The sequence below is a fragment of the Pseudophryne corroboree genome, chromosome 2 (assembly GCF_028390025.1).
Source record: "Pseudophryne corroboree isolate aPseCor3 chromosome 2, aPseCor3.hap2, whole genome shotgun sequence".
Lineage (NCBI taxonomy): Eukaryota > Metazoa > Chordata > Amphibia > Anura > Myobatrachidae > Pseudophryne > Pseudophryne corroboree.
Window position 1 is genome coordinate 14,979,832 of NC_086445.1, and position 72,089 is coordinate 15,051,920.

Here is a 72,089-nt window from a genome sequence, read left to right on the forward strand (position 1 = left end):
ACACCTTAGGTCGACATGGACAAAAGGTCGACATGGACAAAAGGTCGACATTAGTTTTTCACAATTTTTTTCTTTTTTGGAACCTTTTCATACTAAACGATCCACGTGGACTACGATTGGAACGGTAATCTGTGCCGAGCGAAACGGAGCGGAGCGAAGGCACCATGCCCGAAGCATGGCGAGCGAAGCGAGCCATGCGAGGGGACGCGGTGCACTAATTGGGTTTCCCGGTCACTCTACGAAGAAAACGACATAAAAAAACATAAAAAACTCATGTCGACCTTTATCCATGTCGACCTTTTGTCCATGTCGACCTTTTGTCCATGTCGACCTAAGGTGTGTCGACCAATTGACGTCGACCTAAGGTGTGTCGACCTTTTTGTTGTCGACCTGGAGTCCCAGACCCCGACGTTATAGCTGCTTCCCGTACTCACCATAGATATATAAAACATTGCGCTGTGTGTTACTGTTTTTTTTACTTTAATAGATATAAGCAGTATTAAATTATATATATAAAAATATAAAGAAAAAGAGATATATATTGTAGGAGTGGCTCTGTGTGAATCAGTGATGAGATCGGGAGACGTCCGCAAATATCTCAAATAACATTTATTACATATACATAAAAACAAACATCTAAAATCTAAAATATTAGTCACCTTTACAAGCATGCAAATACTAATTATAACTTGAATAAGGGAATAATCCCTGATTAGCATAGAATATGTATAATTAATTAAATAGCTGCATTGGCAACACTTTATGTGAATAAATGCTGAAGTCCTGAATAATTAAGCAGTGTGTAACACTGTAATGAACAGTCTTTGATACTGAGTCCACACACGGAATTGCTACTTTGTATACCGGCGTTCCGGCTGTAATAAGAACAGTTCAGTGAGAAACTGAAGGCAGTATTTATAGTTACCACTGATTCTCCCTGCTAGGATGACGTATCCGTCCCTTTTTCACCCGGTGGTGAGGCCGTCACCGCCCCGTGTGATGTGCGCCGGATGGGATATCCAGATGGGTGGAACTGCAGACTCTCAGCCAAGGTGCGCTCACTGCGGGCTCCGATATTTACTGATCGGCCAGATAGCTGCGATGCTGGATTGCCTGTGGCTTCAGAAGCTCACCACCTCTCCCGGATAAATGTAATAGCAGGGTGGGTAGTGGACGGTGATCTGTGCTTTCAGCTTCCCGTGATGGTACACCAGTATACGTTTTCAGGAGTACGGTATCAATGCGTTTCGTACCACAATGCCTTGGGACTTCCTCAACTCACCTTACTCACCTTCCACATTAAAGACAGCTACCATCCTCACCCTCCACATTACAGCCACCACTCTTCCTCACCCTCCACATTACAACAACTGCCACTCTTCCTGACCCTCTACATTACAGCTGCCTCCCTTCCTCACCCTCCACATTACAGCCTCCTCTCATCCTCACCTTCCACATTACAGCCTCCTCCCATCCTCACCTTCCACGTTACAGCCGCCTCTCTTCCTCACCATCCACGTTACAGCCACCTCCCTTCCTCACCTTCCACATTACAGCCTCCTCCTATCCTCACCTTCCACATTACAGCCGCCTCTCTTCCTCACCATCCACGTTACAGCCACCTCCCTTCCTCACCCTCCACATTACAGCCTCCTCCCATCCTCACATTCCACATTACAGCCGCCTCTCTTCCTCACCATCCACGTTACAGCCACATCCCTTCCTCACCCTCCACATTACAACTGCCACTCTTCCTGACCCTCCACGTTACAGCCGCCTCCCTTCCTCACCATCCACATTACAGCTGCCTCCCTTCCTCATCCTCCACATTACAGCTGCCTCCCTTCCTCACCCTCCACATTACAGCCTCTTCCCTTCCTCATCCTCCACATCAAAGCTGCCTCACTTCCTCACACTCCACGTCACAGCCGCCTCCCTTTCTCACCCTCCACATTACAACTGCCACTCTTCCTGACCCTCCACTTTACAGCCGCCTCCCTTCCTCACCATCCACATTACAGCTGCCTCACTTCCTCACCATCCACGTTACAGCCGCCTCCCTTCCTCACCCTCCACATTACAGCCTCCTCCCTTCCTCACCCTCCACGTTACAGCCTCTTCCCTTCCTCATCCTCCACATCACAGCTGCCTCACTTCCTCACACTCCACGTCACAGCCGCCTCCCTTTCTCACCCTCCACATTACAACTGCCACTCTTCCTGACCCTCCACGTTACAGCCGCCTCCCTTCCTCACACTCCACATTACAGCTGCCTCACTTCCTCACCCTCCACGTTACAGCCGCCTCCCTTCCTCACCCTCCACATTACAGCCTCTTCCCTTTCTCATCCTCCACATCACAGCTGCCTCACTTCCTTACACTCCACGTCACAGCCGCCTCCCTTTCTCACCCTCCACATTACAACTGCCACTCTTCCTGACCCTCCACATTACAGCCGCCTCCCTTCCTCACCATCCACCTTACAGCTGCCTCACTTCCTCACACTCCACGTTACAGCCGCCTCCCTTCCTCACCCTCCACATTACAGCCTCTTCCCTTCCTCATCCTCCACATCACAGCTGCCTCACTTCCTCACCATCCACGTTACAGCCGCCTCCCTTCCTCACCCTCCACATTACAGCCGTCACCCTTACTCACCCTCCACATTACAGCTTCCTACCTTCCTCACATTCCACAATAAAGCCACCTCCCATCCTTACCCTCCACTTTACAGCCGCCTCTCTTCCTCACCCTCCATGTTACATCTTCCAACCTAAATCACATTCCACATTACAGCCGCCTCCCATCCATACCCTCCACTTTACAGCCGCCTCCCTTCCTCACCCTCCACGATACAGCCACTACTCTTCCTCACCCTCCCCATTACAGCTGCCACTCTTCCTCACTCACCACATTACAGCCATCTCCCTTCTTCACCCTCCACATTACAGCCGCCTCCCTTCTTACCCTCCACATTACAGCTGCCTCCAATCTTACCCTCCACATTATAGCCACCACTCTTCCTTACCCTCCACATTACAACTGCCACTCTTCCTGACCCTCTACGTTACAGCCGCCTCCCTTCCTCACCATCCACATTACAGCTTCCTCCCTTCCTCACCCTCCACATTACAGCCGCCTCCCTTCCTCACCATCCACATTACAGCCATTTCCCTTCTTCACCATTCACATTACAGCTGCCTCCCCTTCTTACCGCCTCCCTTCTTACCCTCCACATTACAGCCACCACTCTTCCTCACTCTCCACATTACAACTGCCACTCTTCCTGACCCTCCACGTTACAGCCGCCTCCCTTCCTCACCATCCACATTACAGCTTCTTACCTTCCTCACCCTCCACATTACAGCTGCCACTCTTCCTCACTCACCACATTACAGCCGCCTCCCTTCCTCACCCTCCACATTACAGCCATTTCCCTTCTTCACCATTCACATTACAGCTGCCTCCCCTTCTTACCGCCTCCCTTCCTCACCCTTCACATTACAGCTGCCTCCCTTCCTCACCTTCCACATTACAGCTGCCTCCCTTCCTCACCCTCCACGTTACAGCCGCCTCCCTTCCTCATCATCCACGTTACAGCCTCTCCCCTTCCTCTTTCTCCAGATTACAGCTGCCTCCCTTCCTCACCATCCATGTTACAGCTGCCTCCCTTCCTCACCCTCCACATTACAGCTGCCTCCCTTCCTCACCCTCCAGATTACAGCCGCCTCTCTTTGTCACCGTCCACATTACAGCCTCCTCCCTTCCTCACCCTCCACATTACAGCTTCCAACCTTCCTCACATTCCACATTACAGGCGCCTCGCATCCTTACCTTCCTCATTACAGCCGCCTCCCTTCCTCACCCTCCACATTACAGCTTCCAACCTTCCTTACCTTCCTCATTACAGCCGCCTCCCTTCCTCACCCTCCACATTACAGCCGCCTCCCTTCCTCACCCTCCACATTACACCTTCCTACCTTCCTCACCCTCCACATTACAGCCGCCTCCCTTCCTCACCCTCCACATTACAGCCGCCTCCCTTCCTCACCCTCCACATTACACCTTCCTACCTTCCTCACCCTCCACATTACAGCCGCCTCCCTTCCTCACCCTCCACATTACACGTTCCTACCTTTCTCACATTCCACTTTACAGCCGCCTTCCTTCCTCGCCCTCCACGTTACAGCCTTAACTCTTCCTCACCCCCCACATTACAGCTGCCTCCCTTCTTACCGCCTCCCTTCTTACCCTCCACATTACAGCCACCACTGTTCCTGACCCTCCACATTACAGCCTCTTCCCTTCCTCACCCTCCACATTACAGCCGCCTCCCTTCCTCAGCATCCACATTACAGCCGCCTCCCTTCCTCACCATCCACATTACAGCCTCCTCCCTTCCTCACCCTCCACATCACAGCTGCCTCACTTCCCCACCCTCCACATGACAGCTGCCTCCCTTCCTCACCCTCCACATTACAGTCACCTCCCTTCCTCACCCTCCACGTTACAGCCGCCTCTCTTCCTCACCATCCACGTTACAGCCGCTACTCTTCCTCACCCTCCACATTACAGCTGCCTCCCTTCCTCACCCTCCACATCACAGCCGCCTCTCTTCCTCACCCTCCACATTACAGCCGCCTCTCTTCCTCACCATCCACGTTACAGCCGCTACTCTTCCTCACCCTCCACATTACAGCCGCCTCCCTTCCTCACCCTCCACATTACAGCCGCCACTCTTCCTCACCCTCCACATTACAGCCGTCTCCCTTCCTCACACTCCACATTACAGCCGCCTCCCTTCCTCACCCTCCACGTTATAGCTGCCTCACTTCCTCACCCTCCACATTACAGCCAACTCCCTTCCCCACCCTCCACATTATAGCCGCCTCCTTTCCCCACCCTCCACATTACATCCACCTACCTTTCTCACCCTCCACATTACAGCCGCCTCCCATCCTCACCCGCCACATTACAGCCACCTCCCTGACTCACCCTCCACATTACATCTGCCTCCCTTCCTCACCCTCCACGTTACAGTCACCTCTCTTCCTCACCATCCACGTTACAGCCGCTTCTCTTCCTCACCATCCATGTTACAGCCGCCTCTCTTCCTCACCATACACGTTACAGCCGCTACTCTTCCTCACCCTCCACATTACAGCCGCCTCCCTTCCTCACCCTCCACGTTACAGTCACCTCTCTTCCTCACCATCCACGTTACAGTCACCTCTCTTCCTCACCATCCACGTTACAGCCGCCTCTCTTCCTCACCATCCACGTTACAGCCGCCTCTCTTCCTCACCCTCCACGTTACAGTCACCTCTCTTCCTCACCCTCCACATTACAGCCGCCTCTCTTCCTCACCATCCACGTTACAGTCGCTACTCTTCCTCACCCTCCACATTACAGCCGCCTCCCTTCCTCACCCTCCACATTACAGCCGCCTCCCTTCCTCACACTCCACATTACAGCCGCCTCCCTTCCTCACCCTCCACATTACAGCCGCCTCCCTTCCTCACACTCCACATTACAGCCGCCTCTCTTCCTCACCATCCACGTTACAGTCGCTACTCTTCCTCACCCTCCACATTACAGCCGCCTCCCTTCCTCACCCTCCACATTACAGCCGTCTCCCTTCCTCACACTCCACGTTACAGCTGCCACACTTCCTCACCCTCCACGTTATAGCTGCCTCACTTCCTCACCCTCTACATTACAGCCACCTCCCTTCCCCACCCTCCACATTACAGCTTCCTACCTTCCTCACCCTCCACATTACACCTTCCTACCTTCCTCACATTCCACATTACAGCCGCCTCCCTTCCTCACCCTCCACATTACACCTTCCTCACATTCCACTTTACAGCCGCCTTCCTTCCTCACCCTCCACGTTACAGCCTCTACTCTTCCTCACCCTCCACATTACAGCTGCCTCCCTTCTTACCGCCTACCTTCTTACCCTCCACATTACAGCCACCACTCTTCCAGACCCTCCACGTTACAGCCTCTTCCCTTCCTCACCCTCCACATAACAGCCGCCTCCCTTCCTCACCATCCACATTACAGCCGCCTCCCTTCCTCACTATCCACATTACAGCCTCCTCCCTTCCTCACCCTCCACATCACAGCTGCCTCACTTCCTCACCCTCCACATTACAGCTGCCTCCCTTCCTCACCCTCCACATTACAGCCGCCTCTATTCCTTACCATCCACTTTACAGCCGCCACTCTTCCTCACCCTCCACATTACAGCCGCCTCTCTTCCTCACCATCCATGTTACAGCCGCTACTCTTCCTCACCCTTCACATTACAGCCGCCTCCCTTCCTCACCCTCCACATTACAGCTGCCACTTTTCCTCACACTCCACATTACAGCCATCTCCCTTCCTCAAACTCCACATTACAGCCGCCTCCCTTCCTCACACTCCACGTTACAGCTGCCTCCCTTCCTCACCCTCCACATTACAGCCTCTTCCCTTCCTCACCCTCCACATTACAGCCGCCTCCCTTCCTCACCCTCCACATTACAGCCGCCACTCTTCCTCACACTCCACATTACAGCCGTCTCCCTTCCTCACACTCCACACTACAGCCGTCTCCCTTCCTCACACTCCCCGGTACAGCTGCCACACTCCCTCACCCTCCACGTTGTAGCTGCCTCACTTCCTCACCCTCCACATTACAGCCACCTTCCTTCCCCACCCTCCACATTACAGCCGCCTCCCTTCCCCACCCTCCACATTACAGCTTCCTACCTTCCTCACCCTCCACATTACACCTTCCTACCTTCCTCACATTCCACATTACAGCTGCTTCCCTTCCTCACCCTCCACATTACACCTTCCTCACATTCCACTTTACACTAGCCTTCCTTCCTCACCCTCCACGTTACAGCCTCTACTCTTCCTCACCCTCCACATTACAGCTGCCTCCCTTCTTACCGCCTACCTTCTTACCCTCCACATTACAGCCACCACTCTTCCTGACCCTCCACGTTACAGCCTCTTCCCTTCCTCACCCTCCACATAACAGCCGCCTCCCTTCCTCACTATCCACATTACAGCCGCCTGCCTTCCTCACCATCCACATTACAGCCTCCTCCATTCCTCACCCTCCACATCACAGCTGCCTCACTTCCGCACCCTCCACATTACAGCTGCCTCCCTTCCTCACCCTCCACATTACAGCAGCCTCTCTTCCTTACCATCCACGTTACAGCCGCCACTCTTCCTCACCCTCCACATTACAGCTGCCTCCGTTCCTCACCCTCCACATTACAGCCGCCTCTCTTCCTCACCCTCCACATTACAGCCGCCTCTCTTCCCCACCTTCCACGTTACAGCCGCTACTCTTCCTCACCCTCCACATTACAGCCGCCTCCCTTCCTCACCCTCCACATTACAGCCGCCACTCTTCCTCACACTCCACATTACAGCCATCTCCCTTCCTCACACTCCACATTACAGCCGCCTCCCTTCCTCACCCTCCACATTACAGCCTCTTCCCTTCCTCACCCTCCACATTACAGCCGCCTCCCTTCCTCACCCTCCACATTACAGCCGCCACTCTTCCTCACACTCCACATTACAGCCACCTCCCTTCCTCACACTCCACGTTACAGCTGCCACACTTCCTCACCCTCCACGTTATAGCTGCCTCATTTCCTCACCCTCCACATTACAGCTGCCTCCCTTCCCCACCCTCCACATTACATCCACCTACCTTTCTCACCCTCCATATTACAGCCGCCTCCCTTCCTCACCCTCCACGTTACAGCCGCCTCCCTTCCTCACCATCCACATTACAGCCTCCTCCCTTCCTCACCATCTACATTACAGCCGTCTCCCTTCCTCACCCGCCACATTACAGCTGCTTCCCTTCCTCACCCTCCACGTTACAGTCGCCTCTCTTCATCACCATCCACGTTACAGCCGCCTCTCTTCCTCACCATACATGTTAAAGCCGCCTCTCTTCCTCACCATCCATGTTACAGCCGCCTCCTTTCCTCACCCTCCACATTACTGCCACCTCCCTGCCTCACCCTCCACATTACAGCTTCCTCCCTTCCTCACCCTCCACGTTACAGTCACCTCTCTTCCTCACCATCCACGTTACAGCCGCCTCTCTTCCTCACCATCCACGTTACAGCCGCCTCTCTTCCTCACCATCCACGTTACAGCCGCCTCTCTTCCTCACCATCCACGTTACAGCCGCCTCTCTTCCTCACCATCCACGTTACAGCCGCCTCTCTTCCTCACCCTCCACGTTACAGTCACCTCTCTTCCTCACCCTCCACATTACAGCCGCCTCTCTTCCTCACCATCCACGTTACAGCCGCTACTCTTCCTCACCCTCCACATTACAGCCGCCTCCCTTCCTCACCCTCCACATTACAGCCGCCACTCTTCCTCACACTTCACATTACAGCCGTCTCCCTTCCTCACACTCCACACTACAGCCGTCTCCCTTCCTCACACTCTACGTTACAGCTGCCACACTTCCTCACCCTCCAAGTTATGCTGCCTCACTTCCTCACCCTCCACATTACAGCCACCTCCCTTCCCCACCCTCCACATTACAGCCGCCTCCCTTCCCCACCCTCCACACTACAGCTTCCTACCTTCCTCACCCTCCACATTACACCTTCCTACCTTCCTCACATTCCACATTACAGCCGCCTCCCTTCCTCACCCTCCACATTACACCTTCCTACCTTCCTCACATTCCACTTTACAGCCGCCTTCCTTCCTCACCCTCCACGTTACAGCCTCTACACTTCCTCACCCTCCACATTACAGCTCCCTCCCTTCTTACCGCCTCCCTTCTTACCCTCCACATTACAGCCACCACTCTTCCTGACCCTCAACGTTACAGCCTCTTCCCTTCCTCACCCTCCACATTGCAGCCGCCTCCCTTCCTCACCACTCACATTACAGCCGCCTCCCTTCCTCACCATCCACATTACAGCCTCCTCCCTTCCTCACCCTCCACTTCACAGCTGCCTTACTTCCCCACCCTCCACATTACAGCTGCCTCCCTTCCTCACCCTCCACATTACAGCCACCTCTCTTCCTTACCATCCACGTTACAGCCGCCACTCTTCCTCACCCTCCACATTACAGCTGCCTCCCTTCCTCACCCTCCACATTACAGCTGCCTCTCTTCCTCACCCTCCACATTACAGCCGCCTCTCTTCCTCACCATCCACGTTACAGCTGCTACTCTTCCTCACCCTCCACATTACGGCCGCCTCCCTTCCTCACCCTCCACATTACAGCCACCTCCCTTCCTCACCCTCCACATTACAGCCGCCACTCTTCCTCACACTCCACATTACAGCCTCTTCCCTTCCTCACCCTCCACATTACAGCCGCCTCCCTTCCTCACCCTCCACATTACAGCCGCCTCCCTTCCTCACCCTCCACATTATAGCCGTCTCCCTTCCTCACCATCCACATTACAGCTGCCTCCCTTCCTCATCCTCCACATTACAGCTGCCTCCCTTCCTCACCCTCCACATTCCAACTGCCACTCTTCTTGACCCTCCACGTTACAGCCACCTCCCTTCCTCACCATCCACATTACAGCTGCCTCCCTTCCTCATCCTCCACATTACAGCCGCCTTCTTTCCTCACCCTCCACATTACAGCCGCCACTCTTCCTCACACTCCACATTACAGCCTCTTCCCTTCCTCACCCTCCACATTACAGCCGCCTCCCTTCCTCACCCTCCACATTACAGCCGCCACTCTTCCTCACACTCCACATTACAGCCGCCTCCCTTCCTCACACTCCACGTTACAGCTGCCACACTTCCTCACCCTCCACGTTATAGCTGCCTCACTTCTTCACCCTCCACATTACAGCTGCCTCCCTTCCCCACCCTCCACATTACATCCACCTACCTTTCTCACCCTCCATCTTACAGCCACCTCCCTTCCTCACCCTCCACGTTACAGCCGCCTCCCTTCCTAACCCTCCACATTACAGCCTCCTCCCTTCCTCACCATCCACATTACAGCCGCCTCCCTTCCTCACCCGCCACATTACAGCCGCCTCCCTTACTCACCCTCCACTTTACAGTCGCCTCTCTTCATCACCATCCACGTTACAGCCGCCTCTCTTCCTCACCATCCATGTTACAGCCGCCTCTCTTCCTCACCATCCACGTTACAGCCGCTACTCTACCTCACCCTCCACATTACAGCCGCCTCCTTTCCTCACCCTCCACATTACTGCCACCTCCCTGCCTCACCCTCCACATTACAGCTGCCTCCCTTCCTCAGCCTCCACGTTACAGCCGCCTCTCTTCCTCACCATCCACGTTACAGCCGCCTCTCTTCCTCACCCTCCACGTTACAGTCACCTCTCTTCCTCACCCTCCACATTACAGCCGCCTCTCTTCCTCACCATCCACGTTACAGCCGCTACTCTTCCTCACCCTCCACATTACAGCCGCCTCCCTTCCTCACCCTCCACATTACAGCCGCCACTCTTCCTCACACTCCACATTACAGCCGTCTCCCTTCCTCACACTCCACACTACAGCCGTCTCCCTTCCTCACAATCCACGTTACAGCTGCCACACTTCCTCACCCTCCACATTACAGCCACCTCCCTTCCCCACCCTCCACATTACAGCTTCCTACCTTCCTCACCCTCCACATTACACCTTCCTACCTTCCTCACATTCCACATTACAGTCGTTTCCCTTCCTCACCCTCCACATTACACCTTCCTCACATTCCACTTTACAGCCGCCTTCCTTCCTCACCCTCCACGTTACAGCCTCTACTCTTCCTCACCCTCCACATTACAGCTGCCTCCCTTCTTAACGCCTACCTTCTTACCCTCCACATTACAGCCACCACTCTTCCTGACCCTCCACGTTACAGCCTCTTCCCTTCCTCACCCTCCACATAACAGCCACCTCCCTTCCTCACCATCCACATTACAGCCGCCTGCCTTCCTCACCATCCACATTACAGCCTCCTCCCTTCCTCACCCTCCACATCACAGCTGCCTCACTTCCGCACCCTCCACATCACAGCTGCCTCACTTCCCCACCCTCCACATTACAGCTGCCTCCCTTCCTCACCCTCCACATTACAGCAGCCTCTCTTCCTTACCATCCACGTTACAGCCGCCACTCTTCCTCACCCTCCAAATTACAGCTGCCTCCGTTCCTCACCCTCCACATTACAGCTGCCTCCCTTCCTCACCCTCCACATTACAGCCGCCTCTCTTCCTCACCATCCACGTTACAGCCGCCTCTCTTCCTCACCATCCACGTTACAGCCGCCTCTCTTCCTCACCATCCACATTACAGCCGCCTCCCTGCATCACCCTCCACATTACAGCTGCCTCCCTTCCTCACCCTCCACGTTACAGTCGCCTCTCTTCATCACCATCCACATTACAGCCGCCTCTCTTCCTCACCATCCACGTTACAGCCGCCTCTCTTCCTCACCATCCACGTTACAGCCGCCTCTCTTCCTCACCATCCACATTACAGCCGCCTCCCTGCATCACACTCCACATTACAGCTGCCTCCCTTCCTCACCCTCCACGTTACAGCCGCCTCTCTTCCTCACCATACATGTTAAAGCTGCCTCTCTTCCTCACCATCCATGTTACAGCCGCTACTCTACCTCACCCTCCACATTACAGCCGCCTCCTTTCCTCACCCTCCACATTACTGCCACCTCCCTGCCTCACCCTCCACATTACAGCTGCCTCCCTTCCTCACCCTCCACGTTACAGTCACCTCTCTTCCTCACCATCCACGTTACAGCCGCCTCTCTTCCTCACCATCCACGTTACAGCCGCCTCTCTTCCTCACCCTCCACGTTACAGTCACCTCTCTTCCTCACCATCCACGTTACAGCCGCTACTCTTCCTCACCCTCCACATTACAGCCGCCACTCTTCCTCACACTCCACATTACAGCCGTCTCCCTTCCTCACACTCCACGTTACAGCTGCCACACTTCCTCACCCTCCACATTACAGCCGCCACTCTTCCCCACCCTCCACATTACAGCTTCCTACCTTCCTCACCCTCCACATTACACCTTCCTCACATTCCACTTTACAGCCGCCTTCCTTCCTCACCCTCCACATTACAGCCTCTACTCTTCCTCACCCTCCACATTACAGCTGCCTCCCTTCTTACCGGCTACCTTCTTACCCTCCACATTACAGCCACCACTCTTCCTGACCCTCCACGTTACAGCCTCTTCCCTTCCTCACCCTCCACATAACAGCCGCCTCCCTTCCTCACCATCCACATTACAGCCGCCTGCCTTCCTCACCATCCACATTACAGCCTCCTCCCTTCCTCACCCTCCACATCACAGCTGCCTCACTTCCCCACCCTCCACATTACAGCTGCCTCCCTTCCTCACCCTCCACATTACAGCAGCCTCTCTTCCTTACCATCCACGTTACAGCCGCCACTCTTCCTCACCCTCCACATTACAGCTGCCTCCGTTCCTCACTCTCCACATTACAGCCGGCTCTCTTCCTCACCCTCCACATTACAGCCGCCTCTCTTCCTCACCATCCACGTTACAGCCGCCTCTCTTTCTCACCATCCACGTTACAGCCGCCTCTCTTCCTCACCATCCACGTTACAGCCGCCTCTCTTCCTCACCATCCACGTTACAGCCGCCTCTCTTCCTCACCCTCCACGTTACAGTCACCTCTCTTGCTCACCCTCCACATTACGGCCGCCTCCCTTCCTCACCCTCCACATTACAGCCACCTCCCTTCCTCACCCTCCACATTACAGCCGCCACTCTTCCTCACACTCCACATTACAGCCTCTTCCCTTCCTCACCCTCCACATTACAGCCGCCTCCCTTCCTCACCCTCCACATTACAGCCGCCTCCCTTCCTCACCCTCCACATTATAGCCGTCTACCTTCCTCACCATCCACATTACAGCTGCCTCCCTTCCTCATCCTCCACATTACAGCTGCCTCCCTTCCTCACCCTCCACATTACAACTGCCACTCTTCTTGACCCTCCACGTTACAGCCGCCTCCCTTCCTCACCATCCACATTACAGCTGCCTCCCTTCCCCATCCTCCACATTACAGCCGCCTCCTTTCCTCACCCTCCACATTACAGCCGCCACTCTTCCTCACACTCCACATTACAACCTCTTCCCTTCCTCACCCTCCACATTACAGCTGCCTCCCTTCTTAACGCCTACCTTCTTACCCTCCACATTACAGCCACCACTCTTCCTGACCCTCCACGTTACAGCCTCTTCCCTTCCTCACCCTCCACATAACAGCCACCTCCCTTCCTCACCATCCACATTACAGCCGCCTGCCTTCCTCACCATCCACATTACAGCCTCCTCCCTTCCTCACCCTCCACATCACAGCTGCCTCACTTCCGCACCCTCCACATCACAGCTGCCTCACTTCCCCACCCTCCACATTACAGCTGCCTCCCTTCCTCACCCTCCACATTACAGCAGCCTCTCTTCCTTACCATCCACGTTACAGCCGCCACTCTTCCTCACCCTCCAAATTACAGCTGCCTCCGTTCCTCACCCTCCACATTACAGCTGCCTCCCTTCCTCACCCTCCACATTACAGCCGCCTCTCTTCCTCACCATCCACGTTACAGCCGCCTCTCTTCCTCACCATCCACGTTACAGCCGCCTCTCTTCCTCACCATCCACATTACAGCCGCCTCCCTGCATCACCCTCCACATTACAGCTGCCTCCCTTCCTCACCCTCCACGTTACAGTCGCCTCTCTTCATCACCATCCACATTACAGCCGCCTCTCTTCCTCACCATCCACGTTACAGCCGCCTCTCTTCCTCACCATCCACGTTACAGCCGCCTCTCTTCCTCACCATCCACATTACAGCCGCCTCCCTGCATCACACTCCACATTACAGCTGCCTCCCTTCCTCACCCTCCACGTTACAGCCGCCTCTCTTCCTCACCATACATGTTAAAGCTGCCTCTCTTCCTCACCATCCATGTTACAGCCGCTACTCTACCTCACCCTCCACATTACAGCCGCCTCCTTTCCTCACCCTCCACATTACTGCCACCTCCCTGCCTCACCCTCCACATTACAGCTGCCTCCCTTCCTCACCCTCCACGTTACAGTCACCTCTCTTCCTCACCATCCACGTTACAGCCGCCTCTCTTCCTCACCATCCACGTTACAGCCGCCTCTCTTCCTCACCCTCCACGTTACAGTCACCTCTCTTCCTCACCCTCCACATTACAGCTGCCTCTCTTCCTCACCATCCACGTTACAGCCGCTACTCTTCCTCACCCTCCACATTACAGCCGCCACTCTTCCTCACACTCCACATTACAGCCGTCTCCCTTCCTCACACTCCACGTTACAGCTGCCACACTTCCTCACCCTCCACATTACAGCCGCCACTCTTCCCCACCCTCCACATTACAGCTTCCTACCTTCCTCACCCTCCACATTACACCTTCCTCACATTCCACTTTACAGCCGCCTTCCTTCCTCACCCTCCACATTACAGCCTCTACTCTTCCTCACCCTCCACATTACAGCTGCCTCCCTTCTTACCGGCTACCTTCTTACCCTCCACATTACAGCCACCACTCTTCCTGACCCTCCACGTTACAGCCTCTTCCCTTCCTCACCCTCCACATAACAGCCGCCTCCCTTCCTCACCATCCACATTACAGCCGCCTGCCTTCCTCACCATCCACATTACAGCCTCCTCCCTTCCTCACCCTCCACATCACAGCTGCCTCACTTCCCCACCCTCCACATTACAGCTGCCTCCCTTCCTCACCCTCCACATTACAGCAGCCTCTCTTCCTTACCATCCACGTTACAGCCGCCACTCTTCCTCACCCTCCACATTACAGCTGCCTCCGTTCCTCACTCTCCACATTACAGCCGGCTCTCTTCCTCACCCTCCACATTACAGCCGCCTCTCTTCCTCACCATCCACGTTACAGCCGCCTCTCTTTCTCACCATCCACGTTACAGCCGCCTCTCTTCCTCACCATCCACGTTACAGCCGCCTCTCTTCCTCACCATCCACGTTACAGCCGCCTCTCTTCCTCACCCTCCACGTTACAGTCACCTCTCTTGCTCACCCTCCACATTACGGCCGCCTCCCTTCCTCACCCTCCACATTACAGCCACCTCCCTTCCTCACCCTCCACATTACAGCCGCCACTCTTCCTCACACTCCACATTACAGCCTCTTCCCTTCCTCACCCTCCACATTACAGCCGCCTCCCTTCCTCACCCTCCACATTACAGCCGCCTCCCTTCCTCACCCTCCACATTATAGCCGTCTACCTTCCTCACCATCCACATTACAGCTGCCTCCCTTCCTCATCCTCCACATTACAGCTGCCTCCCTTCCTCACCCTCCACATTACAACTGCCACTCTTCTTGACCCTCCACGTTACAGCCGCCTCCCTTCCTCACCATCCACATTACAGCTGCCTCCCTTCCCCATCCTCCACATTACAGCCGCCTCCTTTCCTCACCCTCCACATTACAGCCGCCACTCTTCCTCACACTCCACATTACAACCTCTTCCCTTCCTCACCCTCCACATTACAGCCGCCTCCCTTCCTCACCCTCCACATTACAGCCGCCACTCTTCCTCACACTCCACATTACAGCCGCCTCCCTTCCTCACACTCCACGTTACAGCTGCCACACTTCCTCACCCTCCACGTTATAGCTGCCTCACTTCTTCACCCTCCACATTACAGCTGCCTCCCTTCCCCACCCTCCACATTACATCCACCTACCTTTCTCACCCTCCATCTTACAGCCACCTCCCTTCCTCACCCTCCACGTTACAGCCGCCTCCCTTCCTAACCCTCCACATTACAGCCTCCTCCCTTCCTCACCATCCACATTACAGCCGCCTCCCTTCCTCACCCGCCACATTACAGCCACCTCCCTGCCTCACCCTCCACATTACAGCTGCCTCCCTTACTCACCCTCCACGTTACAGTCGCCTCTCTTCATCACCATCCACGTTACAGCCGCCTCTCTTCCTCACCATACATGTTAAAGCTGCCTCTCTTCCTCACCATCCATGTTACAGCCGCCTCTCTTCCTCACCATCCACGTTACAGCCGCTACTCTTCCTCACCCTCCACGTTACAGCCGCCTCCCTTCCTCACCCTCCACATTACAGCCGCCACTCTTCCTCACCCTCCACGTTACAGTCACCTCTCTTCCTCACCATCCACGTTACAGCCGCCTCTCTTCCTCACCATCCACGTTACAGCCGCCTCTCTTCCTCACCCTCCACGTTACAGTCACCTCTCTTCCTCACCCTCCACATTACAGCTGCCTCTCTTCCTCACCATCCACGTTACAGCCGCTACTCTTCCTCACCCTCCACATTACAGCCGCCTCCCTTCCTCACCCTCCACATTACAGCCGCCACTCTTCCTCACCCTCCACATTACAGCCGCCTCCCTTCCTCACCCTCCACATTACAGCCGCCACTCTTCCTCACACTCCACACTACAGCCGTCTCCCTTCCTCACAATCCACGTTACAGCTGCCACACTTCCTCACCCTCCACATTACAGCCACCTTCATTCCCCACCCTCCACATTACAGCCGCCTCCCTTCCCCACCCTCCACATTACAGCCACCTTCATTCCCCACCCTCCACATTACAGCCGCCTCCCTTCCCCACCCTCCACATTACAGCTTCCTACCTTCCTCACCCTCCACATTACACCTTCCTACCTTCCTCACATTCCACATTACAGCCGCTTCCCTTCCTCACCCTCCACATTACACCTTCCTCACATTCCACTTTACAGCCGCCTTCCTTCCTCACCCTCCACGTTACAGCCTCTACTCTTCCTCACCCTCCACATTACAGCTGCCTCCCTTCTTAACGCCTACCTTCTTACCCTCCACATTACAGCCACCACTCTTCCTGACCCTCCACGTTACAGCCTCTTCCCTTCCTCACCCTCCACATAACAGCCACCTCCCTTCCTCACCATCCACATTACAGCCGCCTGCCTTCCTCACCATCCACATTACAGCCTCCTCCCTTCCTCACCCTCCACATCACAGCTGCCTCACTTCCGCACCCTCCACATCACAGCTGCCTCACTTCCCCACCCTCCACATTACAGCTGCCTCCCTTCCTCACCCTCCACATTACAGCAGCCTCTCTTCCTTACCATCCACGTTACAGCCGCCACTCTTCCTCACCCTCCAAATTACAGCTGCCTCCGTTCCTCACCCTCCACATTACAGCCGCCTCTCTTCCTCACCCTCCACATAACAGCCGCCTCTCTTCCTCACCATCCACGTTACAGCCGCCTCTCTTCCTCACCATCCACGTTACAGCCGCCTCTCTTCCTCACCATCCACATTACAGCCGCCTCCCTGCATCACCCTCCACATTACAGCTGCCTCCCTTCCTCACCCTCCACGTTACAGTCGCCTCTCTTCATCACCATACACGTTACAGCCGCTACTCTACCTCACCCTCCACATTACAGCCGCCTCCTTTCCTCACCCTCCAAATTACTGCCACCTCCCTGCCTCACCCTCCACATTACAGTCACCTCTCTTCCTCACCATCCACGTTACAGCCGCCTCTCTTCCTCAACCTCCACGTTACAGTCACCTCTCTTCCTCACCCTCCACATTACAGCCGCCTCTCTTCCTCACCATCCACGTTACAGCCGCTACTCTTCCTCACCCTCCACATTACAGCCGCCTCCCTTCCTCACCCTCCACATTACAGCCGCCACTCTTCCTCACACTCCACATTACAGCCGTCTCCCTTCCTCACCCTTCACGTTGTAGCTGCCTCACTTCCTCACCCTCCACATTACAGCCACCTTCATTCCCCACCCTCCACATTACAGCCGCCTCCCTTCCCCACCCTCCACATTACAGCTTCCTACCTTCCTCACCCTCCACATTACACCTTCCTACCTTCCTCACATTCCACATTACAGTCGTTTCCCTTCCTCACCCTCCACATTACACCTTCCTCACATTCCACTTTACAGCCGCCTTCCTTCCTCACCCTCCACGTTACAGCCTCTACTCTTCCTCACTCTCCACATTACAGCCGCCTCCCTTCTTACCGCCTACCTTCTTACCCTCCACATTACAGCCACCACTCTTCCTCACCCTCCACATTACAGCTGCCTCCCTTCTTACCGCCTACCTTCTTACCCTCCACATTACAGCCACCACTCTTCCTGACCCTCCACGTTACAGCCTCTTCCCTTCCTCACCCTCCACATAACAGCCGCCTCCCTTCCTCACCATCCACATTACAGCCGCCTGCCTTCCTCACCATCCACATTACAGCTGCCTCCCTTCCTCACCCTCCACATTACAGCAGCCTCTCTTCCTTACCATCCACGTTACAGCCGCCACTCTTCCTCACCCTCCACATTACAGCTGCCTCCGTTCCTCACTCTCCACATTACAGCCGGCTCTCTTCCTCACCCTCCACATTACAGCCGCCTCTCTTCCTCACCATCCACGTTACAGCCGCCTCTCTTCCTCACCATCCACGTTACAGCCGCCTCTCTTCCTCACCCTCCACGTTACAGTCACCTCTCTTCCTCACCCTCCACATTACAGCCGCCTCTCTTCCTCACCATCCACGTTACAGCCGCTACTCTTCTTCACCCTCCACATTACAGCCGCCTCCCTTCCTCACCCTCCACATTACAGCCGCCACTCTTCCTCACACTTCACATTACAGCCGTCTCCCTTCCTCACACTCCACACTACAGCCGTCTCCCTTCCTCACACTCTACGTTACAGCTGCCACACTTCCTCACCCTCCACGTTATGCTGCCTCACTTCCTCACCCTCCACATTACAGCCACCTCCCTTCCCCACCCTCCACATTACAGCCACCTCCCTTCCCCACCCTCCACATTACAGCTTCCTACCTTCCTCGCCCTCCACATTACACCTTCCTACCTTCCTCACATTCCACTTTACAGCCGCCTTCCTTCCTCACCCTCCACGTTACAGCCTCTACACTTCCTCACCCTCCACATTACAGCTCCCTCCCTACTTACCGCCTCCCTTCTTACCCTCTACATTACAGCCACCATTCTTCCTGACCCTCCACGTTACAGCCTCTTCCCTTCCTCACCCTCCACATTACAGCCGCCTCCCTTCCTCACCATCCACATTACAGCCGCCTCCCTTCCTAACTATCCACATTACAGCCTCCTCCCTTCCTCACCCTCCACTTCACAGCTGCCTCACTTCCCCACCCTCCACATTACAGCTGCCTCCCTTCCTCACCCTCCACATTACAGCCGCCTCTCTTCCTTACCATCCACGTTACAGCCGCCACTCTTCCTCACCCTCCACATTACAGCTGCCTCCCTTCCTCACCCTCCACATTACAGCTGCCTCTCTTCCTCACCCTCCACATTACAGCAGCCTCTCTTCCTCACCATCCACATTACAGCCGCCTCCCTTCCTCACCCTCCACATTACAGCCGCCACTCTTCCTCACACTCCACATTACAGCCTCTTCCCTTCCTCACCCTCCACATTACAGCCGCCTCCCTTCCTCACCCTCCACATTACAGCCGCCTCCCTTCCTCACAATCCACATAACAGCCGCTACTCTTCCTCTCCCTCCACATTACAGCCGCCTCCCTTCCTCATCCTCCACATTACAGCCGCCTCCCTTCCTCACCCTCCACATAACAGCCGCTACTCTTCCTCACCCTCCACATTACAGCCACCTCTCTTCCTCACCCTCCACATTACAGCCGCCTCCCTTCCTCACCCTCCACGTTACAGCCGCCTCCCTTCGTCACCCTCCACATTACAGCCGCCACTCTTCCTCACACTCCACATAACAGCCGCCTCCCTTCCTCACCCTCCACATTACAGCTGCCACACTTCCTCACCCTCCACGTTATAGCTGCCTCACTTCCTCACCCTCCACATTACAGCTGCCTCCCTTCCCCACCCTCCACATTACATCCACCTACCTTTCTCACCCTCCACATTACAGCCGCCTCCCTTCCTCACCCTCCACGTTACAGCCGCCTCCCTTCCTCACCCTCCACATTACAGCCGCCTCTCTTCCTCACCCGCCACATTACAGCCACCTCCCTGCCTTACCCTCCACATTACAGCTGCCTCCCTTCCTCACCCTCCACGTTACAGTCGCCTCTCTTCCTCACCATACACGTTACAGCCTCCTCCCTTCCTCTCCCTCCATGTTACAGCCGCCTCTCTACCTCACCCTCCACATTACAGCCGCCTCCTTTCCTCACCCTCCACATTACAGCTGCCTCTCTTCCTCACCCTCCACATTACAGCCACCTGCCTTCCTCACCATCCACGTTACAGCCGCCTCTCTTCCTCACCCTCCACGTTACAGTCACCTCTCTTCCTCACCATCCACGTTACAGCCGCCTCTCTTCCTCACCCTCCACGTTACAGTCACCTCTCTTCCTCACCCTCCACATTACAGATGTCTATAGATTTGTCCTCATACATCTAGGGTAGGGGACGCTGTTTTAATTGCTTACACTTGCAGCTTCCCCCCTTTTTGAAGACCAGCATCTCCTGACCGTCCCTGTCTCCTACCCCCACCCCTTCCATCACTAATACTTATACAACATTCATGAACTCAACTTGATAGCTCATATACATGTGTGAGAGGTAGCTCTGAAATCTCAAGTGAACATAGCAGGGTTCACAAAGGGCTAATGCCATCCAGAGCTGCCAAGACAAATCTCCAGAATGTGAAGCATTTGCTATATATTGGTAAACTGCGCATTGCGCCTGTGTGGCCATTCACATTGCAGCTGCATCCCCGAAGGATGTGACCGCAAGATGAATGACAGCAGCGGGCGTTGGGTGGGCGGCAACGCAGCGTTGCAGGGACGTGGTGGGCAAAATGGAGGCATGTTGGGAGCGTTTTTGGGGTGGCTGTGTGTGACATCATCTTTGAGAAAAAAATGGCGCCGGACCACCTGCCAGCGCAGCCAAGCTGGGGTCAACCTCAAATCGATGAGTTCACAATTAAATTGCGACCGCATCATGGGACGGGGTGTCACACATGCTGGGCAGCCTTCCCCTGTGCTGGGTGGTGCCTGGCATGTGAGTAGATGGTCGTGGATTTTGCTGCGGGAGCAAGGTCTCTGTCTCTGAATAACCCCCACAATGTGGGTTATTCCTCTGTGCTGTCCAGTACTGATGGGGTGTAATAGCTGATATATGTGTTATAAAGTACAAATACCTGTATATAGTGATTACTTGGAGTGAGCGTTACATGAATCAGAGGCACCTGCTGATAATAAGCAGTTTATACACCTATAGAGCATATTATGAAAAGACTCATTACATTTAATGTTTTATTATTCCAGCCGGCAGCAGAGAAGGGGTTAGGCTGGACGGTGCTGAGCTGGTGAAGGGCTGACAATTAGCACAGCTCCTGGAGGGGACAGTCCACAATGGCCGCCAGTCTCCACCGAGACCATTGCTTTGTAAACACTTTAATAAGCGTTGCTGCATCCTCAGTCCCACGTCTCCTGGTCTCAGTCCCACATCTCCTGGCCTCAGTCCCACGTCTGCTGGCCTCGGTCACACATCTCCTGTCCATGGCGCAGCCGGCCTCGTTATTTATACACCGACCTGAGTAATTACTTCTGGACCAATAATTAATCTTCTGGTGGAAAAAAACATCAAACAAGCTCATTACTGTGATGTAACCGGCAGATGGTGATTTCACCGGCAGTAAAATAATCTAATAAACCTAACACGACATCTAAAGTAAATGATCACTGACAAATGTAATTACACAATGCTTGTTTTACTGATCGGAGATAGTGATTAGAGAGATCACACAGTAACGAGACATAAATAAATATGTTTTCTTATCTTACAGTATGTGTGTAATATTGTCAGCAGTCTTATCTTCTATATTATTTGGTTTATATTCAAATAATAACAGTACACACCGATTGTTTTAACCCTGTATTTAAAAAAAAAATAACAAGAGTTATGGTAGACTCACCTTTGTTTCCATAGGGTCCAGAAGTAGAACATCGGGGTTGTAGATGGTGGATGAGAGTCTGGGCACCAAACAGTTAAGCTTTCCAGCTTCCCAGAATGCTCGGCTCCTCTCCCCTATAACCCCGCCTCATGCTCAGGCAGATCAGTTTTGTTAACCAGCCCAAAGCAGGAAGTGGTAGGGATGGCCATCGTGGGCTGTCCATCGATGGTTGCCATCGATGATATCATCGGTGATAACTATCGATGGTACATAAACCATCTATGGCAAACTATCGATGGTTTAACACCACTCTATGGCCACCACTAAAATTTGCTGGCTGGGCCGCGGACCAATAAAAAAATGGGGTGGAGCTTAGCAGTATCTGGGGCGGAGCTATGCTCCGTGTCCCGACACCTTGCAAAAAAAAAATATGCTGTGTCATTGATGGAGGGAAACCATCTGGTTCTCTCCCATCGATGGCAAAAGCATTCGACATCGGCCACAAACCATCGATGATTAGGAATCATCGATGGCCGATGGCCATCACTAGGAAGTGGATAAGAGAGAAGAAAAATATTGTACACATAAGAACACATTCTCACAGACAGGAGAAAGGAACCAGTGACTAATGCCACAAAAACCCAGAGAGGTCAGGTGCGTCAGGGTGGGCGCCCTGTGGATCCTATGACCTCGAGGAAAGAGAGTTCACAAAGATAAGTCTACCATAACTCTCCTTCTATGGGATTCATAGGGCTCCACAGGGAGAACATCGGGGATGTCCTGAAGCAGGGGATGCGCCTGGGAGGATAAAAGAATCCTGCATCCTGGGATGCACAGGCAGTGCCGTAACTAGACATTTCAGCGCTGTGTGCAAGAAACAGCATCACCCACCCACCTTATATAAAACACAGCCAGTGCGTGCGGCAAAAATATAGGGGCGTGAAATCATAGGGAAGAGGCGTGGCCACAAAATAATACCAATTCATATAATGCTGCACAGTAGCGCCACTTACACACATTACACTAGGTAGAACCCATCACACATTACACCAGGTAGAGCCCCATTTTACACATTACGCCAGGTAGAGTCCTCCTTTTTACACATTACGCCAGGTAGAGTCCTCCTTTTTACACATTACGCCAGGTAGAGTCCTCCTTTTTACACATTACGCCAGGTAGAGTCCTCCTTTTTACACATTATGGCAGGTAGAGTCTCCCTTTTTACACATTACGGCAGGTAGAGTCCCCCTTTTTACACATTAGGCAGGCAGAGTCCCCCTTTTTACACATTACGGCAGCAGAGTCCCCCTTTTTACACATTACGGCAGCAGAGTCCTCTTTTTACACATTACAGCAGCAGAGTCCCGTTTTACACATTACGGCAGCAGAGTCCCCATTTTTACACATTATGGCAGCAGTGTCCCCTTTATACACATGACAGCAGCAGAGTCCCCTTTTTCACATTATGGCAGCAGAGTCCCCCTTTTTACACATTACGTCAGCAGAGTCCCCTTTTTTCACATAACGGCAGCAGAGTCCCCTTTTTACACATTACGGCAGCAGAGTCCCCTTTTTTCACATAACGGCAGCAGAGTCCCCTTTTTACACATTACGGCAGCAGAGTCCCCTTTTATCACATTACAGCAGCAGAGTCCCCCTTTTTACACATTACGGCAGCAGAGTCCTCTTTTTACACATTACGGCAGCAGAGTCCCCTTTTGCACATTACGGCAGCAGAGTCCCCATTTTTACACATTATGGCAGCAGAGTCCCCATTTTTACACATTATGGCAGCAGAGTCCCCTTTATACACATTACAGCAGCAGAGTCCCCTTTTTCACATTATGGCAGCAGAGTCCCCCTTTTTACACATTACGTCAGCAGAGTCCCCTTTTTTCACATAACGGCAGCAGAGTCCCCTTTTTACACATTACGGCAGCAGAGTCCCCTTTTTACACATTACGGCAGCAGAGTCCCCTTTTTACACATTACGGCAGCAGAGTCCCCTTTTATCACATTACAGCAGCAGAGTCCCCCTTTTTACACATTACGGCAGCAGAGTCCTCTTTTTACACATTACGGCAGCAGAGTCCCCTTTTACACATTACGGCAGCAGAGTCCCCATTTTTACACATTATGGCAGCAGAGTCCCCATTTTTACACATTATGGCAGCAGAGTCCCCTTTATACACATTACAGCAGCAGAGTTCCCTTTTTCACATTATGGCAGCAGAGTCCCCCTTTTTACACATTACGGCAGCAGAGTCCCCTTTTTTCACATAACGGCAGCAGAGTCCCCTTTTTACACATTACGGCAGCAGAGTCCCCTTTTTACACATTATGGCAGCAGAGTCCCCTTTTATCACATTACGGCAGTAGAGTCCCCCTTTTTACACATCACAGCAGCAGAGTCCCCTTTTTTCATATTACGGCAGCAGAGTCCCCCTTTTTACACATTATGGCAGCAGAGTCCCCCATTTTACACATTACGGCAGCAGAGTCCCTTTTGTACACATTACTGCAGATATAAGTATTTTTGGAATAATATCATTTACAAGTGCCTCCAGGAAGAGGACCAGGCAATGAGCTGAAGTAATAGGATGCAGCAGCCAGTGAAGGGACTGAGGCAGTCGGGGGTTACGGCAGCACAACAGCACAGTGCACACAGCACAAGAGCACAACCCGTGATTCGCGGTTCTTTGAAGGGGCGGTACCAAATTCTGGAGGGGAGGGGCTTAAATAGTGGCCTGCAGAATCAGCATCTTTACATAAAAAACATCAGAAACCCACCCCCTGAGTGCAGGACAGCACTGCAGAGGCGACAGGCAGTGAAAGAGAGCGGGCAGCGGCCATGTGGGTGATGCTGCCAGATGGTGCGCCCACAGTACAGTTGTGCTGTGTGCAAGGCACCACTGGCACACACCTAGTTACGGCCCTATGCAAAGGTATCAAATGAGTAGAATTTTAGAAACGTGTGAGTCGAAGACCACGTAGTGGCCTTACACAATTGCTTAGTGAAGCGCTGATTGGCTAAGACTTAATCAGCAAAGGCTGCCAGAGAAACCATCTGCTGATTGGCTGAAAGTGTCTGACTCTTAGAAAATCAGTGCCTCCCTATTGATACTTATGGCAGTGACCCACTTGGGAACTGTCATACTGTGGATAGCACTTTACAGTAAGGGGGTCATTCAGGTGTGGGTGGAGGTGCTGCGCCCACAGTAAAGTACCAAATATAGGTACTTTGTGTATGTACAGGACCCGTTCTCCACAAGGGAAATGAGTCCTGCGACAACGGACGCAGGATGGCATCAGACTGCCAGTGATTAACAATCTGAAACCATATGGGGATGCAGAGGGGGCGGGGCCAGCCTCTGTTTCTCTAAACGGAGACATGTCAGTAACGTTGCAAGGGAAGGGACGAGGACAGAGATTTCCTGGCTTCTTGGTAGCTGAGGCAATCGGCTTGCGTGTCCCGCAGCCAGCCAATGGTGCCTCCTAGGACACAACTCTGATCACTAATGTAGCAGGAGCTGTGACGCCTCCAACTGTATTACCATATTAGTGCTATCACTGCTGCTGTGTGACACCTCCTGCTGTATTACCATATTAGTGCTATCACTGCTGCTGTGTGACACCTCCTGCTGCGTTACCATATTAGTTCTATCACTGCTGCTGTGTGACACCTCCTGCTGTATTACCATATTAGTGCTATCACTGCTGCTGTGTGACACCCTCTGCTGCATTACCATATTAGTGCTATCACTGCTGCTGTGTGACACCCCCTGCTGCATTACCATATTAGTGCTATCACTGCTGCTGTGTGACGCCTCCTGCTGCATCACCATATTAGTGCTATCACTGCTGCTGTGTGACACCCTCTGCTGTATTACCATATTAGTGCTATCACTGCTGCTGTGTGACGCCCCCTGCTGTATTACCATATTAGTGCTATCACTGCTGCTGTGTGACGCCTCCTGCTGCATTACCATATTAGTGCTATCACTGCTGCTGTGTGACGCCTCCTGCTGCATAACCATATTAGTGCTATCACTGCTGCTGTGTGACGACCCCTGCTGCATTACCATATTAGTGCTATCACTGCTGCTGTGTGATGCCCCCTGCTGTATTACCATATTAGTGCTATCACTGCTGCTGTGTGACACCTCCTGCTGCATTACCATATTAGTGCTATCACTGCTGCTGTGTGACGCCTCCTGCTGTATTACCATATTAGTGCTATCACTGCTGCTGTGTGACACCTCCTGCTGCATTACCATATTAGTGCTATCACTGCTGCTGTGTGACGCCTCCTGCTGTATTACCATATTAGTGCTATCACTGCTGCTGTGTGACGCCCCCTGCTGTATTACCATATTAGTGCTATCACTGCTGCTGTGTGACGCCTCCTGCTGCATTACCATATTAGTGCTATCGCTGCTGCTGCTGTGTGACGCCTCCTGCTGTATTACCATATTAGTGTTATCACTGCTGCTGTGTGACGCCCCCTGCTGCATTACCATATTAGTGCTATCACTGCTGCTGTGTGACACCTCCTGCTGTATTACCATATTAGTGCTATCACTGCTGCTGTGTGACACCTCCTGCTGTATTACCATATTAGTGCTATCACTGCTGCTGTGTGACGCCCCCTGCTGCATTACCATATTAGTGTTATCACTGCTGCTGTGTGACGCCCCCTGCTGCATTACCATATTAGTGCTATCACTGCTGCTGTGTGACACCTCCTGCTGCATTACCATATTAGTGCTATCACTGCTGCTGTGTGACACCTCCTGCTGTATTACCATATTAGTGCTATCACTGCTGCTGTGTGACGCCCCCTGCTGCATTACCATATTAGTGTTATCACTGCTGCTGTGTGACGCCCCCTGCTGTATTACCATATTAGTGCTATCACTGCTGCTGTGTGACACCTCCTGCTGTATTACCATATTAGTGCTATCACTGCTGCTGTGTGACACCTCCTGCTGTATTACCATATTAGTGCTATCACTGATGCTGTGTGACACCTCCTGCTGTATTACCATATTAGTGCTATCACTGCTGCTGTGTGACGCCCCCTGCTGCATTACCATATTAGTGTTATCACTGCTGCTGTGTGACGCCCCCTGCTGCATTACCATATTAGTGCTATCACTGCTGCTGTGTGACGCCCCCTGCTGTATTACCATATTAGTGCTATCACTGCTGCTGTGTGACGCCCCCTGCTGTATTACCATATTAGTGCTATCACTGCTGCTGTGTGACGCCTCCTGCTGTATTACCATATTAGTGCTATCACTGCTGCTGTGTGACGCCACCTACTGCATTACCATATTAGTGCTATCACTGCTGCTGTGTGACACCCCCTGCTGCATTACCATATTAGTGTTATCACTGCTGCTGTGTGACACCCCCTGCTGCATTACCATATTAGTGTTATCACTGCTGCTGTGTGACACCCCCTGCTGCATTACCATATTAGTGTTATCACTGCTGCTGTGTGACACCCCCTGCTGCATTACCATATTACTGCTATCACTGCTGCTGTGTGACACCTCCTGCTGCATTACCATATTAGTGTTATCACTGCTGCTGTGTGACACCTCCTGCTGCATTACCATATTAGTGCTATCACTGCTGCTGTGTGACGCCTCCTGCTGCATTACCATATTAGTGCTATCACTGCTGCTGTGTGACGCCTCCTGCTGTATTACCATATTAGTGCTATCACTGCTGCTGTGTGACACCCTCTGCTGTATTACCATATTAGTGCTATCACTGCTGCTGTGTGACGCCTCCTGCTGCATTACCATATTAGTGCTATCACTGCTGCTGTGTGACGCCTCCTGCTGTATTACCATATTAGTGCTATCACTGCTGCTGTGTGACACCCTCTGCTGTATTACCATATTAGTGCTATCACTGCTGCTGTGTGACGCCTCCTGCTGCATTACCATATTAGTGCTATCGCTGCTGCTGCTGTGTGACGCCTCCTGCTGCATTACCATATTAGTGCTATCGCTGCTGCTGTGTGACGCCCCCTGCTGCATTACCATATTAGTGTTATCACTGCTGCTGTGTGACGCCCCCTGCTGCATTACCATATTAGTGCTATCACTGCTGCTGTGTGACACCTCCTGCTGTATTACCATATTAGTGCTATCACTGCTGCTGTGTGACGTCTCCTGCTGTATTACCATATTACTGCTATCACTGCTGCTGTGTGACACCTCCTGCTGCATTACCATATTACTGCTATCACTGCTGCTGTGTGACGCCCCCTGCTGTATTACCATATTAGTGCTATCGCTGCTGCTGTGTGACACCTCCTGCTGCATTACCATATTAGTGTTATCACTGCTGCTGTGTGACGCCCCCTGCTGTATTACCATATTAGTGCTATCACTGCTGCTGCTGTGTGACGCCTCCTGCTGCATTACCATATTATTGCTATCACTGCTGCTGCTGTGTGACACCTCCTACTGCATTACCATATTAGTGCTATCACTGTTGCTGTGTGACGCCTCCTGCTGCATTACCATATTAGTGCTATCACTGCTGCTGTGTGACACCTCCTGCTGCATTACCATATTAGTGCTATCACTGCTGCTGTGTGACACCTCCTGCTGTATTACCATATTAGTGCTATCACTGCTGCTGCTGTGTGACGCCTCCTGCTGCATTACCATATTATTGCTATCACTGCTGCTGCTGTGTGACACCTCCTGCTGCATTACCATATTAATGTTATCACTGTTGCTGTGTGACGCCTCCTGCTGCATTACCATATTAGTGCTATCACTGCTGCTGTGTGACACCTCCTGCTGCATTACCATATTAGTGCTATCACTGCTGCTGTGTGACACCTCCTGCTGCATTACCATATTAGTGCTATCACTGCTGCTGCTGTGTGACGCCCCCTGCTGCATTACCATATTAGTGCTATCGCTGCTGCTGCTGTGTGACGCCCCCTGCTGCATTACCATATTAGAGCTATCACTGCTGCTGTGTGACGCCTCCTGCTGCATTACCATATTAGTGCTATCACTGCTGCTGTGTGACACCTCCTGCTGCATTACCATATTAGTGCTATCACTGCTGCTGTGTGACACCTCCTGCTGCATTACCATATTAGTGCTATCACTGCTGCTGTGTGATGCCTCCTGCTACATTACCATATTATTGCTATCACTGCTGCTGTGTGACACCTCCTGCTGTATTACCATATTAGTGCTATCACTGCTGCTGTGTGACACCTCCTGCTGCATTACCATATTAGTGCTATCACTGCTGCTGTGTGACGCCGCCTGCTGTATTACCATATTAGTGCTATCACTGCTGCTGTGTGACGCCTCCTACTGCATTACCATATTAGTGCTATCACTGCTGCTGTGTGACGCCCCCGCTGCATTACCATATTAGTGCTATCACTGCTGCTGCTGTGTGACGCCTCCTGCTGCATTACCATATTAGTGCTATCACTGCTGCTGTGTGACGCCGCCTGCTGTATTACCATATTAGTGCTATCACTGCTGCTGTGTGACGCCTCCTACTGCATTACCATATTAGTGCTATCGCTGCTGCTGTGTGACACCTCCTGCTGCATTACCATATTAGTGCTATCACTGCTGCTGTGTGACGCCCCCGCTGCATTACCATATTAGTGCTATCACTGCTGCTGCTGTGTGACGCCTCCTGCTGTATTACCATATTAGTGCTATCACTGCTGCTGTGTGACGCCCCCGCTGCATTACCATATTAGTGCTATCACTGCTGCTGCTGTGTTACACCTCCTGCTGCATTACCATATTAGTGCTATCACTGCTGCTGTGTGACGCCGCCTGCTGTATTACCATATTAGTGCTATCACTGCTGCTGCTGTGTGACGCCTCCTGCTGCATTACCATATTAGTGCTATCGCTGCTGCTGTGTGACACCTCCTGCTGCATTACCATATTAGTGCTATCACTGCTGCTGTGTGACACCTCCTGCTGTATTACCATATTATTGCTATCACTGCTGCTGTGTGACACCTCCTGCTGCATTACCATATTAGTGCTATCACTGCTGCTGTGTGACACCTCCTGCTGCATTACCATATTAGTGCTATCACTGCTGCTGTGTGACGCCCCCTGCTGCATTACCATATTAGTGCTATCACTGCTGCTGTGTGACGCCTCCTGCTGCATTAACATATTAGTGCTATCACTGCTGCTGTGTGACACCTCCTGCTGTATTACCATATTATTGCTATCACTGCTGCTGTGTGACACCTCCTGCTGCATTACCATATTAGTGCTATCACTGCTGCTGTGTGACGCCTCCTGCTGCATTACCATATTAGTGCTATCACTGCTGCTGTGTGACGCCTCCTGCTGTATTACCATATTAGTGCTATCACTGCTGCTGCTGTGTGACGCCTCCAGCTGTATTACCATATTAGTGCTATCACTGCTGCTGTGTGACGCCCCCTGCTGCATTACCATATTAGTGCTATCACTGCTGCTGTGTGACGCCCCCTGCTGCATTACCATATTAGTGCTATCACTGCTGCTGTGTGACGCCTCCTGCTGCATTAACATATTAGTGCTATCACTGCTGCTGTGTGACACCTCCTGCTGCATTACCATATTAGTGCTATCACTGCTGCTGTGTGACACCTCCTGCTGCATTACCATATTAGTGCTATCACTGCTGCTGTGTGACACCCCCTGCTGCATTACCATATTAGTGCTATCACTGCTGCTGTGTGACGCCCCCTGCTGCATTACCATATTAGTGCTATCACTGCTGCTGTGTGACGCCTCCTGCTGCATTAACATATTAGTGCTATCACTGCTGCTGTGTGACACCTCCTGCTGCATTACCATATTAGTGCTATCGCTGCTGCTGTGTGACGCCTCCTGCTGCATTACCATATTAGTGCTATCACTGCTGCTGTGTGACACCTCCTGCTGCATTACCATATTAGTGCTATCACTGCTGCTGTGTGACGCCCCCTGCTGCATTACCATATTAGTGCTATCACTGCTGCTGTGTGACGCCTCCTGCTGCATTAACATATTAGTGCTATCACTGCTGCTGTGTGACACCTCCTGCTGCATTACCATATTAGTGCTATCGCTGCTGCTGTGTGACGCCTCCTGCTGCATTACCATATTAGTGCTATCACTGCTGCTGTGTGACACCTCCTGCTGTATTACCATATTAGTGCTATCACTGCTGCTGTGTGACACCTCCTGCTGTATTACCATATTACTGCTATCACTGCTGCTGTGTGACGCCTCCTGCTGCATTACCATATTATTGCTATCACTGCTGCTGTGTGACGCCTCCTGCTGTATTACCATATTAGTGCTATCACTGCTGCTGTGTGACGCCTCCTGCTGTATTACCATATTAGTGCTATCACTGCTGCTGTGTGACACCCCCTGCTGTATTACCATATTAGTACTATCACTGCTTCTGTGTGACACCTCCTGCTGCATTACCATATTAGTGCTATCACTGCTGCTGTGTGACGCCCCCGCTGCATTACCATATTAGTGCTATCGCTGCTGCTGCTGTGTGACGACCCCTGCTGCATTACCATATCAGTGCTATTGCTGCTGCTGCTGTGTGACGCCTCCTGCTGCATTACCATATTAGTGCTATCACTGCTGCTGTGTGATGCCTCCTGCTGCATTACCATATTATTGCTATCACTGCTGCTGTGTGACGCCTCCTGCTGTATTACCATATTAGTGCTATCACTGCTGCTGTGTGACGCCCCCTGCTGCATTACCATATCAGTGCTATCACTGCTGCTGTGTGACGCCCCCTGCTGCATTATCATATTAGTGCTATCACTGCTGCTGTGTGACACCTCCTGCTGCATTACCATATTAGTGCTATCACTGCTGCTGTGTGACGCCCCCGCTGCATTACCATATTAGTGCAATCACTGCTGCTGTGTGACGCCTCCTGCTGCATTACCATATTAGTGCTATCACTGCTGCTGTGTGACGCCCCCTGCTGCATTACCATATTAGTGCTATCACTGCTGCTGTGTGACGCCTCCTGCTGTATTACCATATTAGTGCTATCACTGCTGCTGTGTGACGCCGCCTGCTGCATTACCATATTAGTGCTATCACTGCTGCTGTGTGACGCCTCCTACTGCATTACCATATTAGTGCTATCACTGCTGCTGTGTGACGCCCCCGCTGCATTACCATATTAGTGCTATCACTGCTGCTGTGTGACGCCCCCTGCTGCATTACCATATTAGTGCTATCGCTACTGCTGTGTGACGCCCCCTGCTGCATTACCATATTAGTGCTATCACTGCTGCTGTGTGACACCTCCTGCTGTATTACCATATTAGTGCTATCAGTGCTGCTGTGTGACGCCTCCTGCTGCATTACCATATTAGTGCTATCACTGCTGCTGCGTGACACCTCCTGCTGTATTACCATATTATTGCTATCGCTGCTGCTGTGTGACGCCTCCTGCTGCATTACCATATTAGTGCTATCCCTGCTGCTGTGTGACACCTCCTGCTGCATTACCATATTAGTGTTATCACTGCTGCTGTGTGACGCCCCCTGCTGCATTACCATATTAGTGCTATCGCTGCTGCTGTGTGACGCCTCCTGCTGCATTACCATATTACTGCTATCACTGCTGCTGTGTGACGCCCCCTGCTGTATTACCATATTAGTGCTATCACTGCTGCTGTGTGACGCCTCCTGCTGCATTACCATATTAGTGCTATCACTGCTGCTGTGTGACGCCTCCTGCTGCATTACCATATTAGTGTTATCACTGCTGCTGTGTGACGCCCCCTGCTGCATTACCATATTAGTGCTATCGCTGCTGCTGTGTGACGCCTCCTGCTGCATTACCATATTACTGCTATCACTGCTGCTGTGTGACGCCCCCTGCTGTATTACCATATTAGTGCTATCACTGCTGCTGTGTGACGCCTCCTGCTGCATTACCATATTAGTGCTATCACTGCTGCTGTGTGACGCCTCCTGCTGCATTACCATATTAGTGCTATTACTGCTGCTGTGTGACGCCCCCTGCTGCATTACCATATTAGTGTTATCACTGCTGCTGTGTGACACCTCCTGCTGTATTACCATATTAGTGCTATCACTGCTGCTGTGTGACACCTCCTGCTGCATTACCATATTAGTGTTATCACTGCTGCTGTGTGACACCTCCTGCTGCATTACCATATTAGTGCTATCACTGCTGCTGTGTGACGCCTCCTGCTGTATTACCATATTAGTGCTATCACTGCTGCTGTGTGACACCTCCTGCTGTATTACCATATTAGTGCTATCACTGCTGCTGTGTGACACCTCCTGCTGTATTACCATATTAGTGTTATCACTGCTGCTGTGTGACACCTCCTGCTGTATTACCATATTACTGCTATCACTGCTGCTGTGTGACACCTCCTGCAGCATTACCATATTAGTGCTATCACTGCTGCTGTGTGACACCTCCTGCTGCATTACCATATTAGTGCTATCACTGCTGCTGTGTGACGCCTCCTGCTGCATTACCATATTAGTGCTATCGCTGCTGCTGTGTGACGTCTCCTGCTGCATTACCATATTAGTGCTATCACTGCCGCTGTGTGACACCTCCTGCTGCATTACCATATTAGTGCTATCACTGCTGCTGTGTGACGCCTCCTGCTGCATTACCATATTAGTGATATCGCTGCTACTGTGTGACGCCCCCTGCTGCATTACCATATTAGTGCTATCACTGCTGCTGTGTGACGCCCCCTGCTGCATTACCATATTAGTGCTATCACTGCTGCTGTGTGACGCCCCCTGCTGCATTACCATATTAGTGCTATCGCTGCTGCTGTGTGACGCCTCCTGCTACATTACCATATTAGTGCTATCACTGCTGCTGTGTGACACCTCCTGCTGCATTACTATATTAGTGCTATCACTGCTGCTGTGTGACACCTCCTGCTGCATTACCATATTAGTGCTATCACTGCTGCTGTGTGACGTCTCCTGCTGCATTACCATATTAGTGCTTTCACTGCTGCTGTGTGACACCTCCTGCTGTATTACCATATTAGTGCTATCACTGCTGCTGTGTGACGCCTCCAGCTGCATTACCATATTAGTGCTATCACTGCTGCTGTGTGACACCTCCTGCTGCATTACCATATTAGTACTATCACTGCTGTGTGACGCCTCCTGCTGCATTACCATATTAGTGCTATCGCTGCTGCTGTGTGACACCTCCTGCTGTATTACCATATTAGTGCTATCGCTGCTGCTGTGTGACGCCTCCTGCTGCATTACCATATTAGTGCTATCGCTGCTGCTGTGTGACGTCTCCTGCTGCATTACCATATTAGTGCTATCACTGCTGCTGTGTGACGCCTCCTGCTGTATTACCATATTAGTGCTATCGCTGCTGCTGTGTGACGCCTCCTGCTACATTACCATATTAGTGCTATCGCTGCTGCTGTGTGACGCAACCTGCTGCATTACCATATTAGTGCTATCACTGCTGCTGTGTGACACCTCCTGCTACATTACCATATTAGTGCTATCACTGCTGCTGTGTGACGCCCCCTGCTGTATTACCATATTACTGCTATCACTGCTGCTGTGTGACGCCTCCTACTGCATTACCATATTAGTGCTATCACTGCTGCTGTGTGACGCCTCCTGCTGCATTACCATATTAGTGTTATCACTGCTGCTGTGTGACACCTCCTGCTGCATTACCATATTAGTGTTATCACTGCTGCTGTGTGACGCCCCCTACTGCATTACCATATTAGTGCTATCACTGCTGCTGTGTGACGCCCCCTGCTGCATTACCATATTAGTGCTATCACTGCTGCTGTGTGACGCCCCCTGCTGCATTACCATATTAGTGCTGTCACTGCTGCTGTGTGACGCCACCTGCTGCATTACCATATTAGTGCTATCACTGCTGCTGTGTGACGCCTCCTACTGCATTACCATATTAGTGCTATCACTGCTGCTGTGTGACGCCTCCTGCTGCATTACCATATTAGTGCTGTCACTGCTGCTGTGTGACGCCTCCTGCTGCATTACCATATTAGTGCTATCACTGCTGCTGTGTGACGCCCCCTACTGCATTACCATATTAGTGCTATCACTGCTGCTGTGTGACGCCCCCTACTGCATTACCATATTAGTGCTATCACTGCTGCTGTGTGACGCCCCCTGCTGCATTACCATATTAGTGCTATCACTGCTGCTGTGTGACGCCCCCTGCTGCATTACCATATTAGTGCTATCACTGCTGCTGTGTGACGCCCCCTGCTGCATTACCATATTAGTGCTGTCACTGCTGCTGTGTGACGCCACCTGCTGCATTACCATATTACTGCTATCACTGCTGCTGTGTGACGCCTCCTACTGCATTACCATATTAGTGCTATCACTGCTGCTGTGTGACGCCTCCTGCTGCATTACCATATTAGTGCTATCACTGCTGCTGTGTGACGCCTCCTGCTGCATTACCATATTAGTGCTATCACTGCTGCTGTGTGACGCTCCCCTACTGCATTACCATATTAGTGCTATCACTGCTGCTGTGTGACACCTCCTGCTGCATTACCATATTAGTGCTATCACTGCTGCTGTGTGACGCCCCCTGCTGCATTACCATATTAGGGTTATTGCTGCTGCTGTGTGACACCTCCTGCTGTATTACCATATTAGTGCTATCACTGCTGCTGTGTGACGCCCCCTGCTGCATTACCATATTAGTGCTATCACTGCTGCTGTGTGACACCTCCTGCTGTATTACCATATTAGTGCTATCACTGCTGCTGTGTGACGCCCCCTGCTGTATTACCATATTAGTGCTATATCTGCTGCTGTGTGACACCTCCTGCTGCATTACCATATTAGTGCTATCGCTGCTGCTGTGTGACGCCTCCTGCTGCATTACCATATTAGTGCTATCACTGCTGCTGTGTGACACCTCCTGCTGCATTACCATATTAGTGTTATCACTGCTGCTGTATGACGCCTCCTGCTGCATTACCATATTAGTGCTATCAGTGCTGCTGTGTGACGCCTCCTGCTGCATTACCATATTAGTGCTATCAGTGCTGCTGTGTGACGCCTCCTGCTGCATTACCATATTAGTGCTATCACTGCTGCTGTGTGACGCCTCCTGCTGCATTACCATATTAATGTTATCACTGTTGCTGTGGGACACCTCCTGCTGCATTACCATATTAGTGCTATCACTGATGCTGTGTGACGCCTCCTGCTGCATTACCATATTAGTGCTATCACTGATGCTGTGTGACGCCTCCTGCTGCATTACCATATTAGTGCAATCAGTGCTGCTGTGTGACACCTCCTGCTGCATTACCGTATTAGCGCTATCACTGCTGCTGTGTGACACCACCTACTGCATTACCATATTAGTGATATCGCTGCTGCTGTGTGACGCCACCTGCTGTATTACCATATTAGTGCTATCACTGCTGCTGTGTGACGCCTCCTGCTGCATTACCATATTAGTGCTATCAGTGCTGCTGTGTGACGCCTCCTGCTGCATTACCATATTAGTGCTATCACTGCTGCTGTGTGACGCCTCCTGCTGCATTACCATATTAATGTTATCACTGTTGCTGTGTGACGCCTCCTGCTGCATTACCATATTAGTGCTATCACTGCTGCTGTGTGACACCTCCTGCTGCATTACCATATTAGTGCTATCACTGCTGCTGTGTGACACCTTCTGCTGCATTACCATATTAGTGCTATCAGTGCTGCTGTGTGACGCCCCCTGCTGTATTACCATATTAGTACTATCACTGCTGCTGTGTGACACCTCCTGCTGTATTACCATATTAGTGCTATCACTGCTGCTGTGTGACACCCCCTGCTGCATTACCATATTAGTGTTATCACTGCTGCTGTGTGACGCCTCCTGCTGCATTACCATATTAGTGCTATCGCTGCTGCTGTGTTACACCTCCTGCTGTATTACTATATTAGTGCTATCACTGCTGCTGTGTGACGCCTCCTGCTGCATTACCATATTAGTGCTATCGCTGCTGCTGTGTGACGCCTCCTGCTGTATTACCATATTAGTGCTATCACTGCTGCTGTATGACGCCCCCTGCTGCATTACCATATTAGTGCTATCACTGCTGCTGTGTGACACCTCCTGCTGCATTACCATATTAGTACTATCACTGCTGTGTGACGCCTCCTGCTGCATTACCATATTAGTGCTATCGCTGCTGCTGTGTGACACCTCCTGCTGTATTACCATATTAGTGCTATCGCTGCTGCTGTGTGACGCCTCCTGCTGCATTACCATATTAGTGCTATCGCTGCTGCTGTGTGACGTCTCCTGCTGTATTACCATATTAGTGCTATCACTGCTGCTGTGTGACGCCTCCTGCTACATTACCATATTAGTGCTATCGCTGCTGCTGTGTGACGCAACCTGCTGCATTACCATATTAGTGCTATCACTGCTGCTGTGTGACACCTCCTGCTACATTACCATATTAGTGCTATCACTGCTGCTGTGTGACGCCCCCTGCTGTATTACCATATTACTGCTATCACTGCTGCTGTGTGACGCCTCCTACTGCATTACCATATTAGTGCTATCACTGCTGCTGTGTGACGCCTCCTACTGCATTACCATATTAGTGCTATCACTGCTGCTGTGTGACGCCTCCTGCTGCATAACCATATTAGTGCTATCACTGCTGCTGTGTGACGCCTCCTGCTGCATTACCATATTAGTGCTATCACTGCTGCTGTGTGACGCCCCCTACTGCATTACCATATTAGTGCTATCACTGCTGCTGTGTGACGCCCCCTACTGCATTACCATATTAGTGCTATCACTGCTGCTGTGTGACGCCCCCTGCTGCATTACCATATTAGTGCTATCACTGCTGCTGTGTGACGCCCCCTGCTGCATTACCATATTAGTGCTATCACTGCTGCTGTGTGACGCCCCCTGCTGCATTACCATATTAGTGCTGTCACTGCTGCTGTGTGACGCCACCTGCTGCATTACCATATTACTGCTATCACTGCTGCTGTGTGACGCCTCCTACTGCATTACCATATTAGTGCTATCACTGCTGCTGTGTGACGCCTCCTGCTGCATTACCATATTAGTGCTATCACTGCTGCTGTGTGACGCCTCCTGCTGCATTACCATATTAGTGCTATCACTGCTGCTGTGTGACGCCCCCTACTGCATTACCATATTAGTGCTATCACTGCTGCTGTGTGACACCTCCTGCTGCATTACCATATTAGTGCTATCACTGCTGCTGTGTGACGCCCCCTGCTGCATTACCATATTAGGGTTATTGCTGCTGCTGTGTGACACCTCCTGCTGTATTACCATATTAGTGCTATCGCTGCTGCTGTGTGACGCCTCCTGCTGCATTACCATATTAGTGCTATCACTGCTGCTGTGTGACACCTCCTGCTGCATTACCATATTAGTGTTATCACTGCTGCTGTATGACGCCTCCTGCTGCATTACCATATTAGTGCTATCAGTGCTGCTGTGTGACGCCTCCTGCTGCATTACCATATTAGTGCTATCAGTGCTGCTGTGTGACGCCTCCTGCTGCATTACCATATTAGTGATATCACTGCTGCTGTGTGACGCCTCCTGCTGCATTACCATATTAATGTTATCACTGTTGCTGTGGGACACCTCCTGCTGCATTACCATATTAGTGCTATCACTGATGCTGTGTGACGCCTCCTGCTGCATTACCATATTAGTGCTATCACTGATGCTGTGTGACGCCTCCTGCTGCATTACCATATTAGTGCAATCAGTGCTGCTGTGTGACACCTCCTGCTGCATTACCGTATTAGCGCTATCACTGCTGCTGTGTGACACCACCTACTGCATTACCATATTAGTGATATCGCTGCTGCTGTGTGACGCCACCTGCTGTATTACCATATTAGTGCTATCACTGCTGCTGTGTGACGCCTCCTGCTGCATTACCATATTAGTGCTATCAGTGCTGCTGTGTGACGCCTCCTGCTGCATTACCATATTAGTGCTATCACTGCTGCTGTGTGACGCCTCCTGCTGCATTACCATATTAATGTTATCACTGTTGCTGTGTGACGCCTCCTGCTGCATTACCATATTAGTGCTATCACTGCTGCTGTGTGACACCTCCTGCTGCATTACCATATTAGTGCTATCACTGCTGCTGTGTGACACCTTCTGCTGCATTACCATATTAGTGCTATCACTGCTGCTGTGTGACGCCCCCTGCTGTATTACCATATTAGTACTATCACTGCTGCTGTGTGACACCTCCTGCTGTATTACCATATTAGTGCTATCACTGCTGCTGTGTGACGCCTCCTGCTGCATTACCATATTAGTGCTATCGCTGCTGCTGTGTTACACCTCCTGCTGTATTACTATATTAGTGCTATCCCTGCTGCTGTGTGACGCCTCCTGCTGCATTACCATATTAGTGCTATCGCTGCTGCTGTGTGACGCCTCCTGCTGTATTACCATATTAGTGCTATCACTGCTGCTGTGTGACGCCCCCTGCTGCATTACCATATTAGTGCTATCACTGCTGCTGTGTGACACCTCCTGCTGCATTACCATATTAGTACTATCACTGCTGTGTGACGCCTCCTGCTGCATTACCATATTAGTGCTATCGCTGCTGCTGTGTGACACCTCCTGCTGTATTACCATATTAGTGCTATCGCTGCTGCTGTGTGACGCCTCCTGCTGCATTACCATATTAGTGCTATCGCTGCTGCTGTGTGACGTCTCCTGCTGTATTACCATATTAGTGCTATCACTGCTGCTGTGTGACGCCTCCTGCTACATTACCATATTAGTGCTATCGCTGCTGCTGTGTGACGCAACCTGCTGCATTACCATATTAGTGCTATCACTGCTGCTGTGTGACACCTCCTGCTACATTACCATATTAGTGCTATCACTGCTGCTGTGTGACGCCCCCTGCTGTATTACCATATTACTGCTATCACTGCTGCTGTGTGACGCCTCCTACTGCATTACCATATTAGTGCTATCACTGCTGCTGTGTGACGCCTCCTGCTGCATTACCATATTAGTGTTGTCACTGCTGCTGTGTGACACCTCCTGCTGCATTACCATATTAGTGTTATCACTGCTGCTGTGTGACGCCCCCTACTGCATTACCATATTAGTGCTATCACTGCTGCTGTGTGACGCCCCCTGCTGCATTACCATATTAGTGCTATCACTGCTGCTGTGTGACGCCCCCTGCTGCATTACCATATTAGTGCTGTCACTGCTGCTGTGTGACGCCACCTGCTGCATTACCATATTAGTGCTATCACTGCTGCTTTGTGACGCCCCCTGCTGTATTACCATATTACTGCTATCACTGCTGCTGTGTGACGCCTCCTACTGCATTACCATATTAGTGCTATCACTGCTGCTGTGTGACGCCTCCTGCTGCATAACCATATTAGTGTTATCACTGCTGCTGTGTGACGCCCCCTACTGCATTACCATATTAGTGCTATCACTGCTGCTGTGTGACACCTCCTGCTGCATTACCATATTAGTGCTATCTCTGCTGCTGTGTGACGCCCCCTGCTGCATTACCATATTAGTGTTATTGCTGCTGCTGTGTGACACCTCCTGCTGTATTACCATATTAGTGCTATCACTGCTGCTGTGTGACGCCCCCTGCTGCATTACCATATTAGTGCTATCACTGCTGCTGTGTGACACCTCCTGCTGCATTACCATATTAGTGCTATCGCTGCTGCTGTGTGACGCCTCCTGCTGCATTACCATATTAGTGCTATCACTGCTGCTGTGTGACACCTCCTGCTGCATTACCATATTAGTGTTTTCACTGCTGCTGTGTGACACCTCCTGCTGCATTACCATATTAGTGCTATCACTGCTGCTGTGTGACGCCTCCTGCTGCATTACCATATTAGTGATATCGCTGCTGCTGCGTGACGCCCCCTGCTGTATTACCATATTAGTGCTATCACTGCTGCTGTGTGACGCCTCCTGCTGCATTACCATATTAGTGCTATCAGTGCTGCTGTGTGACGCCTCCTGCTGCATTACCATATTAGTGCTATCACTGCTGCTGTGTGACGCCTCCTGCTGCATTACCATATTAATGTTATCACTGTTGCTGTGGGACGCCTCCTGCTGCATTACCATATTAGTGCTATCACTGATGCTGTGTGACGCCTCCTGCTGCATTACCATATTAGTGCTATCACTGCTGCTGTGTGACGCCTCCTGCTGCATTACCATATTAGTGCAATCAGTGCTGCTGTGTGACACCTCCTGCTGCATTACCGTATTAGCGCTATCACTGCTGCTGTGTGACACCACCTACTGCATTACCATATTAGTGATATCGCTGCTGCTGTGTGACGCCACCTGCTGTATTACCATATTAGTGCTATCACTGCTGCTGTGTGACGCCTCCTGCTGCATTACCATATTAGTGCTATCAGTGCTGCTGTGTGACGCCTCCTGCTGCATTACCATATTAGTGCTATCACTGCTGCTGTGTGACGCCTCCTGCTGCATTACCATATTAATGTTATCACTGTTGCTGTGTGACGCCTCCTGCTGCATTACCATATTAGTGCTATCACTGCTGCTGTGTGACACCCCCTGCTGCATTACCATATTAGTGCTATCACTGCTGCTGTGTGACACCTCCTGCTGCATTACCATATTAGTGCTATCACTGCTGCTGTGTGACGCCCCCTGCTGTATTACCATATTAGTACTATCACTGCTGCTGTGTGACACCTCCTGCTGCATTACCATATTAGTGCTATCGCTGCTGCTGTGTGACACCTCTTGCTGTATTACCATATTAGTGCTATCACTGCTGCTGTGTGACACCTCCTGCTGCATTACCATATTAGTGCTATCGCTGCTGCTGTGTGACACCTCTTGCTGTATTACCATATTAGTGCTATCACTGCTGCTGTGTGACGCCTCCTGCTGCATTACCATATTAGTGCTATCGCTGCTGCTGTGTGACGCCTCCTGCTGTATTACCATATTAGTTCTATCACTGCTGCTGCGTGACGTCTCCTGCTGCATTACCATATTAGTGCTATCACTGCTGCTGTGTGACACCCTCTGCTGCATTACCATATTAGTGCTATCACTGCTGCTGTGTGACACCCCCTGCTGTATTACCATATTAGTGCTATCACTGCTGCTGTGTGACACCTCCTGCTGCATTACCATATTAGTGCTATCACTGCTGCTGTGTGACGCCTCCTGCTGCATTACCATATTAGTGCTATCACTGCTGCTGTGTGACACCCCCTGCTGTATTACCATATTAGTGCTATCACTGCTGCTGTGTGACACCTCCTGCTGCATTACCATATTAGTGCTATCGCTGCTGCTGTGTGACGCCTCCTGCTGCATTACCATATTAGTGCTATCGCTGCTGCTATGTGACACCTCCTGCTGTATTACCATATTAGTGCTATCACTGCTGCTGTGTGACGCCTCCTGCTGCATTACCATATTAGTGCTATCACTGCTGCTGTGTGACACCTCCTGCTGCATTACCATATTAGTGCTATCACTGCTGCTGTGTGACGGCTCCTGTTGTATTACCATATTAGTGCTATCACTGCTGCTGTGTGACGCCTCCTGCTGTATTACCATATTAGTGCTATCACTGCTGCTGTGTGACACCCCCTGCTGTATTACCATATTAGTGCTATCGCTGCTGCTGTGTGACACCTCCTGCTGTTTTACCATATTAGTGCTATCACTGCTGCTGTGTGACGCCTCCTGCTGCATTACCATATTAGTGCTATCACCGCTGCTGTGTGACGCCTCCTGCTGCATTACCATATTAGTGCTATCACTGCTGCTGTGTGACGCCCCCTGCTGTATTACCATATTAGTGCTATCGCTGCTGCTGTGTGACGCCTCCTGCTGCATTACCATATTAGTGCTATCGCTGCTGCTGTGTGACGCCCCCTGCTGTATTACCATAGTAGTGCTATCGCTGCTGCTGTGTGACGCCCCCTGCTGTATTACCATATTAGTGCTATCGCTGCTGCTGTGTGACGCCTCCTGCTGCATTACCATATTAGTGCTATTGCTGCTGCTGTGTGACGCCTCCTGCTGCATTACATTATTAGTGCTATCGCTGCTGCTGCGTGACGCCTATTGCTGTATTACCATATTAGCGCTATCACTGCTGCTGTGTGACGCCTTCTGCTGCATTACCATATTAGTGCTATCACTGCTGCTGTGTGACGCCTCCTGCTGTATTACCATATTAGTGCTATCACTGCTGCTGTGTGACGCCTTCTGCTGCATTACCATATTAGTGCTATCACTGCTGCTGTGAGACGCCTCCGGCTGTATTACCATATTAGTGCTATCACTGCTGCTGTGTGACACCCCCTGCTGTAATACCATATTAGTGCTATCGCTGCTGCTGTGTGACGCCTCCTGCTGTATTACCATATTAGTGATATCACTGCTGCTGTGTGACGCCTCCTGCTGCATTACCATATTAGTGCTATCACTGCTGCTGTGTGACACACCCTGCTGCATTACCTCATTAGTGATATCGCTGCTGCTGTGTGACGCCTCCTGCTGCATTACCATATTAGTGCTATCACTGCTGCTGTGTGACGCCTCCTGCTGTATTACCATATTAGTGCTATCGCTGCTGCTGTGTGACGCCCCCTGCTGTATTACCATATTAGTGCTATCGCTGCTGCTGTGTGACGCCTCCTGCTGCATTACCATATTAGTGCTATCACTGCTGCTGTGTGACGCCTCCTGCTGTATTACCATATTAGTGCTATCGCTGCTGCTGTGTGACGCCTCCTGCTGTATTACCATATTAGTGCTATCGCTGCTGCTGTGTGACACCTCCTGCTGCATTACCATATTAGTGCTATCACTGCTGCTGTGTGACGCCTCCTGCTGTATTACCATATTAGTGCTATCGCTGCTGCTGTGTGACGCCTCCTGCTGTATTACCATATTAGTGCTATCGCTGCTGCTGTGTGACACCTCCTGCTGCATTACCATATTAGTGCTATCACTGCTGCTGTGTGACGCCCCCTGCTGCATTACCATATTAGTGCTATCGCTGCTGCTGTGTGACGCCTCCTGCTGTATTACCATATTAGTGCTATCGCTGCTGCTGTGTGACACCCCCTGCTGCATTACCATATTAGTGCTATCGCTGCTGCTGCGTGACGCCTCCTGCTGTATTACCATATTAGTGCTATCACTGCTGCTGTGTGACGCCCCCTGCTGCATTACCATATTAGTGCTATCGCTGCTGCTGCGTGACGCCTCCTGCTGTATTACCATATTAGTGCTATCACTGCTGCTGTGTTACACCTCCTGCTGCATTACCATATTAGTGCTATCATTGCTGCTGTGTGACGCCTCCTGCTGTATTACCATATTAGTGCTATCACTGCTGCTGTGTGACACCCCCTGCTACATTACCATATTAGTGCTATCACTGCTTCTGTGTGACGCCTCCTGCTGCATTATTATATTAGTGCTATCACTGCTGCTGTGTGACGCCTCCTGCTGCATTACCATATTAGTGCTATCACTGCTGCTGTGTGACGCCCCCTGCTGTATTACCATATTAGTGCTATCGCTGCTGCTGTGTGACACCCTCTGCTTTATTACCATATTAGTGCTATCACTGCTGCTGTGTGACACCCTCTGCTGCATTACCATATTAGTGCTATCACTGCTGCTGTGTGACGACCTCTGCTGTATTACCATATTAGTGCTATCACTGCTGCTGTGTGACGCCCCCTGCTGTATTACCATATTAGTGCTATCGCTGCTGCTGTGTGACACCCTCTGCTGTATTACCATATTAGTGCTATCACTGCTGCTGTGTGACACCCTCTGCTGCATTACCATATTAGTGCTATCACTGCTGCTGTGTGACGACCTCTGCTGTATTACCATATTAGTGCTATCACTGCTGCTGTGTGACACCCTCTGCTGTATTACCATATTAGTGCTATCACTGCTGCTGTGTGACACCCTCTGCTGTATTACCATATTAGTGCTATCACTGCTGCTGTGTGACACCCTCTGCTGTATTACCATATTAGTGCTATCACTGCTGCTGTGTGACACCCTCTGCTGCATTACCATATTAGTGCTATCGCTGCTGCTGTGTGACACCTCCTGCTACATTACCTTATTAGTGCTATCGCTGCTGCTATGTGACGCCTCCTGCTGCATTACCATATTAGTGCTATCACTGCTGCTATGTGACGCCTCCTGCTGCATTACCATATTAGTGCTATCACTGCTGCTGTGTGACGCCTCCTGCTGTATTACCATATTAGTACTATCGCTGCTGCTGTGTGACGCCTCCTGCTGTATTACCATATTAGTGCTATCACTGCTGCTGCGTGACGCCTCCTGCTGCATTACCATATTAGTGCTATCACTGCTGCTGTGTGACGCCACCTGCTGAATTACCATATTAGTGCTATCGCTGCTGCTGTGTGACGCCTCCTGCTGTATTACCATATTAGTGCTATCACTGCTGCTGTGTGACGCCCCCTGCTGTATTACCATATTAGTGCTATCGCTGCTGCTATGTGACGCCTCCTGCTGCATTACCATATTAGTGCTATCCCTGCTGCTGTGTGACGCCCCCTGCTGCATTACCATATTAGTGCTATCACTGCTGCTGTGTGACGCCCCCTGCTGCATTACCATATTAGTGCTATCGCTGCTGCTGTGTGACGCCTCCTGCTGTATTACCATATTAGTGCTATCGCTGCTGCTGTGTGACACCTCCTGCTGCATTACCATATTAGTGCTATCACTGCTGCTGTGTGACACCCTCTGCTGTAATACCATATTAGTGCTATCACTGCTGCTGTGTGACGCCTCCTGCTGCATTACCATATTAGTGCTATCGCTGCTGCTGCGTGACGCCTCCTACTGTATTACCATATTAGTGCTATCACTGCTGCTGTGTGACACCTCCTGCTGCATTACCATATTAGTGCTATCATTGCTGCTGTGTGACGCCTCCTGCTGTATTACCATATTAGTGCTATCACTGCTGCTGTGTGACACCCCCTGCTGCATTACCATATTAGTGCTATCACTGCTGCTGTGTGACGCCCCCTGCTGCATTACCATATTAGTGCTATCACTGCTGCTGTGTGACGCCTCCTGCTGCATTACCATATTAGTGCTATCACTGCTGCTGTGTGACACCTCTTGCTGTATTACCATATTAGTGCTATCACTGCTGCTGTGTGACGACCTCTGCTGCATTACCATATTAGTGCTATCACTGCTGCTGTGTGACACCCCCTGCTGCATTACCATATTAGTGCTATCACTGCTGCTGTGTGACGCCTCCTGCTGCATTACCATATTAGTGCTATCACTGCTGCTGTGTGACACCTCTTGCTGTATTACCATATTAGTGCTATCACTGCTGCTGTGTGACACCTCCAGCTGTATTACCATATTAGTGCTATCACTGCTGCTGTGTGACGCCTCCTGCTGTATTACCATATTAGTGCTATCACTGCTGCTGTGTGACGACCTCTGCTGCATTACCATATTAGTGCTATCACTGCTGCTGTGTGACACCCTCTGCTGTATTACCATATTAGTGCTATCACTGCTGCTGTGTGACACCTCCTGCTGCATTACCATATTAGTGCTATCACTGCTGCTGTGTGACACCCTCTGCTGTATTACCATATTAGTGCTATCACTGCTGCTGTGTGACGCCTCCTGCTGTATTACCATATTAGTGCTATCACTGCTGCTGTGTGACGACCTCTGCTGCATTACCATATTAGTGCTATCACTGCTGCTGTGTGACACCCTCTGCTGTATTACCATATTAGTGCTATCACTGCTGCTGTGTGACACCTCCTGCTGCATTACCATATTAGTGCTATCACTGCTGCTGTGTGACACCCTCTGCTGTATTACCATATTAGTGCTATCACTGCTGCTGTGTGACACCTCCTGCTGCATTACCATATTAGTGCTATCACTGCTGCTGTGTGACACCCTCTTCTGTATTACCATATTAGTGCTATCACTGCTGCTGTGTGACACCCTCTGCTGTATTACCATATTAGTGCTATCACTGCTGCTGTGTGACACCCTCTGCTGCATTACCATATTAGTACTATCACTGCTGCTGTGTGACACCTCCTGCTGCATTACCATATTAGTGCTGTCACTGCTGCTGTGTGACGCTTCCTGCTGCATTACCATATTAGTGCTATCACTGCTGCTGTGTGACGCCCCCTGCTGTATTACCATATTAGTGCTATCGCTGCTGCTGTGTGACGCCTCCTGCTGCATTACCATATTAGTGTTATCACTGCTGCTGTGTGACGCCTCCTGCTGCATAACCATATTAGTGTTATCACTGCTGCTGTGTGACGCCCCCTGCTGTATTACCATATTAGTGCTATCGCTGCTGCTGTGTGACGCCCCCTGCTGCATTACCATATTAGTGCTATCACTGCTGCTGTGTGACGCCTCCTGCTGCATAACCATATTAGTGTTATCACTGCTGCTGTGTGACGCCTCCAACTGCATTACCATATTAGTGCTATCACTGCTGCTGTGTGACACCCTCTGCTGTATTACCATATTAGTGCTATCGCTGCTGCTGTGTGACACCTCCTGCTGCATTACCATATTAGTGCTATCACTGCTGCTGTGTGACGCCTCCTGCTGCATTACCATATTAGTGCTATCACTGCTGCTGTGTGACGCCTCCTGCTGTATTACCATATTAGTGCTATCACTGCTGCTGTGTGACGCCCCCTGCTGCATTACCATATTAGTGCTATCACTGCTGCTGTGTGACGCCCCCTGCTGCATTACCATATTAGTGCTATCACTGCTGCTGTGTGACACCACCTACTGCATTACCATATTAGTGCTATCACTGCTGCTGTGTGACGCCTCCTGCTGCATTACCATATTAGAGCTATCAGTGCTGCTGTGTGACACCCCCTGCTGCATTACCATATTAGTGCTATCACTGCTGCTGTGTGACACCTCCTGTTGTATTACCATATTAGTGCTATCACTGCTGCTGTGTGACGCCCCCTGCTGTATTACCATATTAGTGCTATCACTGCTGCTGTGTGACACCTCCTGTTGTATTACCATATTAGTGCTATCGCTGCTGCTGTGTGACGCCTCCTGCTGTATTACCATATTAGTGCTATCACTGCTGCTGTGTGACGCCACCTACTGCATTACCATATTAGTGCTATCACTGCTGCTGTGTGATGCCTCCTGCTGCATTACCATATTAGTGCTATCACTGCTGCTGTGTGACAACCTCTGCTGCATTACCATATTAGTGCTATCACTGCTGCTGTGTGACGACCTCTGCTGCATTACCATATTAGTGCTATCACTGCTGCTGTGTGACACCTCTTGCTGTATTACCATATTAGTGCTATCACTGCTGCTGTGTGACACCTCTTGCTGTATTACCATATTAGTGCTATCACTGCTGCTGTGCGACACCTTCTGCTGTATTACCATATTAGTGCTATCACTGCTGCTGTGTGACACCCTCTGCTGTATTACCATATTAGTGCTATCACTGCTGCTGTGTGACACCCTCTGCTGCATTACCATATTAGTGCTATCACTGCTGCTGTGTGACGACCTCTGCTGCATTACCATATTAGTGCTATCACTGCTGCTGTGTGACGACCTCTGCTGCATTACCATATTAGTGCTATCACTGCTGCTGTGTGACGCCTCCTGCTGTATTACCATATTAGTGCTATCGCTGCTGCTGTGTGACACCTCCTGCTGCATTACCATATTAGTGCTATCACTGCTGCTGTGTGACGCCTCCTGCTGCATAACCATATTAGTGTTATCACTGCTGCTGTGTGACGCCTCCTGCTGCATAACCATATTAGTGTTATCACTGCTGCTGTGTGACGCCTCCTGCTGCATTACCATATTAGTGCTATCACTGCTGCTGTGTGACACCTCATGCTGTATTACCATATTAGTGTTATCACTGCTGCTGTGTGACGCCTCCTGCTGCATTACCATATTAGTGCTATCACTGCTGCTGTGTGACACCACCTGCTGCATTACCATATTAGTGCTATCACTGCTGCTGTGTGACGCCTCCTGCTGCATAACCATATTAGTGTTATCACTGCTGCTGTGTGACGCCTCCTGCTGCATAACCATATTAGTGTTATCACTGCTGCTGTGTGACGCCTCCTGCTGCATAACCATATTAGTGTTATCACTGCTGCTGTGTGACGCCTCCTGCTGCATAACCATATTAGTGCTATCACTGCTGCTGTGTGACGCCTCCTGCTGCATAACCATATTAGTGTTATCACTGCTGCTGTGTGACGCCTCCTGCTGCATAACCATATTAGTGTTATCACTGCTGCTGTGTGACGCCTCCTACTGCATTACCATATTAGAGCTATCACTGCTGCTGTGTGACACCCTCTGCTGTATTACCATATTAGTGCTATCGCTGCTGCTGTGTGACACCTCCTGCTGTATTACCATATTAGTGCTATCACTGCTGCTGTGTGACGCCTCCTGCTGTATTACCATATTAGTGCTATCACTGCTGCTGTGTGACGCCACCTACTGCATTACCATATTAGTGCTATCACTGCTGCTGTGTGACACCTCCTGCTGTATTACCATATTAGTGCTATCACTGCTGCTGTGTGACGCCTCCTGCTGTATTACCATATTAGTGCTATCACTGCTGCTGTGTGACGCCTCCTGCTGTATTACCATATTAGTGCTATCACTGCTGCTGTGTGACGCCCCCTGCTGCATTACCATATTAGTGCTATCACTGCTGCTGTGTGACGCCACCTACTGCATTACCATATTAGTGCTATCACTGCTGCTGTGTGACGCCTCCTGCTGCATTACCATATTAGTGCTATCACTGCTGCTGTGTGACACCTCCTGTTGTATTACCATATTAGTGCTATCACTGCTGCTGTGTGACACCTCCTGCTGCATTACCATATTAGTGCTATCACTGCTGCTGTGTTACAGCCTCTGCTGTATTACCATATTAGTGCTATCACTGCTGCTGTGTGACGCCCCCTGCTGTATTACCATATTAGTGCTATCACTGCTGCTGTGTGACGCCTCCTGCTGCATTACCATATTAGTGCTATCACTGCTGCTGTGTGACGCCTCCTACTGCATTACCATATTAGTGCTATCACTGCTGCTGTGTGACACCCTCTGCTGTATTACCATATTAGTGCTATCGCTGCTGCTGTGTGACACCTCCTGCTGTATTACCATATTAGTGCTATCACTGCTGCTGTGTGACGCCTCCTGCTGTATTACCATATTAGTGCTATTACTGCTGCTGTGTGACGCCACCTACTGCATTACCATATTAGTGCTATCACTGCTGCTGTGTGACGCCTCCTACTGCATTACCATATTAGTGCTATCACTGCTGCTGTGTGACGCCTCCTGCTGCATTACCATATTAGAGCTATCAGTGCTGCTGTGTGACACCCCTGCTGTATTACCATATTAGTGCTATTACTGCTGCTGTGTGACGACCTCTACTGCATTACCATATTAGTGCTATCACTGCTGCTGTGTGACGCCTCCTGCTGTATTACCATATTAGTGCTATCGCTGCTGCTGTGTGACACCTCCTGCTGCATTACCATATTAGTGCTATCGCTGCTGCTGTGTGACACCCCCTGCTGCATTACCATATTAGTGCTATCACTGCTGCTGTGTGACGCCTCCTGCTGCATTACCATATTAGTGCTATTGCTGCTGCTGTGTGACGCCCCCTGCTGCATTACCATATTAGTGCTATCACTGCTGCGGTGTGACACCACCTGCTGCATTACCATATTAGTGCTATCACTGCTGCTGTGTGACGCCTCCTGCTGCATTACCATATTAGTGCTATCACTGCTGCTGTGTGACGCCTCCTGCTGTATTACCATATTAGTGCTATCGCTGCTGCTGTGTGACGCCTCCTGCTGTAATACCATATTAGTGCTATCGCTGCTGCTGTGTGACGCCTCCTGCTGTATTACCATATTAGTGCTATCGCTGCTGCTGTGTGACGCCCCCTGCTGTATTACCATATTAGTGCTATCGCTGCTGCTGTGTGACGCCTCCTGCTGCATTACCATATAAGTGCTATCGCTGCTGCTGTGTGACACCTCCTGCAGCATTAACATATTAGTGCTATCGCTGCTGTGTGATGCCCCCTGCTGCATTACCATATTAGTGCTATCACTGCTGCTGTGTGACGCCTCCTGCTGTATTACCATATTAGTGCTATCGCTGCTGCTGTGTGACGCCCCCTGCTGTATTACCATATTAGTGCTATCGCTGCTGCTGTGTGACGCCTCCTGCTGCATTACCATATAAGTGCTATCGCTGCTGCTGTGTGACACCTCCTGCAGCATTAACATATTAGTGCTATCGCTGCTGTGTGATGCCCCCTGCTGCATTACCATATTAGTGCTATCACTGCTGCTGTGTGACGCCCCCTGCTGTATTACCATATTAGTGCTATCGCTGCTGCTGTGTGACGCCTCCTGCTGCATTACCATATAAGTGCTATCGCTGCTGCTGTGTGACACCTCCTGCAGCATTAACATATTAGTGCTATCGCTGCTGTGTGATGCCCCCTGCTGCATTACCATATTAGTGCTATCACTGCTGCTGTGTGACGCCTCCTGCTACATTACCATATTAGTGCTATCACTGCTGCTGTGTGACACCTCCTGCTGCATTACCATATTAGTGCTATCACTGCTGCTGTGTGACACCTCCTGCTGCATTACCATATTAGTGCTATCGCTGCTGCTGTGTGACGCCTCCTGCTGCATTACCATATTAGTGCTATCACTGATGCTGTGTGACACCTCCTGCAGCATTAACATATTAGTGCTATCGCTGCTGTGTGATGCCCCCTGCTGCATTACCATATTAGTGCTATCACTGCTGCTGTGTGACGCCTCCTGCTGTATTACCATATTAGTGCTATCACTGCTGCTGTGTGACGCCCTCTGCTGTATTACCATATTAGTGCTATCACTGCTGCTGTGTGACGCCCTCTGCTGTATTACCATATTAGTGCTATCACTGCTGCTGTGTGACACCTCCTGCTGCATTACCATATTAGTGCTATCACTGCTGCTGTGTGACACCTCCTGCTGCATTACCATATTAGTACTATCACTGCTTCTGTGTGACGCCTCCTGCTGCATTACCATATTAGTGCTATCAGTGCTACTGTGTGACGCCTCCTGCTGCATTACCATATTAGTGCTATCACTGCTGCTGTGTGACACCTCCTGCTGTATTACCATATTAGTGCTATCGCTGCTGCTGTGTAACGCCCCCTACTGTATTACCATATTAGTGCTATCGCTGCTGCTGTGTGACGCCCCCTGCTGCATTACCATATTAGTGCTATCACTGCTGCTGTGTGACACCTCTTGCTGTATTACCATATTAGTGCTATCGCTGCTGCTGTGTGACACCCCCTGCTGTATTACCATATTAGTGCTATCACTGCTGCTTTGTGACACCCCCTGCTGTATTACCATATTAGTGATATCACTGCTGCTGTGTGACGCCTCCTGCTGTATTACCATATTAGTGCTATCACTGCTGCTGTGTGACGCCTCCTGCTGCATTACCATATTAGTGCTATCACTGCTGCTGTGTGACACCTATTGCTGCATTACCATATTAGTGCTATCGCTGCTGCTGTGTGACACCTCCTGCTGCATTACCATATTAGTGCTGTCACTGCTGCTGTGTGACGCCATCTGCTGCATTACCATATTAGTGCTATCGCTGCTGTTGTGTGACGCCTTCTGCTGCATAACCATATTAGTGTTATCACTGCTGCTGTGTGACACCCCCTGCTGCATTACCATATTAGTGCTATCACTGCTGCTGTGTGACGCCACCTACTGCATTACCATATTAGTGCTATCACTGCTGCTGTGTGACGCCACCTACTGCATTACCATATTAGTGCTATCACTGCTGCTGTGTGACGCCTCCTGCTGCATTACCATATTAGTGCTATCGCTGCTGCTGTGTGACACCTCCTACTGCATTACCATATTAGTGCTGTCACTGCTGCTGTGTGACGCCACCTGCTGCATTACCATATTAGTGCTATCACTGCTGCTGTGTGACGCCTCCTACTGCATTACCATATTAGTGCTATCACTGCTGCTGTGTGACGCCTCCTGCTGCATTACCATATTAGTGCTATCGCTGCTGCTGTGTGACACCTCCTACTGCATTACCATATTAGTGCTGTCACTGCTGCTGTGTGACGCCACCTGCTGCATTACCATATTAGTGCTATCACTGCTGCTGTGTGACGCCTCCAGCTCCATAACCATATTAGTGGTATCACTGCTGCTGTGTGACGCCTCCTACTGCATTACCATATTAGTGCTATCACTGCTGCTGTGTGGCGCCACCTACTGCATTACCATATTAGTGCTATCACTGCTGCTGTGTGACGCCTCCTGCTGCTTTACCATATTAGTGTTATCACTGCTGCTGTGTGGCGCCACCTACTGCATTACCATATTAGTGCTATCGCTGCTGCTGTGTGACGCCTCCAGCTGCATTACCATATTAGTGCTATCACTGCTGCTGTGTGACACCTCCTGCTGCATTACCATATTAGTGCTATCGCTTCTGCTGTGTGATGCCCCCTGCTGTATTACCATATTAGTGCTATCGCTGCTGCTGTGTGACACCCTCTGCTGTATTACCATATTAGTGCTATCACTGCTGCTGTGTGACGCCTCCTGCTGCATTACCATATTAGTGCTATCACTGCTGCTGTGTGACGCCTCCTGCTGCATTACCATATTAGTGCTATCACTGCTGCTGTGTGACACCCTCTGCTGTATTACCATATTAGTGCTATCACTGCTGCTGTGTGACGCCTCCTGCTGCATTACCATATTAGTGCTATCGCTGCTGCTGTGTGACACCTCCTGCTGCATTACCATATTAGTGTTATCACTGCTGCTGTGTGACACCTCCTGCTGTATTACCATATTAGTGCTATCACTGCTGCTGTGTGACGCCTCCTGCTGCATTACCATATTAGAGCTATCAGTGCTGCTGTGTGACACCTCCTGCTGCATTACCATATTAGTGCTATCACTGCTGCTGTGTGACGCCTCCTGCTGCATTACCATATTAGTGCTATCACTGCTGCTGCTGTGTGACACCTCCTGCTGCATTACCATATTAGTGCTATCGCTGCTGCTGCTGTGTGACACCTCCTGCTGCGTTACCATATTAGTGCTATCACTGCTGCTGTGTGACACCTCCTGCTGTATTACCATATTAGTGCTATATCTGCTGCTGCGTGACCCCTCCTGCTGTATTACCATATTAGTGCTATCGCTGCTGCGGTGTGACACCTCCTGCTGCATTACCATATTAGTGCTATCACTGCTGCTGTGTGACACCCCCTGCTGCATTACCATATTAGTGCTATCACTGCTGCTGTGTGACGCCCCCTGCTGCATTACCATATTAGTGCTATCACTGCTGCGGTGTGACACCTCCTGCTGCATTACCATATTAGTGCTATCACTGCTGCTGTGTGACACCTCCTGCTGCATTACCATATTAGTGCTATCACTGCTGCTGTGTGACGCCCCCTGCTGCATTACCATATTAGTGCTATCACTGCTGCTGTGTGACACCTCCTGCTGTATTACCATATTAGTGCTATATCTGCTGCTGTGTGACACCTCCTGCTGTATTACCATATTAGTGCTATATCTGCTGCTGTGTGACGACCTCTGCTGTATTACCATATTAGTGCTATCACTGCTGCTGTGTGACACCTCCTGCTGTATTACCATATTAGTGCTATCACTGCTGCTATGTGACGCCCCCTGCTGCATTACCATATTAGTGCTATCACTGCTGCTGTGTGACGCCCCCTGCTGCATTACCATATTAGTGCTATCACTGCTGCGGTGTGACACCTCCTGCTGCATTACCATATTAGTGCTATCGCTGCTGCGGTGTGACACCTCCTGCTGCATTACCATATTAGTGCTATCACTGCTGCTGTGTGACACCTCCTGCTGCATTACCATATTAGTGCTATCACTGCTGCTGTGTGACGCCCCCTGCTGCATTACCATATTAGTGCTATCACTGCTGCTGTGTGACACCTCCTGCTGTATTACCATATTAGTGCTATATCTGCTGCTGTGTGACACCTCCTGCTGTATTACCATATTAGTGCTATATCTGCTGCTGTGTGACGACCTCTGCTGTATTACCATATTAGTGCTATCACTGCTGCTGTGTGACACCTCCTGCTGTATTACCATATTAGTGCTATCACTGCTGCTATGTGACGCCCCCTGCTGCATTACCATATTAGTGCTATCACTGCTGCTGTGTGACACCCTCTGCTGCATTACCATATTAGTGCTATCACTGCTGCTGTGTGACACCCTCTGCTGTATTACCATATTAGTGCTATCACTGCTGCTGTGTGACGACCTCTGCTGTATTACCATATTAGTGCTATCACTGCTGCTGTGTGACACCCTCTGCTGTATTACCATATTAATGCTATCACTGCTGCTGTGTGACACCCTCTGCTGTATTACCATATTAGTGCTATCACTGCTGCTGTGTGACACCCTCTGCTGTATTACCATATTAGTGCTATCACTGCTGCTGTGTGACACCCTCTGCTGCATTACCATATTAGTGCTATCGCTGCTGCTGTGTGACACCTCCTGCTGCATTACCATATTAGTGCTATCGCTGCTGCTGTGTGACGCCTCCTGCTGCATTACCATATTAGTGCTATCACTGCTGCTGTGTGACACCTCCTGCTACATTACCTTATTAGTGCTATCGCTGCTGCTATGTGACGCCTCCTGCTGCATTACCATATTAGTGCTATCACTGCTGCTATGTGACGCCTCCTGCTGTATTACCATATTAGTACTATCGCTGCTGCTGTGTGACGCCTCCTGCTGCATTACCATATTAGTGATATCGCTGCTGCTGTGTGACGCCCCCTGCTGTATTACCATATTAGTGCTATCACTGCTGCTGTGTGACGCCCCCTGCTGAATTACCATATTAGTGCTATCACTGCTGCTGTGTGACGCCTCCTGCTGTATTACCATATTAGTGCTATCACTGCTGCTGCGTGACGCCTCCTGCTGCATTACCATATTAGTGCTATCGCTGCTGCTATGTGACGCCTCCTGCTGCATTACCATATTAGTGCTATTGCTGCTGCTGTGTGACGCCCCCTGCTGCATTACCATATTAGTGCTATCACTGCTGCGGTGTGACACCACCAGCTGCATTACCATATTAGTGCTATCACTGCTGCTGTGTGACGCCCCCTGCTGAATTACCATATTAGTGCTATCGCTGCTGCTGTGTGACGCCTCCTGCTGTATTACCATATTAGTGCTATCACTGCTGCTGTGTGACGCCCCCTGCTGTATTACCATATTAGTGCTATCGCTGCTGCTATGTGACGCCTCCTGCTGCATTACCATATTAGTGCTATCCCTGCTGCTGTGTGACACCTCCTGCTGCATTACCATATTAGTGCTATCACTGCTGCTGTGTGACACCTCCTACTGCATTACCATATTAGTGCTATCACTGCTGCTGTGTGACACCCTCTGCTGCATTACCATATTAGTGCTATCACTGCTGCTGTGTGACGCCCCCTGCTGCATTACCATATTAGTGCTATCACTGCTGCTGTGTGACGCCCCCTGCTGCATTACCATATTAGTGCTATCGCTGCTGCTGTGTGACGCCTCCTGCTGTATTACCATATTAGTGCTATCGCTGCTGCTGTGTGACACCTCCTGCTGTATTACCATATTAGTGCTATCACTGCTGCTGTGTGACGCCTCCTGCTGCATTACCATATTAGTGCTATCACTGCTGCTGTGTGACGCCCCCTGCTGCATTACCATATTAGTGCTATCACTGCTGCTGTGTGACGCCCCCTGCTGCATTACCATATTAGTGCTATCGCTGCTGCTGTGTGACGCCTCCTGCTGTATTACCATATTAGTGCTATCACTGCTGCTGTGTGACACCTCCTGCTGTATTACCATATTACTGCTATCACTGCTGCTGTGTGACACCTCCTGCTGCATTACCATATTACTGCTATCACTGCTGCTGTGTGACACCTCCTGCTGTATTACCATATTAGTGCTATCACTGCTGCTGTGTGACGCCTCCTACTGTATTAACATATTAGTGTTATCACTGCTGCTGTGTGACACCTCCTGCTGTATTACCATATTAGTGCTATCACTGCTGCTGTGTGACGACCTCTGCTGTATTACCATATTAGTGCTATCACTGCTGCTGTGTGACACCTCCTGCTGCATTACCATATTAGTGCTATCACTGCTGCTGTGTGACACCTCCTGCTGCATTACCATATTAGTGCTATCGCTGCTGCTGTGTGACACCCCTGCTGCATTACCATATTAGTGCTATCACTGCTGCTGTGTGACACCCTCTTCTGTATTACCATATTAGTGCTATCACTGCTGCTGTGTGACACCCTCTGCTGTATTACCATATTAGTGCTATCACTGCTGCTGTGTGACACCCTCTGCTGCATTACCATATTAGTGCTATCGCTGCTGCTGTGTGACACCTCCTGCTACATTACCTTATTAGTGCTATCGCTGCTGCTATGTGACGCCTCCTGCTGCATTACCATATTAGTGCTATCACTGCTGCTATGTGACGCCTCCTGCTGCATTACCATATTAGTGCTATCACTGCTGCTGTGTGACGCCTCCTGCTGTATTACCATATTAGTACTATCGCTGCTGCTGTGTGACGCCTCCTGCTGTATTACCATATTAGTGCTATCACTGCTGCTGCGTGACGCCTCCTGCTGCATTACCATATTAGTGCTATCACTGCTGCTGTGTGACGCCCCCTGCTGAATTACCATATTAGTGCTATCGCTGCTGCTGTGTGACGCCTCCTGCTGTATTACCATATTAGTGCTATCACTGCTGCTGTGTGACGCCCCCTGCTGTATTACCATATTAGTGCTATCGCTGCTGCTATGTGACGCCTCCTGCTGCATTACCATATTAGTGCTATCCCTGCTGCTGTGTGACGCCCCCTGCTGCATTACCATATTAGTGCTATCACTGCTGCTGTGTGACGCCCCCTGCTGCATTACCATATTAGTGCTATCGCTGCTGCTGTGTGACGCCTCCTGCTGTATTACCATATTAGTGCTATCGCTGCTGCTGTGTGACACCTCCTGCTGCATTACCATATTAGTGCTATCACTGCTGCTGTGTGACACCCTCTGCTGTAATACCATATTAGTGCTATCACTGCTGCTGTGTGACGCCTCCTGCTGCATTACCATATTAGTGCTATCGCAGCTGCTGCGTGACGCCTCCTACTGTATTACCATATTAGTGCTATCACTGCTGCTGTGTGACACCTCCTGCTGCATTACCATATTAGTGCTATCATTGCTGCTGTGTGACGCCTCCTGCTGTATTACCATATTAGTGCTATCACTGCTGCTGTGTGACACCCCCTGCTGCATTACCATATTAGTGCTATCACTGCTGCTGTGTGACGCCTCCTGCTGCATTACCATATTAGTGCTATCACTGCTGCTGTGTGACACCTCTTGCTGTATTACCATATTAGTGCTATCACTGCTGCTGTGTGACGACCTCTGCTGCATTACCATATTAGTGCTATCACTGCTGCTGTGTGACACCCCCTGCTGCATTACCATATTAGTGCTATCACTGCTGCTGTGTGACGCCTCCTGCTGCATTACCATATTAGTGCTATCACTGCTGCTGTGTGACACCTCTTGCTGTATTACCATATTAGTGCTATCACTGCTGCTGTGTGACACCTCCAGCTGTATTACCATATTAGTGCTATCACTGCTGCTGTGTGACGCCTCCTGCTGTATTACCATATTAGTGCTATCACTGCTGCTGTGTGACGACCTCTGCTGCATTACCATATTAGTGCTATCACTGCTGCTGTGTGACACCCTCTGCTGTATTACCATATTAGTGCTATCACTGCTGCTGTGTGACACCTCCTGCTGCATTACCATATTAGTGCTATCACTGCTGCTGTGTGACACCCTCTGCTGTATTACCATATTACTGCTATCACTGCTGCTGTGTGACGCCTCCTGCTGTATTACCATATTAGTGCTATCACTGCTGCTGTGTGACGACCTCTGCTGCATTACCATATTAGTGCTATCACTGCTGCTGTGTGACACCCTCTGCTGTATTACCATATTAGTGCTATCACTGCTGCTGTGTGACACCTCCTGCTGCATTACCATATTAGTGCTATCACTGCTGCTGTGTGACACCCTCTGCTGTATTACCATATTAGTGCTATCACTGCTGCTGTGTGACACCTCCTGCTGCATTACCATATTAGTGCTATCACTGCTGCTGTGTGACACCCTCTTCTGTATTACCATATTAGTGCTATCACTGCTGCTGTGTGACACCCTCTGCTGTATTACCATATTAGTGCTATCACTGCTGCTGTGTGACACCCTCTGCTGCATTACCATATTAGTACTATCACTGCTGCTGTGTGACACCTCCTGCTGCATTACCATATTAGTGCTGTCACTGCTGCTGTGTGACGCTTCCTGCTGCATTACCATATTAGTGCTATCACTGCTGCTGTGTGACGCCCCCTGCTGTATTACCATATTAGTGCTATCGCTGCTGCTGTGTGACGCCTCCTGCTGCATTACCATATTAGTGTTATCACTGCTGCTGTGTGACGCCTCCTGCTGCATAACCATATTAGTGTTATCACTGCTGCTGTGTGACGCCCCCTGCTGTATTACCATATTAGTGCTATCGCTGCTGCTGTGTGACGCCCCCTGCTGCATTACCATATTAGTGCTATCACTGCTGCTGTGTGACGCCTCCTGCTGCATAACCATATTAGTGTTATCACTGCTGCTGTGTGACGCCTCCAACTGCATTACCATATTAGTGCTATCACTGCTGCTGTGTGACACCCTCTGCTGTATTACCATATTAGTGCTATCGCTGCTGCTGTGTGACACCTCCTGCTGCATTACCATATTAGTGCTATCACTGCTGCTGTGTGACGCCTCCTGCTGCATTACCATATTAGTGCTATCACTGCTGCTGTGTGACGCCTCCTGCTGTATTACCATATTAGTGCTATCACTGCTGCTGTGTGACGCCCCCTGCTGCATTACCATATTAGTGCTATCACTGCTGCTGTGTGACGCCCCCTGCTGCATTACCATATTAGTGCTATCACTGCTGCTGTGTGACACCACCTACTGCATTACCATATTAGTGCTATCACTGCTGCTGTGTGACGCCTCCTGCTGCATTACCATATTAGAGCTATCAGTGCTGCTGTGTGACACCCCCTGCTGCATTACCATATTAGTGCTATCACTGCTGCTGTGTGACACCTCCTGTTGTATTACCATATTAGTGCTATCACTGCTGCTGTGTGACGCCCCCTGCTGTATTACCATATTAGTGCTATCACTGCTGCTGTGTGACACCTCCTGTTGTATTACCATATTAGTGCTATCGCTGCTGCTGTGTGACGCCTCCTGCTGTATTACCATATTAGTGCTATCACTGCTGCTGTGTGACGCCACCTACTGCATTACCATATTAGTGCTATCACTGCTGCTGTGTGATGCCTCCTGCTGCATTACCATATTAGTGCTATCACTGCTGCTGTGTGACAACCTCTGCTGCATTACCATATTAGTGCTATCACTGCTGCTGTGTGACGACCTCTGCTGCATTACCATATTAGTGCTATCACTGCTGCTGTGTGACACCTCTTGCTGTATTACCATATTAGTGCTATCACTGCTGCTGTGTGACACCTCTTGCTGTATTACCATATTAGTGCTATCACTGCTGCTGTGCGACACCTTCTGCTGTATTACCATATTAGTGCTATCACTGCTGCTGTGTGACACCCTCTGCTGTATTACCATATTAGTGCTATCACTGCTGCTGTGTGACACCCTCTGCTGCATTACCATATTAGTGCTATCACTGCTGCTGTGTGACGACCTCTGCTGCATTACCATATTAGTGCTATCACTGCTGCTGTGTGACGACCTCTGCTGCATTACCATATTAGTGCTATCACTGCTGCTGTGTGACGCCTCCTGCTGTATTACCATATTAGTGCTATCGCTGCTGCTGTGTGACACCTCCTGCTGCATTACCATATTAGTGCTATCACTGCTGCTGTGTGACGCCTCCTGCTGCATAACCATATTAGTGTTATCACTGCTGCTGTGTGACGCCTCCTGCTGCATAACCATATTAGTGTTATCACTGCTGCTGTGTGACGCCTCCTGCTGCATTACCATATTAGTGCTATCACTGCTGCTGTGTGACACCTCATGCTGTATTACCATATTAGTGTTATCACTGCTGCTGTGTGACGCCTCCTGCTGCATTACCATATTAGTGCTATCACTGCTGCTGTGTGACACCACCTGCTGCATTACCATATTAGTGCTATCACTGCTGCTGTGTGACGCCTCCTGCTGCATAACCATATTAGTGTTATCACTGCTGCTGTGTGACGCCTCCTGCTGCATAACCATATTAGTGTTATCACTGCTGCTGTGTGACGCCTCCTGCTGCATAACCATATTAGTGTTATCACTGCTGCTGTGTGACGCCTCCTACTGCATTACCATATTAGAGCTATCACTGCTGCTGTGTGACACCCTCTGCTGTATTACCATATTAGTGCTATCGCTGCTGCTGTGTGACACCTCCTGCTGTATTACCATATTAGTGCTATCACTGCTGCTGTGTGACGCCTCCTGCTGTATTACCATATTAGTGCTATCACTGCTGCTGTGTGACGCCACCTACTGCATTACCATATTAGTGCTATCACTGCTGCTGTGTGACACCTCCTGCTGTATTACCATATTAGTGCTATCACTGCTGCTGTGTGACGCCTCCTGCTGTATTACCATATTAGTGCTATCACTGCTGCTGTGTGACGCCTCCTGCTGTATTACCATATTAGTGCTATCACTGCTGCTGTGTGACGCCCCCTGCTGCATTACCATATTAGTGCTATCACTGCTGCTGTGTGACGCCACCTACTGCATTACCATATTAGTGCTATCACTGCTGCTGTGTGACGCCTCCTGCTGCATTACCATATTAGTGCTATCACTGCTGCTGTGTGACACCTCCTGTTGTATTACCATATTAGTGCTATCACTGCTGCTGTGTGACACCTCCTGCTGCATTACCATATTAGTGCTATCACTGCTGCTGTGTTACAGCCTCTGCTGTATTACCATATTAGTGCTATCACTGCTGCTGTGTGACGCCCCCTGCTGTATTACCATATTAGTGCTATCACTGCTGCTGTGTGACGCCTCCTGCTGCATTACCATATTAGTGCTATCACTGCTGCTGTGTGACGCCTCCTACTGCATTACCATATTAGTGCTATCACTGCTGCTGTGTGACACCCTCTGCTGTATTACCATATTAGTGCTATCGCTGCTGCTGTGTGACACCTCCTGCTGTATTACCATATTAGTGCTATCACTGCTGCTGTGTGACGCCTCCTGCTGTATTACCATATTAGTGCTATTACTGCTGCTGTGTGACGCCACCTACTGCATTACCATATTAGTGCTATCACTGCTGCTGTGTGACGCCTCCTACTGCATTACCATATTAGTGCTATCACTGCTGCTGTGTGACGCCTCCTGCTGCATTACCATATTAGAGCTATCAGTGCTGCTGTGTGACACCCCTGCTGTATTACCATATTAGTGCTATTACTGCTGCTGTGTGACGACCTCTACTGCATTACCATATTAGTGCTATCACTGCTGCTGTGTGACGCCTCCTGCTGTATTACCATATTAGTGCTATCGCTGCTGCTGTGTGACACCTCCTGCTGCATTACCATATTAGTGCTATCGCTGCTGCTGTGTGACACCCCCTGCTGCATTACCATATTAGTGCTATCACTGCTGCTGTGTGACGCCTCCTGCTGCATTACCATATTAGTGCTATTGCTGCTGCTGTGTGACGCCCCCTGCTGCATTACCATATTAGTGCTATCACTGCTGCGGTGTGACACCACCTGCTGCATTACCATATTAGTGCTATCACTGCTGCTGTGTGACGCCTCCTGCTGCATTACCATATTAGTGCTATCACTGCTGCTGTGTGACGCCTCCTGCTGTATTACCATATTAGTGCTATCGCTGCTGCTGTGTGACGCCTCCTGCTGTAATACCATATTAGTGCTATCGCTGCTGCTGTGTGACGCCTCCTGCTGTATTACCATATTAGTGCTATCGCTGCTGCTGTGTGACGCCCCCTGCTGTATTACCATATTAGTGCTATCGCTGCTGCTGTGTGACGCCTCCTGCTGCATTACCATATAAGTGCTATCGCTGCTGCTGTGTGACACCTCCTGCAGCATTAACATATTAGTGCTATCGCTGCTGTGTGATGCCCCCTGCTGCATTACCATATTAGTGCTATCACTGCTGCTGTGTGACGCCTCCTGCTGTATTACCATATTAGTGCTATCGCTGCTGCTGTGTGACGCCCCCTGCTGTATTACCATATTAGTGCTATCGCTGCTGCTGTGTGACGCCTCCTGCTGCATTACCATATAAGTGCTATCGCTGCTGCTGTGTGACACCTCCTGCAGCATTAACATATTAGTGCTATCGCTGCTGTGTGATGCCCCCTGCTGCATTACCATATTAGTGCTATCACTGCTGCTGTGTGACGCCCCCTGCTGTATTACCATATTAGTGCTATCGCTGCTGCTGTGTGACGCCTCCTGCTGCATTACCATATAAGTGCTATCGCTGCTGCTGTGTGACACCTCCTGCAGCATTAACATATTAGTGCTATCGCTGCTGTGTGATGCCCCCTGCTGCATTACCATATTAGTGCTATCACTGCTGCTGTGTGACGCCTCCTGCTACATTACCATATTAGTGCTATCACTGCTGCTGTGTGACACCTCCTGCTGCATTACCATATTAGTGCTATCACTGCTGCTGTGTGACACCTCCTGCTGCATTACCATATTAGTGCTATCGCTGCTGCTGTGTGACGCCTCCTGCTGCATTACCATATTAGTGCTATCACTGATGCTGTGTGACACCTCCTGCAGCATTAACATATTAGTGCTATCGCTGCTGTGTGATGCCCCCTGCTGCATTACCATATTAGTGCTATCGCTGCTGTTGTGTGACGCCTCCTGCTGCATAACCATATTAGTGTTATCACTGCTGCTGTGTGACACCCCCTGCTGCATTACCATATTAGTGCTATCACTGCTGCTGTGTGACGCCACCTACTGCATTACCATATTAGTGCTATCACTGCTGCTGTGTGACGCCACCTACTGCATTACCATATTAGTGCTATCACTGCTGCTGTGTGACGCCTCCTGCTGCATTACCATATTAGTGCTATCGCTGCTGCTGTGTGACACCTCCTACTGCATTACCATATTAGTGCTGTCACTGCTGCTGTGTGACGCCACCTGCTGCATTACCATATTAGTGCTATCACTGCTGCTGTGTGACGCCTCCTACTGCATTACCATATTAGTGCTATCACTGCTGCTGTGTGACGCCTCCTGCTGCATTACCATATTAGTGCTATCGCTGCTGCTGTGTGACACCTCCTACTGCATTACCATATTAGTGCTGTCACTGCTGCTGTGTGACGCCACCTGCTGCATTACCATATTAGTGCTATCACTGCTGCTGTGTGACGCCTCCTGCTCCATAACCATATTAGTGGTATCACTGCTGCTGTGTGACGCCTCCTACTGCATTACCATATTAGTGCTATCACTGCTGCTGTGTGGCGCCACCTACTGCATTACCATATTAGTGCTATCACTGCTGCTGTGTGACGCCTCCTGCTGCTTTACCATATTAGTGTTATCACTGCTGCTGTGTGGCGCCACCTACTGCATTACCATATTAGTGCTATCGCTGCTGCTGTGTGACGCCTCCAGCTGCATTACCATATTAGTGCTATCACTGCTGCTGTGTGACACCTCCTGCTGCATTACCATATTAGTGCTATCGCTTCTGCTGTGTGATGCCCCCTGCTGTATTACCATATTAGTGCTATCGCTGCTGCTGTGTGACACCCTCTGCTGTATTACCATATTAGTGCTATCACTGCTGCTGTGTGACGCCTCCTGCTGCATTACCATATTAGTGCTATCACTGCTGCTGTGTGACGCCTCCTGCTGCATTACCATATTAGAGCTATCAGTGCTGCTGTGTGACGCCCCCTGCTGCATTACCATATTAGTGCTATCACTGCTGCTGTGTGACACCCTCTGCTGTATTACCATATTAGTGCTATCACTGCTGCTGTGTGACTCCTCCTGCTGTATTACCATATTAGTGCTATCACTGCTGCTGTGTGACGCCTCCTGCTGCATAACCATATTAGTGTTATCACTGCTGCTGTGTGACACCTCCTGCTGTATTACCATATTAGTGCTATCACTGCTGCTGTGTGACGCCTCCTGCTGCATTACCATATTAGAGCTATCAGTGCTGCTGTGTGACACCTCCTGCTGCATTACCATATTAGTGCTATCACTGCTGCTGTGTGACGCCTCCTGCTGCATTACCATATTAGTGCTATCGCTGCTGCTGTGTGACACCCCTGCTGTATTACCATATTAGTGCTATCAGTGCTGCTGTGTGACGCCCCCTGCTGCATTACCATATTAGTGCTATCACTGCTGCTGTGTGACACCTCCTGCTGTATTACCATATTAGTGCTATATCTGCTGCTGCTGTGTGACCCCTCCCTGCTGTATTACCATATTAGTGCTATCGCTGCTGCTGTGTGACACCTCCTGCTGCATTACCATATTAGTGCTATCACTGCTGCTGTGTGACACCTCCTGCTGCATTACCATATTAGTGCTATCACTGCTGCTGTGTGACGCCCCCTGCTGTATTACCATATTACTGCTATCACTGCTGCTGTGTGACGCCTCCTACTGCATTACCATATTAGTGCTATCAGTGCTGCTGTGTGACACCTCCTGCTGCGTTACCATATTAGTGCTATCACTGCTGCTGTGTGACACCTCCTGCTGTATTACCATATTAGTGCTATATCTGCTGCTGTGTGACGACCTCTGCTGTATTACCATATTAGTGCTATCACTGCTGCTGTGTGACACCTCCTGCTGTATTACCATATTAGTGCTATCACTGCTGCTGTGTGACACCTCCTGCTGCATTACCATATTAGTGCTATCACTGCTGCTGTGTGACGCCCCCTGCTGCATTACCATATTAGTGCTATCACTGCTGCTGTGTGACACCTCCTGCTGCATTACCATATTAGTGCTATCAGTGCTGCTGTGTGACACCTCCTGCTGCATTACCATATTAGTGCTATCACTGCTGCTGTGTGACGCCCCCTGCTGCATTACCATATTAGTGCTATCACTGCTGCTGTGTGACACCTCCTGCTGCATTACCATATTAGTGCTATCACTGCTGCTGTGTGACACCTCCTGCTGCATTACCATATTAGTGCTATCACTGCTGCTGTGTGACACCTCCTGCTGTATTACCATATTAGTGCTATCACTGCTGCTGTGTGACACCTCCTGCTGCATTACCATATTAGTGCTATCACTGCTGCTGTGTGACGCCCCCTGCTGCATTACCATATTAGTGCTATCACTGCTGCTGTGTGACACCTCCTGCTGCATTACCATATTAGTGCTATCACTGCTGCTGTGTGACACCTCCTGCTGTATTACCATATTAGTGCTATATCTGCTGCTGTGTGACGACCTCTGCTGTATTACCATATTAGTGCTATCACTGCTGCTGTGTGACACCTCCTGCTGTATTACCATATTAGTGCTATCACTGCTGCTATGTGACGCCCCCTGCTGCATTACCATATTAGTGCTATCACTGCTGCTGTGTGACACCCTCTGCTGCATTACCATATTAGTGCTATCACTGCTGCTGTGTGACACCCTCTGCTGTATTACCATATTAGTGCTATCACTGCTGCTGTGTGACGACCTCTGCTGTATTACCATATTAGTGCTATCACTGCTGCTGTGTGACACCCTCTGCTGTATTACCATATTAATGCTATCACTGCTGCTGTGTGACACCCTCTGCTGTATTACCATATTAGTGCTATCACTGCTGCTGTGTGACACCCTCTGCTGTATTACCATATTAGTGCTATCACTGCTGCTGTGTGACACCCTCTGCTGCATTACCATATTAGTGCTATCGCTGCTGCTGTGTGACACCTCCTGCTGCATTACCATATTAGTGCTATCGCTGCTGCTGTGTGACGCCTCCTGCTGCATTACCATATTAGTGCTATCACTGCTGCTGTGTGACACCTCCTGCTACATTACCTTATTAGTGCTATCGCTGCTGCTATGTGACGCCTCCTGCTGCATTACCATATTAGTGCTATCACTGCTGCTATGTGACGCCTCCTGCTGTATTACCATATTAGTACTATCGCTGCTGCTGTGTGACGCCTCCTGCTGCATTACCATATTAGTGATATCGCTGCTGCTGTGTGACGCCCCCTGCTGTATTACCATATTAGTGCTATCACTGCTGCTGTGTGACGCCCCCTGCTGAATTACCATATTAGTGCTATCACTGCTGCTGTGTGACGCCTCCTGCTGTATTACCATATTAGTGCTATCACTGCTGCTGCGTGACGCCTCCTGCTGCATTACCATATTAGTGCTATCGCTGCTGCTATGTGACGCCTCCTGCTGCATTACCATATTAGTGCTATTGCTGCTGCTGTGTGACGCCCCCTGCTGCATTACCATATTAGTGCTATCACTGCTGCGGTGTGACACCACCAGCTGCATTACCATATTAGTGCTATCACTGCTGCTGTGTGACGCCCCCTGCTGAATTACCATATTAGTGCTATCGCTGCTGCTGTGTGACGCCTCCTGCTGTATTACCATATTAGTGCTATCACTGCTGCTGTGTGACGCCCCCTGCTGTATTACCATATTAGTGCTATCGCTGCTGCTATGTGACGCCTCCTGCTGCATTACCATATTAGTGCTATCCCTGCTGCTGTGTGACACCTCCTGCTGCATTACCATATTAGTGCTATCACTGCTGCTGTGTGACACCTCCTACTGCATTACCATATTAGTGCTATCACTGCTGCTGTGTGACACCCTCTGCTGCATTACCATATTAGTGCTATCACTGCTGCTGTGTGACGCCCCCTGCTGCATTACCATATTAGTGCTATCACTGCTGCTGTGTGACGCCCCCTGCTGCATTACCATATTAGTGCTATCGCTGCTGCTGTGTGACGCCTCCTGCTGTATTACCATATTAGTGCTATCGCTGCTGCTGTGTGACACCTCCTGCTGTATTACCATATTAGTGCTATCACTGCTGCTGTGTGACGCCTCCTGCTGCATTACCATATTAGTGCTATCACTGCTGCTGTGTGACGCCCCCTGCTGCATTACCATATTAGTGCTATCACTGCTGCTGTGTGACGCCCCCTGCTGCATTACCATATTAGTGCTATCGCTGCTGCTGTGTGACGCCTCCTGCTGTATTACCATATTAGTGCTATCACTGCTGCTGTGTGACACCTCCTGCTGTATTACCATATTACTGCTATCACTGCTGCTGTGTGACACCTCCTGCTGCATTACCATATTACTGCTATCACTGCTGCTGTGTGACACCTCCTGCTGTATTACCATATTAGTGCTATCACTGCTGCTGTGTGACGCCTCCTACTGTATTAACATATTAGTGTTATCACTGCTGCTGTGTGACACCTCCTGCTGTATTACCATATTAGTGCTATCACTGCTGCTGTGTGACGACCTCTGCTGTATTACCATATTAGTGCTATCACTGCTGCTGTGTGACACCTCCTGCTGCATTACCATATTAGTGCTATCACTGCTGCTGTGTGACACCTCCTGCTGCATTACCATATTAGTGCTATCGCTGCTGCTGTGTGACACCCCTGCTGCATTACCATATTAGTGCTATCACTGCTGCTGTGTGACACCCTCTTCTGTATTACCATATTAGTGCTATCACTGCTGCTGTGTGACACCCTCTGCTGTATTACCATATTAGTGCTATCACTGCTGCTGTGTGACACCTCCTGCTGTATTACCATATTAGTGCTATCACTGCTGCTGTGTGACACCCTCTGCTGTATTACCATATTAGTGCTATCACTGCTGCTGTGTGACGCCTCCTGCTGCATAACCATATTAGTGTTATCACTGCTGCTGTGTGACGCCTCCTGCTGCATAACCATATTAGTGTTATCACTGCTGCTGTGTGACGCCTCCTGCTGCATAACCATATTAGTGTTATCACTGCTGCTGTGTGACGCCTCCTGCTGCATAACCATATTAGTGCTATCACTGCTGCTGTGTGACGCCTCCTGCTGCATAACCATATTAGTGTTATCACTGCTGCTGTGTGACGCCTCCTGCTGCATAACCATATTAGTGTTATCATTGCTGCTGTGTGACGCCTCCTACTGCATTACCATATTAGAGCTATCACTGCTGCTGTGTGACACCCTCTGCTGTATTACCATATTAGTGCTATCGCTGCTGCTGTGTGACACCTCCTGCTGTATTACCATATTAGTGCTATCACTGCTGCTGTGTGACGCCTCCTGCTGTATTACCATATTAGTGCTATCACTGCTGCTGTGTGACGCCACCTACTGCATTACCATATTAGTGCTATCACTGCTGCTGTGTGACACCTCCTGCTGTATTACCATATTAGTGCTATCACTGCTGCTGTGTGACGCCTCCTGCTGTATTACCATATTAGTGCTATCACTGCTGCTGTGTGACGCCTCCTGCTGTATTACCATATTAGTGCTATCACTGCTGCTGTGTGACGCCCCCTGCTGCATTACCATATTAGTGCTATCACTGCTGCTGTGTGACGCCACCTACTGCATTACCATATTAGTGCTATCACTGCTGCTGTGTGACGCCTCCTGCTGCATTACCATATTAGTGCTATCACTGCTGCTGTGTGACACCTCCTGTTGTATTACCATATTAGTGCTATCACTGCTGCTGTGTGACACCTCCTGCTGCATTACCATATTAGTGCTATCACTGCTGCTGTGTTACAGCCTCTGCTGTATTACCATATTAGTGCTATCACTGCTGCTGTGTGACGCCCCCTGCTGTATTACCATATTAGTGCTATCACTGCTGCTGTGTGACGCCTCCTGCTGCATTACCATATTAGTGCTATCACTGCTGCTGTGTGACGCCTCCTACTGCATTACCATATTAGTGCTATCACTGCTGCTGTGTGACACCCTCTGCTGTATTACCATATTAGTGCTATCGCTGCTGCTGTGTGACACCTCCTGCTGTATTACCATATTAGTGCTATCACTGCTGCTGTGTGACGCCTCCTGCTGTATTACCATATTAGTGCTATTACTGCTGCTGTGTGACGCCACCTACTGCATTACCATATTAGTGCTATCACTGCTGCTGTGTGACGCCTCCTACTGCATTACCATATTAGTGCTATCACTGCTGCTGTGTGACGCCTCCTGCTGCATTACCATATTAGAGCTATCAGTGCTGCTGTGTGACACCCCTGCTGTATTACCATATTAGTGCTATTACTGCTGCTGTGTGACGACCTCTACTGCATTACCATATTAGTGCTATCACTGCTGCTGTGTGACGCCTCCTGCTGTATTACCATATTAGTGCTATCGCTGCTGCTGTGTGACACCTCCTGCTGCATTACCATATTAGTGCTATCGCTGCTGCTGTGTGACACCCCCTGCTGCATTACCATATTAGTGCTATCACTGCTGCTGTGTGACGCCTCCTGCTGCATTACCATATTAGTGCTATTGCTGCTGCTGTGTGACGCCCCCTGCTGCATTACCATATTAGTGCTATCACTGCTGCGGTGTGACACCACCTGCTGCATTACCATATTAGTGCTATCACTGCTGCTGTGTGACGCCTCCTGCTGCATTACCATATTAGTGCTATCACTGCTGCTGTGTGACGCCTCCTGCTGTATTACCATATTAGTGCTATCGCTGCTGCTGTGTGACGCCTCCTGCTGTAATACCATATTAGTGCTATCGCTGCTGCTGTGTGACGCCTCCTGCTGTATTACCATATTAGTGCTATCGCTGCTGCTGTGTGACGCCCCCTGCTGTATTACCATATTAGTGCTATCGCTGCTGCTGTGTGACGCCTCCTGCTGCATTACCATATAAGTGCTATCGCTGCTGCTGTGTGACACCTCCTGCAGCATTAACATATTAGTGCTATCGCTGCTGTGTGATGCCCCCTGCTGCATTACCATATTAGTGCTATCACTGCTGCTGTGTGACGCCTCCTGCTGTATTACCATATTAGTGCTATCGCTGCTGCTGTGTGACGCCCCCTGCTGTATTACCATATTAGTGCTATCGCTGCTGCTGTGTGACGCCTCCTGCTGCATTACCATATAAGTGCTATCGCTGCTGCTGTGTGACACCTCCTGCAGCATTAACATATTAGTGCTATCGCTGCTGTGTGATGCCCCCTGCTGCATTACCATATTAGTGCTATCACTGCTGCTGTGTGACGCCCCCTGCTGTATTACCATATTAGTGCTATCGCTGCTGCTGTGTGACGCCTCCTGCTGCATTACCATATAAGTGCTATCGCTGCTGCTGTGTGACACCTCCTGCAGCATTAACATATTAGTGCTATCGCTGCTGTGTGA